The sequence below is a fragment of the Hydra vulgaris genome, chromosome 01, assembly GCF_038396675.1.
Source record: "Hydra vulgaris chromosome 01, alternate assembly HydraT2T_AEP".
Classification (NCBI taxonomy): domain Eukaryota; kingdom Metazoa; phylum Cnidaria; class Hydrozoa; order Anthoathecata; family Hydridae; genus Hydra; species Hydra vulgaris.
Genome location: NC_088920.1, coordinates 24,597,211 through 24,660,000, shown reverse-complemented (window position 1 = coordinate 24,660,000; position 62,790 = coordinate 24,597,211). Strand labels below are relative to the sequence as shown.

General features: G+C 28.5%; 2 protein-coding genes across 4 annotated transcripts; one reads left to right on the top strand and one right to left on the bottom strand.

The window, feature by feature from the left end:
- Positions 1-4,307: 4,307 nt before the first annotated feature.
- LOC136075229 (somatostatin receptor type 2-like) lies at positions 4,308-9,865 on the top strand. Its single transcript, XM_065787745.1, has 3 exons — positions 4,308-4,599; positions 8,363-8,447; positions 8,651-9,865. The coding sequence occupies exon 3, from the start codon at positions 8,717-8,719 to the stop codon at positions 9,857-9,859; it is 1,143 nt and encodes a 380-aa protein (XP_065643817.1). The 5' UTR covers positions 4,308-4,599; positions 8,363-8,447; positions 8,651-8,716; the 3' UTR covers positions 9,860-9,865.
- Positions 9,866-27,882: 18,017 nt separating this feature from the next.
- On the bottom strand, positions 27,883-46,597 carry LOC105843641 (melanopsin). Of its 3 annotated transcripts, none has more exons than XM_065787744.1 (2): positions 46,492-46,597; positions 27,883-29,374 (listed from the first exon to the last, which is right to left on the bottom strand). In XM_065787744.1, the coding sequence occupies exon 2, from the start codon at positions 29,352-29,354 to the stop codon at positions 28,302-28,304; it is 1,053 nt and encodes a 350-aa protein (XP_065643816.1). In that variant the 5' UTR covers positions 29,355-29,374; positions 46,492-46,597; the 3' UTR covers positions 27,883-28,301. The 3 variants fall into 3 exon arrangements, with proteins under 3 accessions (XP_065643816.1, XP_065643814.1, XP_065643815.1); XM_065787742.1 differs by lacking the exon at positions 46,492-46,597 and adding an exon at positions 43,749-43,779; XM_065787743.1 differs by lacking the exon at positions 46,492-46,597 and adding an exon at positions 35,072-35,224.
- Positions 46,598-62,790: the final 16,193 nt, after the last annotated feature.

Genomic DNA, 62,790 nt, shown 5'->3' with positions numbered 1-62,790 from the left:
ATTTAATTTGGATGCTATAAGATTAACCTTACCCCACAGAAAATCAAAAGATGTATCATTTCGAACAGATTTTAATGTAGCAATATTCATAAGAGCAATTTGACGTCCTTCCATAGCAGACATGGACTTGTATTGCAAAGTGCAACTAAGATTATCTGAGTGCCTCAACATGGTTTCACCTAGAATAACGCCATACAAATAATTAAAAGTATTCATTCGAGCTGATACTCCATGAATTCTTGCCTTAATTTTAGTATCCTTGCTTACATCAACTGCGTCTTCCCATGTCATCTGTAAAACTTTATAGTTGCTAATTATACTGAAAATCTGCTCTTCCTGTCTATCTGGTAGGACATAGTGTTCTGAATCCGACAGTTGAAGCATCAAACAAGTTCGCTTTAATGTTTTTAAGCATTGCCTCTCTCATTGGGGAATACTTTTAAAAAGTTTTATGATTTTATATGTGATTTCTAATGCATTTCTCATAATCTTGGATTGTTTTACAGTGTCACCAACAGCAAGATTTAAAACATGATCGTAGCAATGAGTGTTAGTTGCTCTTGATTCAATCTCTGCAATTTGCTTGGTAACACCACTCCTTATCCCACTCATTACACTTGCCCTATCATAGCATTGTCCTCGTAGTTTTGCCATAGGAAGGTTCATTCGTATTATCACATCCTAAATAAGAGATACCAAAATTGTTGCATCAGTGGAATCCACAGCATATACACCTAAAAACTCTTCATGTACTTCCAGTTCTTCAGTAACGTGTCTTACGACACATGTAACTTGCTCCATGTTGGATGAATTAGTAGTTTTGTCTATTATAATGGTCAGAAAAGGAGTATACTGGAGCTCAGCCATGATTTCTCTCAGCACCTGGATACTCATTGTTTTGATAATTTCGTTTTGCATTTCTGAACTGGTGTAAAAATTGTCCTTTTTAACAAGCCAGTCACTGTAAGCCTTCATACACACAATTTGTTTAAGATTTCCATCTTGATCATCATCTTCACCTATGAGAGCCAATCTTTGTCTACATAGAAACCGAATACATTGAATGATTTCAAACAAATAGTGCCAAATATTCTGTTTTTGAGCAGAATGTTGTTTTGACAGAAGTTCTCTAACATCTGGTGTTGTAGAAGAAATAGTTACCATCACCATGACTGCTTCTTTGTGAAAAGAACTCGATTCATGGCTCCTGAACATAGATACTGTAGCATCTTTCCAATTAGAGAAGCCAACCATCGTCTGCCACAACGATGAAATTCATAAACGGTTTATTTAAAGTTAATTCAAAGATATTTTTAACATTAAAATAGTTTTTTACTGGATATTTAAAAACGGATGATTTATTAATGTCAATTGTTTTACTCTAATTGCAATGTTATACACAAACAGTATACAAAAATTACTGCCTCGGGTTTCCTAGCAGTAATTCGTTTAAAATTGCAGGCTTCAATACATGTATGGCAGAATGCCGCGTCCTTTGCTTCATCATAATGTAAAAAAGGCCACTTAGGAAACCATTGTGGCTTGAAACTTCTCTGTTCTACTTTTTTGACTCCAAAAGAACGCTTAGGGAAATTGAAACCTACTGATGGCTGGTGAGATGGATTAGATACATAAGTTTGAGAAGATAAACCCTCAGAAGAGCTAGCAGAATATTTTGTCATATCGGATCGAAGCAAAAGCCAACCGGAGATGACTGGGTTCAGATACTGGCTCAATCGTTGCAAACGGATAGCTTTATAAATGATGCAACGGACACTCACAAAATAATAGTTACGATTTAGTAATAACTACGCTTTTTTTTGAATTCATTTATACAACTAAGTAAATTGATCAATTCGCGATCGTAATAATGAATATACCGGTATATAGCAGAATAACTAGACGCAGATTTAAACAAGCAAATAAATAAAAATATGAGCTGGTCGAAAGTGGTCCGGTGAAAGCTGGACTTGCCGGACCTATTCCTACGTCCTTGAAATATTACAATTACTTATATAAATGGAGGGAGAAGAAATTCCTCAAAAACGTACGAATGCGTACATGGAGGGAAAGGGGTTGTTAAAGACAGCGAGTAAACGCTCTTTTTTTTTTAAGAAAAGCATTGAATTTCATGAGTGTAAAAAATCAATATAATGTTATGTAACAGGGATATGTCAAATTAAATAAATGGTTTTTTGTTTCTATTAAGGGGAAGGGTGAAGTTAGCTTTTTAATAAATAATGCATACGTACGTAGAAAGGGAGGATGAGTTTAAAATATACAGCTGTGTACGATGGTGAAGTAGGGGCTCTAAATTAGTTGTTTTACTGCAAACGTACATTATAGATGTTCCCTAATTTTAAACTGGTACTTGTTGGTATCGTTTGTATCTTTTATTCTTAAGTTTTGCGCTACGGCTATTATTACATTCATTCAAAAATTCCTTTGTCTGAAAATAATATCTAAGGGAATAGGGAACATAATCTGGCCAAAGTGAATATCATCTATGTCGTTAATGTCTTATAACAATTATACAAATCGTCAATAATGTTCCAAAAGAATTGATTTTTTAACAATCATTACACCCTTTTTTATAGTTATTAAGTTGCTCCAAGAAGTCCTAATGGTCTTATCAAAGAGCGCCGTAGAGGACCGTTTAGCTATATTAGTAGCTAAATGCTTTAAAGTTCACTTTTTATCCTCATCAATTTCGCTTATCTGGCCAGAACCGGAATAATACCTCGGACCTCTTGATTCTGAACAAAAGCACTAACCACTGCGCCATGGGTGCTAAGATTAAAAGGTAACAAATAATGCTGCGTTTTTATGTTTTTTTGAACTCCGTAACACACAGTAACTCCGTATTAAGAAGTCTCATATTACATTTTGAATGTCATTATAAAATTTTCTTTTAATGAAAAAACTCTCCGTAAAAATGTACTTTAAGATAAATTATATTCTGCGCAATCTGTATTTTTGCAATCAAGTAGTATTTGCTCTATACTTTTAAACGTTTCAAAAACTAGAAAAGCAAACTTGCTAAAATGAATATCATTTAAAACTGGTAAGCTTAGGGGCGCCCGTGAAAAAAAGCCGGGGAAGCAAAAGAAATCTCAAGATCTAAAGGTGAAAATGAAAATTTTAGGATATATTCATCATTGAAAGTTCATCATTGAAAATTAGGCTATATTCATCAATGAAACTTTTAGGATATATTCTTGATATTTATATGCAGTAGTTTTACTAAAATTAGGTATCAATGTAATTCAGTTAATAAAGTATTGTCAGATATGTCCTTATCTAAAACCTGCAGCTGGTCGAATATGGTAAAATTATCTTCACTCCTAAACTATATGTATTTAACATATAATTATAATACAGCTTCTACATTAACTTGAGATTTTTGTACTGATAAAGTTTTAGAACAAATTGCCATTTGTTGAACAGTAGCATTCTAAGTATTTAACCTTTATTTGTGTTTTTAATTTTAGACAGCGATGCAAAGAAAAATAAAAAAGTATAAAAAATATTGTTACAAGTAGTTTCAAAAGATGTATTCTTAAGTTTTTGATATTTAAAACTTGCAATTTTTTAATTGTTTATTTATCTTTTTAATTATTGTTTTAGTACCACCTTAAACAAACAGATAATATTATTATAACAATATAAGCGCGTGTTTTTGTATATATAATATACCATGTTTTTGTATATATAATATACTTTTGTATATATAATATACTTTTGTATATATAATATACTTTTGTATATATAATATACTTTTGTATATATAATATACTTTTGTATATATAATATACTATGTTTTTGTATATATAATATACAATATAAAAATATAAGCGCGTGTTTTTGGATGGAATTTGTTATAATTACGATTGCTACCATGCTTTTAATGGAGTTATATTATTTAATTACAATAATATTGTTAAATTGAACACTTCAACAAATTGAACACTTGTTATTGTTGAACGCTTGTTAATTTAAACGTTTGGCCGACATAATGTCCTAATAATATTGTTAATTCTAACGTTTGGCCGACATAATGTTCCTAATAATATTGTTAATTCTAACGTTTGGCCGACATAATGTTCCTAATAATATAAAGCAAGAAAAACAAATATTTTTTTTTTTTAAGAAACTTTTTTGTGATTGACATTTGTCACAGTTTGATAAGAATATCCTCTAAAAACATATTAAGAATATCAAGTATTACAAAAACCCATTTTGTTTAGATAATGTTTTTACAATTGTAAATGACAAAAAAAATTTTAAAACATTTACAACTTTTAAGCGCCGCATGTTTAAATCGCTTTCTTGTAAATATTAACTGAAACCCACCATGTGCAAAAGAAAACAAAAAACTTCACAAAAAATATATTAAAAAAATAGAAACATAATGTGAAATAATAAAAGAAAAGACGCAAAAGATAAAAGAAACTTTATCAGCAGATTTCAACAGGGAATTATTCACTTTATATAGATTAATCCTTTATATATTGACTATACTTAAGAAGTTGTAAACATTATTCGATTATTGACATTAGAAAGTTGAATTTTGATTTACACGCATAAATAAAAATGAAGGTAATTTTATTATAAGATTAATTTTATGTAAGTTTTCATAGTAGTAACTCATGTTTTTTTTATAACTTGGTTAAAAGTATCGTTTTAAAGATAGCAGTCATCTTTGTCGTTGTCCTAGATTTTGTTTCTGTGCATTTATTTTTAGTAACCTATTTTAATTTTTTGCCATTTTATAGTATGCAAAATACAACTAAAAATTTTGTAAACCTTATTTCAGGGGTGAAGAAATAGTTTCTGAAATCAGTGTTGGATTAAAGCGGCTATCGAGCCTCTAGCCCGGGCCTCATAGGTTTTGGGGTGCCCAATTCAAAATAAAAAATTTTTTTAAACAAAACTCTTAAGAAATTTTTTTAGATAAGTGCCATAAAAAAGTCTCTTAACTCCCAAGCCTTTAGCTTAGGTAATAGCCCCGGATGTCTTAATATGCTACTGACTGAAATAAATGACCTTAACATTGTAGATACGGTTGGAAATTTTTTTTTTTAATTTTTTTTTATATGCTTAATTTACCAAACGTTTTGGGCATATTTTTATTATTGGACCAACAAAGCATTGTATTGATGTATGATTGACTACTCTTTGGGCTAACTTTGGAATTGTGTATGTTTTATAAGGCCGACATAGAATAATTACTGACAAGATTAATTAGACCACTGTTAGTTTTAAGATTAAAACAAAACTACTGCATAACTTACTATGATGATTGACACGAGTGCGCATTGGACTAAAAGCAACAAATTGGTTCCTAAAATTATAATCTTCCACCAATAACTAATTGGAAATTTTGTTTGTAAAGATTATATAAGTAGTTTCTTTAGTGTTCAATTTTATTTTTTAGTATTTAGGCGTTTTTAGTATTGTATACTAGAAGTAAATATTAAAAATAAATTAGTTAAAAATATTTACTTGTAGTATTAAAACTAGTTACAATTTTTTTTCTTTTTTTGTGCCTACTTAAAGTCCGAATTTCTACTTTGAGCCAGTCTAAGTAAATGCTGTTGGAGCAATAATACAGGCTGCATGAATTTTTATTCTGTACAAAAAATGGTTAAGTGTTGTTTGTTTTTTAAGTTAATTGTTAGTTTTTAAATATAAATTAATTTCCATGGAATTTGAGGGTTACGTTTGTATAAGGCGGTAAGGTTAGGAGCAGAAGCAACGAACCTATTGAACAAGTTTTAGTTAACCAGAGTTACGTAAAAAAAAAACATCAGTAGATACACCTTTAATACTTATATTGTTAAATCTTTTTCAAAAAAATTATAAGAAAGTGACAAAATAAAATTACAGTTCAAACAATGATATTTTTAACAATCTGTAGATAAAATTGTAATCAAAAGTCGGAAAATTAGTTTTATGAAAAAGCTATGTAAACTGGCAGCAATCTCTTTTGTTGTACGAATATAGAAAAGTTGTTTAAAGAATTGTTGTCAATTTTTTTCTGGATATCAGTAATTTTGTTAAAAAACTGAAACTGATTATTTCTTGTGTGTTACGGAGTTCAAAAACATTTAAAAAAAAAACAATCTTATAATTAAATTTTAAGGAAATAAAAACAAAAATTCTACTTTTAAAAGTATAAATTTGAGATGAGTTATGTGTGCTTGGTAAAGTTTATGACCTAATCTGGTTTTAGAGAAATAATCTGGATTTATCGAAAGAAAAAACTTCTCGATGACGATACCCCTTAATCGTATTTATATTTATTAGTTGGATGATCACAATGTTTTTGTTTAAAATTGTAAAAATATATAAGTAACGAAAAAAAAAATTTCGGGGAGACTGGGACTAGGTGCAACAGGGGTAAGCTACCACAGTGCGTTTTAAAAAGTTGTTTTTTTATAATATTCCTAAATATTTTTTACATTATAAAACTATAGGTATAATAAGTCAACTATAAAAACTAAAAATTGATAAATTTTTTTCCCGATATAAAACTTTAATTTTCATTTTCATTTTTTTGGGGTTTTACTGTAAAGTTGGAGGTATTAGTGACGGATTCAGAAATTTTTGTTAGAAGGAGGGGGAGGGTGGTGATAAAATATTTTTGTATTTTGTATAACATTTGCACCTCCTAAAAAAAAAGGTCCTCCATTTCTAAGATATTTTAGGACTTTTGGATTCTAGTGTGGGGGGGGAGCATACCCTATCTTTAGCTCCCCCTCCAACCCTCTTAGTTACGTCACTGAGAGGTATATGACTAATTAAATAATGGTACTTAAAAAAAAATCATTTTCAAAACAAAAAGCTACAAAACAAAATAGATATATTTGATGTAAATATTTTCATGCATTGAACAAAGTGACTCATGATACCTATGAGGTAAGTTGCACCAAATTGCTTGGGGTAAGTTGAATCATAAACAAACTGGTTTTAAGCACTTTTCTAGTTCAAATAATGAAAGTTTTTTAAAAAGAAGTTCAAGAAAGTGAAAAACTGCTAATACTTCCACATCAACAACAACACCAAAAAAACATTTAAAAAAATCTAATTGTTGAATTTAAATGTAATTTGTTCTTTAGTTTCTTTATTACTTGTTTTTTTTAATGAAATTTCATTTCTAGAAAATTCTTTTTTTGTTGTCATTGTTGTTAACTTAATTTTTATTTGCTTTTATGAAATTTTGCAGATCATTTGTTTTATTTTTTTGTATTTTAATTTTTTTTTCTTTTTAAATAAAATGTTATTGTGTTTTATTTCGTAAAAACAGAATCTAAATATCCTATGAACACTTTTCAAAACTAATTTATTGTTCATTGACCAACACAATACTTTTTTTTTTCAAAAACAATTAGGAGTTAAAAAAATAAATTTGTTTAAATATGAATTCTCGTTATTTACTTTCTTGAGTCTTTAAACTCTTTGAATGTAATTATAGGTTTACTAAGAAGTCAGGTATATGTGAAGTCTTGCATAATAAAGGTGTTGCAACTAAATGAAAATTCTACTTTCCTCTATTGTAATTATGAAAATTTTTTTTGTCAAATAGAAATTACCGATTAACTAGTAATTTTTTTTTGAACTCGGCAAGGCTTATACTTTCTAAGTATTGTGTTGCAACTTATCCCGTTCACTGTTGCAACTTTCCCCGTTCACTGTTGCAACTTGCCCCATTAAGGAAAAGTTACAACTTTTTTTTTTCATTATCAGGTATTGCAAAATAACTAGCTTTTATATTATTTTTTATTTTTGCAATTATTGTTTACTAATTAGTTCTCTCATATTATCTCTTCTGTTATTATCTACGCTGTTATTATCTTTGCTGTTATCATCTTTGCAGTTAGAATCTTTTTAATTATTATCTCTGCAGTTATTATCTCTTTAGCTTAATTTAAAACAAGTCTGTGTTTTAGCTTAATTTAAAACAGCTCTGTAAAATAAATTATTGTAAAAAGGTTGATGTTCCTCTTTGAATTTGTAAATACCTTTGGCAAAAACAATAAAGTGACATTTTGAACAATTTTACTATTTTTAATATTGTTTGATTACATAAGCAACATGCATAATGGCAAATCTTGGAATAATAAACTAAATACATGAAACTATTCTTAAACTGTAAGGCAGGCAAAAAATATACAAAAAATCGAGAAAATTTCTGTTATAGTGTTTGGAATTTGAAAAAAACACAGTGGAATTAATGATTAACTTTTATATTCAAGTATATCTAAAAATTTCATTTATATAAAGAAGGCAACAATTTAACTAATATAATTTGGTACTTAATCACCAAGTATTTAATTAATTTGGTAATTTGACTATTTAGAAAACTACCCAGAAAATTTCAAATCAAACTTTTGGGTGACGGCAATCATATCATCATTGCTCAAGCTATATACACCACTATACAGGTACTTTTGATAAGTTAAGTTAAATATAACTTTTTCTTTAATTAAAAAAGCAAATGTTACTTTATATATAACTATATGTATATATATATATATATATATATATATATATATATATATATATATATATATGACTCAGTTTAATGCATTTTTTTTTTTAATGTTTAAACGTAAATATTTAATGTTGCAATAACCTTTTTTTTAAGATACAAAAATAACACCTAAGCCATCGAGTTTTGTACTAACAACAACACTGTCGTTTCTTTATTATTATGATACACAATTTGTCACAAGTTACTACAGCCAACCCGGCGATAGTTACAGCCAAAACTTTAACTTCACAAGGGTTACTAATAGCCGCGTTTGCGTTAATATTAATTACTGGAGTGATTGGAAACGCTATTGTAATATATGTGTTTGGATATAAGTTGAAATATCGATCAACAACAGAGTTGCTAACTCTATATTTAGGGATTACCGATTTGTTGTCTTCTTTTTTTAACCCGTCTTTATTCATTTATTGGACATTAACAGATCATAAACAATGGGGTTTTGGTAAATTAGCTTGTTATATTTTCCCAACACTTGGTCCAATAATGACTTCAATTTCATCCGGATTGCTTCTTATATTTGCAATTGATCGATATATAGCTTTTGTCACACCATTTCGTAAAAAATTATCACAAAAAACAGTAAATATAGCGTTTACAATAGACATATTTTTATCAATATTTGTTTACTTCCACTATATTCTGGCACTAAAATTTGATGAAACATCAAACCTGTGCATTATTCCTTATCCAAATGATTACAGTTATGGAATACCAAATTGTATTTTTATAATATTACGCCTCTCATTTTTTGCAACGGTCTTCTGTTTTACAAATGTAAAAATCTACCAAGCAACAAAAAAAAGCCGCATACACTTTTCAAGAATAGAAGATCAAATAAGACGCCGTAAACAGACAAAAAAAATTATGGTTATTCTTCTCACTATGGGAATAGTGTTTACGTTGCTGGTTTTCCCGAGAGAATTGTTTTTTTTAGGATACAACTTAGTTTGTCTATTAACAAACAAATCCAAGTATTTAAACCCAATTTTGACTCAAATAAATTCATGGTTAAAAGTTGCTCATACTGCAAATAGCTGTGCTAATGTATTTATTTATTCGCAAATGCAAACATTATACCGAAAACAAATTGTTCGGATTTTTTCATACATTGTGGCCTTCAAAAAAACTTTTCATTTGAGGTTTTCATCATTTCAAATGTCATACAGTAGCAAAATAAGTCAGGTTTCATCATGCGTTATTGAACAGGAATTTTCAAAAGTACTTATTTTATCGGATGAAGATACAAACGAAGCTGTCTTTTTTCAAAGAGCTCAGCAGTGGAAAACTGGAATTCAAACATAAACAAAAGATTTTTTAGAAGAAAGAACCTAGTATAATATGGCCATATGTATATATACATACATATATACATACATATATATATATATATATATATATATATATATATATATATATATATATATATATATATATATATATATATATATATATATATATATATATATATATAGAAAAATAAAAGTATTTTTCATTTATGAGATATATAAATGTAATTGTCGTTTTTAATTTAGAGGAATTTCTACAAATATTAGTCAATAGATAATTGGTATCGAGTAAGTCGATATCGAGAAGGATAATCTCGTATCGTGTGGTATACACCTACATATCTCGATCCTATCACTATCGGTTCAATAACATACTAAAGCGGCCGTGGCGCACTGGTTAGAACGGTCTTGCAAGATATCAAAGGTTCGAAGCGAGCTCTAAGCATATTTAGCGCCATGGGTAAGAAAGGAGTCGTGAACGTCCTATTTAAATGCTTTTCCGCGGTGCTCTGTGACAAAACCGTTTGGTGTTCTAAGGAAAAAAATTAAAAAAAATAAAAGCAAAAAAAAAAAGGAAAAGAATCGTATGTTATCAAATGATCTCATAGTCACAATAAGAAAAAAAAAAGTGAAGTAGGATTTTTTTATAGGTTTGGTTAATAATATGTAGTTAATTATGTTAATTATTTTATAAGAGGCATAATGAATAATGATTAGTTTACTTTAGTTGTTAACGTAACCAAAAAACTATACCAGGCAATAAATTCGATACCTCGCGAGATTAAATTAAAGTAACAATTCCAGATAAGAAATTAAAATATGGAAGTGATACCAAACAAGTTAAAATACCACGTAACTTATTAAATTAAAATTGCGATATTATTCGAAACATTAAATGATAAATACGATATTATATCATACAGTTCTTGAAAATTTCGATTATGCTATACAAATCAATTATATAGGAGAGAGTGGAGAGAAGCGGGACTCGAGAAAAACTGAACATCTTAAAAATTACAAGTACAATAAGTCTCTAATCAATGTTACCTCATGTAAACTATAAGACTTTTTCCTTTCTATTTAGCAAATATCGCTTAGTCTTCCTTAGTATGATAAAACAACATCTTTGAAAAGTACGCGCAAAAAATCATTTTTTGAGGGGTGAAGTAAGACAAAGAAATCTAATTGGCCTACTATTTGTCCCTTATCACTTTTGTGTAACTATATTATAAGAATATATAAATATACTATGATCTCCAAAATCACTTCAGTTTTTATAATAAAAATCTCTTGAACATTTTGATAAAGATTACGTGCTTTGCGATTTTAATAGTTTTTAATTAATAAATATTTGGTAATGCATTGTAAATTACTCCCTTGTCCAACTTCACCCGATGGATGTCCCATTTTAGCCAATTGCACGGTCCTTTAAAGACAAAAATATATACATATGTGTTTACTTTATTATAACTATAATTATAAATAAAGCATCCTGAAGTGATGCTTTATTTATAATTATAAATGATGCGTTTAATCCTATTTACTGCAAATACATTATATAAAAAAGGTATTAAAGTTATTCTATAAATATTTTCTAACGCTCTACTCTCCCTAACATCTTTTAACGTTCCCCACTCTCCCTAACATCTCAATTATTAGGGGAAAGTCTGGTAGCCCCAGACACCTAAAGAAAAAATAGATTTTACACATGTAACCAGTGGGCACGCGTTGTCCGGATGACGTCCGCTGGACGTCCCCCAGACGACGCATGCTCACTGGGTACTAACAAAAAACAAAGTGTCAAAAGACTTTCTTATAAGTATAATCATTTATCTTTTGAATTAGAAACAAAAAAATAATTATTTTGTAGCCTAATAATACACAAAACATAAAAAAAAAGTTTCAAAATTTGTGGGTAACCCCGGACACAAAGTTTAACCATAATTTTACCTCTTTTTTACTTGTGTGACACAAATATAATATTTAGAAATAGAATGTTCTCAACTAATTTAAAAAAAAACTGTCTCTGATATAAAAAGAATCGGAATGAAAATGTCATTGTTTAAAAATATAAATATTAGCAGTTTACTAATGAAAAAAAGCCCTTTAAGTCACTTTTTTTCAAATCTTAGGTTTAATTTGAATCTTTGTCTTTTTATTGGAATTAAATGAACTACTATTAAATGTCTGTTATATTAAATTTATAGTTATTTATATAAAAAAGTTCTTCATTTTTAATAAGTAAATGGTTGAACTTGTCCGGAATCACTCTCCAAACATGTGTACGATACCACCCAATCATACCTCATTCACAAACCCAGCGGGTATTTTGACGTTTTAAGGACATCCATAAGACGCCACATTTCTCGTCCATAAGACGTCACATTTCTCGTCCATAAGACATCCTTAGTTGGTTTCAAATGAAAAATTTGAGGACGTCTATTCCAGACGTCCTTTAGACGTATTTTCAAGGCGTCCTAAAGACGTTTTTTTAGCCGTCCTAAGGACGTCTTTCGCCGGTCTCATATGAAAGAGTTAAGGACGTCTTGTTCAGACGTCCTTGAGATGTCCTTATTTTACCAAGACATTCTTTTAAAAGTTATATAAAAATGCGATGATTTACAATATACACCTTTGGTTTGATTTAATCTAGGAAAGGGAAGGTATAAAGAGACATCAAAGTAAATAAAGTGTAATTTGATATATTTAAAATAAATCTTTACAAAAAATAAGAATAATTTTTCAAACAAAGTTACTCTTTCCAAATTAAAAATTACCCAGCCAGCATTGTGATCGGGTACCGTGTGGGACCTGTATGGGTCGTCAACTGGATCCCATGTGGGTAGCCCTCCGGGATCCCGCGGTTTTTTGCCCGCGGTTTCCATCCGGGGCCCACATGGGTTACCGCCGTACGGGTAACCGCCGGGTTACCCATATGGATCCCAAACAAATCCCACACTATTAACCCGTAAAGGCCCTATATAAGAAGCTCTCCAAGATCCCGGCGGTACTTGGCCGCGGTTTCCATCTGGGTCCCAGATGGGTTTGCCCGCCTGAAAGCCATTGCAAATCTTGCCAAACTACTTTAAAATTGTTAAAATTATAAAAGAGAAACTATATAACTTTAAATGCCTCGTTATTTCGAATAAAAAGCACATTACAATTACATTTTTATTGAGCAACTTTCTGAACAATTCTCTAATCATGTATCGTCTGTCTTCACGGTTGTCTCCGAATTAGAAGCTTTTAAATCTTTTTAAAACTACTTCTTTAAGCAACTCTTTCTTGATACAATATCTTGTTTCGAGTGCTGTAAAAAAAAATATTATATTTTTTAATTTTATATTATTATGTTTATACTTCAAGATGTTGTAAGATTTTAATGATTCTTGCTTAACACTCTACAGATAAAAAAGCTATTTTCTCACAATATTTTAATGGTAATATTATTTTAATTGTAATATATTGGAGGAAATATCATCATCAACCATTAAGTTGGTAATCTCAAATAATATATATATATATATATATATATATATATATATATATATATATATGTATATATATATATACATATATATATATATATATATATATATATATATGTATATATATATATATATAATATATATATATATATATATATATATATATATATAGAGAGAGAGAGAGAGAGAGAGAGAGAGAGAGAGAGAGAGAGAGAGAGAGAGAGAGAGAGAGAGAGAGAGAGAGAGAGAGATAATATATTTTATAAATTTTTATTTAAAATTGAATAGAATTGCAAATAATGAATTGTACAATTTTTTCTATTGTTAAATAATGAGTAAAAGTTAGCTAAGAACGCAGGAAAAAAAACTGATCATTTATGTGTTGAAAAAGCAGCGGAGCTGTCAATGTTTTGTGGGAGGTAGTGGTCACTGACACAATCACGAAGAATACGTAGGTAATTTTGAATAAATGATTGCTGATAGGTAGTAGTGATTACGGTATTTAGAGCGAATGGGAATCTGTTGGGGTTTCTGCTATGAATGCAAGGTAATTTAGTGGTTTTTGGAAGGTATGTGTCAGCAAGGATTTTTTTTTAGATATCAATACAGGTCTTGTCTAGTAATTCTTCAAAGTTATAATAAATATTGAAACGGCTCAAGTAGGTTGCATCAAATGAAGATCTGGTAGAGGGTAAACTTTATTTACATATTTCTAAATAAATATTGTCATTTTGCTTGCATAAAATAATTAAATAAGAAATTATGAAAACTTATTCTAACAAAGTATGAAATAAAGAAAGTTAAACAAAAAAAAAGAACAATAAAAAAACACATGCATTTGATTTATAATGTTAACCACTTATTAATTTTATCTATTTATATTATCTATCTATCTAAATATTAATTATCTATCTACCTATTATCTATCTATCTAAATATTAATATTAACATTAATTAATCACAAAATATTTGAACAATGTCTACAGAAGTCTGACAAACCAAGAAATACAAACATTACTACTATTATTTTTAAAAATATTACCAACATTAAATAAATTTAATTAAAGTAACTCATAACAAAAAACATCTATTATATTGTATGTTAAATTAAAATGAACTTTGTTTACCTTGTTTAGTCCAAAGCCTATCCAGTCAGGCATAATCTCATATATCTCGATGTAATTTTATCTCAAAGCACTCTGGTATGGCCTGCCGGACCTCAGAATTTTATAGTATCAAGTAGCGATAATAACAATTTACTTTCATTAAGTTTATTACCAACAGCAAGGTTTGTTGAACGAATGAATACTTTATTCGATAGATTAAATTTATATAAATTATATGCAGATAAACCAGCTCGTTGTGCTCTAACTTTAAAATCAGCTTCTCAGCTGGAAGAGTTAAAGTATTTGATTGAGAAATGGTAATTTTGTAATGTTGAATTAATGTGAAATTTGAATACTCTTGTATTTGCGAAAGTTTTATTGTGTTTAAACTTTGTAGCTAAATCTTGTTGTGACTGTATCGGATTTTGATGAATTGATTTGATTATTGGCTTTTCCTTCATTTTGGTATAAAATCTTGATTTTGCGCCTCTTCCCGATTTTATTTTTACAGTTTTGTTTTCCTTATAACATTTTATAATAGTTCCAACAGCTGGTATTAGAACTTTACATACTGATACAGATGACAATTAATCGGTATATCACTATTGAACATATTTCTATATTAATATATGAATATATATATATATATATATATATATATATATATATATATATATATATATATATATATATATATATATATATATATATAAATATATATATATATATATATAAATATATATATATATATATATATATAAATATATATATATATATATATATATATATAAATATATATATATATATATATATATATATATATATATATATATATATATATATATATATATACTAGGTATATATATTTATATACCAAGTTTAGATGTCTGTAAGACGTCTGATTGACGTCTGTGCTTGCTGGGATACACTATAATTTGACGGAAATGTAAGTGGATCGAATCGATTCTTCAAAAAGAAGGTTAATTTGATAAAACTTGTTTGATTTAGTTCGTACGTCAAAAAAAAGATATTGCAAAAACCCTAAAAGTATTTTTTCGTGACCCACTTCTCTTCATTCTCCCCTATTAAAAGTTATATTAATATTTAAAATTATATTATAAGTTGCAATTATTTAATTTTTATTTTTAAAGCAAATTATTTAGCAAAAAGATTAATTAAAAAAACAGGAAAAAGCTATTTACACCACATTATCTAGTTAAAATGAATAGTTATCGTATGTCAGTTTTTATGTCCGAAGTCAAAAAAGAAACGATCCTAAATATTTTTAAAACATTATTTTAAAAAATAAAGCACAAAAATCCTACAAAATACTCAAACAAAAATCATATTCAATATAAAACTTATTTTAAAGTCACTAAGTTTTCTATTAATTGAGGCCCTCAAGTACGGAATAAAGTAATCAATATTGACATAAAAACGGTTCGATGCTTGTGCACATCTGCTACACAAGTACCATACCAAGTGGCAGACTGGCCAACCAAAAATCAACCAAAAGAATCAAAAAATTGAAGCCTTAAGATAAACTTAGCAGTTAAGGTTGCGGTGCTCTAGTTACATTTAAAAGTAAAACCACTCTATCAAAGCTTTAAAATTATGAAAAAGATGATGCAGTAACAGATTCCAATAAAATTATTAAAAGCAAAGGTGTACTCAGTGCAAGTGGATTCTACACAAGATATATCTGATAAAACAGTTTTATATTTTAACCTTCTGCAAAATGTTGCAACGTTCATAAAAGCCATATCAAGTCAACGTTCATAAAATCATACAAATGAATGAAAACGTAAACTAAACTTATTGAAATACAAATTGAACAGGACAAAAAAATTTAAATAGGTTAGTGTAACAGGGTGGTTTTGTAAATCCTATGCTGCAATAGCAGTATTTGGAACATTTTATGAACCATTTTCGATAGTGCTTGTCAATTTAATTTTATGTCACAAGGCATTGCTCATGTCATTCCGGAAATTCGACATCATTTCCACTGCATTTATCTAGCTGCAAATCTTTGAAACAGTATACTGTCTTAGTACAGCTCTGGATGATCATACAACCTTTGTACGGCTGTGCAACGGTGCGGTCTCTGGATGATGTGTGCAATTGCCAAGATTAAAAGAGCTTTATAGTTCAATTGAGGCGTTCTCGATCATCTTGAATCTAACCAACACATTTCATCCATGGGCTTCCAAGTGTATCAAAAACTTCTTATAAAAAGTCTTTTGATACACTTGCAAGTGAAACACCTGCAAAGTGAATTCGAAACTACCATTTGAGCGGAACCGTAAGACGCCAATTATGTTAGATAAACATACAGTGGAAGTACGTGACGAGTCTGCATTTTTAAAACACTACAGAATTTACACTTATTGCGGTGATGGATCAGTTAGGTAAAAGTCTTGAGTCATGTTTCACATCACATTTATAATTATATATGGCAAGATCAAACTTCAGTGATCTTGTCATTTTTGGAACTCTGGAAAACGATTTGCAAAGTGTTATGAAATTTTTACAGACATTGATGAAATAAAGAACTATTGTCATTTGCAACTAACTATTACATTTTGAAGTTGCCCCAAAGGCGGATTAATAGGTGCGGGGGACAATGGGGGCAATAGCATACCCCCTCCTCTTTAGAAAATTAAATTTTTTTTTCTTTTTTGCAAATCTAATTAATTAACAAAGAACTTTCTTTAAAAATGTATGTAAAATAGAGAGACTCTTTAAAAGTGACTTAAAATATTAATAAACTGTGTGGTGCAAAATTTAAAATACGGTCTTGTCTGTTTAAAAGTTAATAAACCTAAAAAATTGCCTCCCACTGCTATAATAGATAGTCTGGGTCCACCAAATCAGAAATATCTAAAAGTTGCCCCCTTTTTAAATGGTCTTAATCCACCCTTGAGTTGCCTTTAAAGTAACAACAGTATTGAGAAACAAATCAGATTAAAATGATGGCATAGAGGAACAGCACTGTCCAGTGGCGCCAATTCAGCAAAAATTTAAGGAGGGAGGTAGCCAATTTGTGAAAACAAGTTGACGACACCCTCCTCCCATAAGAAAATCATAACATTGAACAAAACAATTCAAGTCCTACGTCCTGAAAAAATATAAAAACTACATTTTTTATTTTTTCTGTAAATAAAATATTAAAGATTAAAATATTAAAAACTACGAAAGTTTCATTGCAACAATGGGTAACGACGCTGGCGCATTTTAGAAAAGTTATTTACTAATTCGTCAAGATCTAGCAATTTAACTAATTTAAGCTTGAAAACCATTAGCAGTAAAAAAATTGGTATCTATCACAAGTTGTTTTGAGAAAATTTTTCACCTGTTTAAAAACTGAGAAATTACGTTCATTTGATGCTGTGGTAACAGGTAATTTCAGCACAATTTTTAATAGTTTTAACACTTCTGAATAAGCATTTGGCAATTGTAGTAATTTATGATGTAAATCAAAAATATCAGCAACTTTTCTTTCAGTCTGACAACATATCTCCTGGAATGATTTAGCAGCTAGTACTTGCGATCGGAAAACAACTTCATCGAAATGACTTAAATATAATTTTGCAAGGGTTTCATATTTGTCAACATCCAAATAGTATTTCTGGTTGTGACGGTCAAATGCTTGAATTGAAAAAATTGAATAGTAACTCATTTTGCATAAAACGCCTATCAAATTCTGCAACAAATCTGTTCAAAATGTCGTAATATGATCTTTTTAATTTCTCAGAAAAACCAATGGTCTCACTTGTTACATCTTTTTTTCCAGTTGTACTACTTAATAAATATTCTTTTAAAAAATATGAAATTTCCTGTGATCTAGCAGCTCTAGATTATGATTCATTGGATATTGAATAAAAATTAACGTCAATACCAACAGGTGTTGCAAACTCTTTTGACTTCCTAAATAACGCATTTTACTCAGTTTCAGGTCTCAAAGCCTGAAGGTCTTTCAGAGTAGCAGCAATAGACTGTTGGGTACGCAAAAGTATCAGACCTTCTAATTGAAGCAATTCAGGTAATGTGTTGGTTTTCGATAATACTTTTTCCAAAATGTGTAAATACAAGATGAATGGTGGCAATTCGAATTTTATTTTGTAGCCAACTGCCTCTGACAATGCGTTGTGACTATCGGATTCTATTACTGTCCCCAGAATAGCAAGTATTGCCTGGTAACGAACTGTAATTTGTTAATTGATCTGTACGAGTATAACCAACGACCAACAACCAAAGTTGCTGTTGTATTTTCTAGTGGAAGCACCTTCTCATATTGCATATGCTTTTAAGCAGCCGCAAATCTCGTCCCTAGTGATACTGTTGGTTGAGAAATTGTACAAACTTTGGATGGTGTCGAAAAATTCCGACAATTCTTTTATTCCGGAAAATTGTTGCAATCAAAGCAAGATTTAATTTGGGAGTATAACAATGGATATATGTCACATGTGGTGCACATAATCCTGGCCTGAAAACCATTAGCCCTCCCACTCATTACGCTAGCACCATCATAACATTGGGCAACACAATAGTTCCAGTCTAGGCCAACGTAAACTACTTTGTCATAAATACAATTCGCAAATAATTCGGTACCGAGAGCACTCATATGTTACGTTCCAATTACTCTCTCTCGTATCTGCCCATCATAAAAGTAACGAACTATTAATGCTAGTTGTTCTTTTTTTGAAATATCTTTTGTTTTATCAACAAGAATTGAAAAGAACTGATACGTTTTAATTTCTTCGACTATTATTTTTCGACCTTTACACCAAAAATATTAATCAAGTCTTCTTGGTAATCGTGGGTTTTGTAATGTCCATAGCGACGTTCTAATTTATCTTTAGATTTTCATCTATTTCCGCAAACTCACTCATTAATTCGCAAAAATTTCCTTTGTTTTCTGACTCTTCTGTGTCAAAGCGGCCACAAAATGCAATACCTTGACAAGCTAGTTGCACGAAGAAGTCCCTTGACATGACTTCGGTTTTCTTCTACTTCCTTTGATCTGTTGATTGTAACCAATGTAGACATAGATGGTTGAAGTTTGTTTGATATTGATATCCATTGGGTCCAGGATACCATTGAGTGTTTGTGACATAAACCTTCATTATGTCGCTCAAACAATGCTTTCATATCTTTCCATTTTGAAAAACCTATATTAATGAATGCTTTTTTTCCATGTGTCTCACCTTTGAATGTTGTATTTCCAGCAAAATTTTGGCACGAGAAACAAAAAACAAAATTCTTTTTAGCGCTGTATTCAATCCAGTCGTGTTTCTTGAAATAAGCTGAAGTAAAGCGTCTCTTTTTAGCATCAAAAGGATATACTTCTTAACCAAGCTGCATAGGAAGATCGTATTTCGATTGACTTTACTATCAATACCCATATAAAGTGAAAATTTGAGATTGTAAGTACTGTTGCAACCAGCGTCTTTTTTCTCGTCAATGCGTAGATCATCGGTATTTTCCATAGCTACGGTCTGAACTGAATTAGATTTTTCACAAATTGTTCCATCTTCTGCTGTTTGTAATGTTGCAGGCTCAATGCGAGCTTTCTTCGCAAGTGCAAACATATTTGAACTAGTTTGTCTCAATTGCTTCTTGCATGAATTATCCATCGTATTGAAGCTATTTATAAAGATAGTTTAAGTATGTAACTATGGTTTCGTTTAGTTATGTATAGTAAGTATGTTTATGTTAAGATAGTTATGTATGTAACTATGGTTTCACATTTTTTAAATATAAAAAAGTAGGTTAAATATAAAAATTAGGAAAATTGTTAAACATCGTTAGGAAAATTTGCAATAATTAAAAATGATATTAGATGTTGTTATTATATTTGTAATAGAGAATTTAGCTAATGAAATCGCGAAGACTTTATTATGCAAGACGTTATTTTAACTACTTTAAAAGTTAATGATTAACTAAAGGAAAACAACAATAGATTTTGAAAAACTACACTTTAATATTTTTTATCGGCAAATGTTTTACGTAAGGATATCTATGACGCAGATTTGAATATATATATATATATATATATATATATATATATATATATATATAAACATATATATGTATATATATATAAGACCCCCTATTTGGCGTCTCTGGCACTATCATCAGCATTCTAATAGACCATGTGAATTGTGTCTATCTTGTTTGTTACAAATTCTGGCTGGGTATAGACTCAATGACAAAAATTATTACATTTTTTATCACATTAATAAAATACTATGAAAAAGTATTCTAAAAAAAATTGCTGACCGCGTCGATTTGCATATAAGTATGGTTTGGAGGACCCCGTCAGTCCGTCATTGACCATACCTTAAAATTGTATACTGACTCAGTAACTCATGCATCACAGTGACTCATGCATCTTCGTTGATAATCTTTAATAAAAGAATATAAAACAATTTTTATGTCTTCAAAATATTGAAATATTTTTAATGATAGATTTATATATTAATGATAAATATTTTTAATGATAGAATTTTGAAGTAAATGACCACTTCAATGAACTAAATTAAACTATCGTACAAAAAACATGATTTTGGTTTGTTTTAATATTAGTATTTATAACTATTAATATTAGAATAAAGTGAAATCATCTGCTTTGTGACATGACCTTCTTTTAGCCATATTTATTATATTTTGGCATGCCAAAATATAATAAATATGTCTGTCTGAGATATTTTATCTGACATATGTCATGTCATGTATGGTAAAATATTGGAGGCAATATGATAATTAAAATATTGATAAATTTATTGGATGCCTCCGTCACACATACTAGTTTTTTACTCTAATTCTTTGATTATTATGAAATTTGAGGCACGAGAGGCGCATCAGTTTTCATGGGGATCGAATGTTTAAAGATTCCGAACAATAATATGATTATTAATTAAAAAAGATAACTAATACAAAGGAAACGTTATAAAAATATACTTCAAAAATATTAAGGTCAGGGTTAATATAACCCTAACTCTGGTCAGGGTCAACCCTAACCCTGACACTTAGCAACGCAAATCGTCAGTAAATAAATCAAAAAAACCAGTAATCCAACGGTAACGTAAAGATTTCAATATCTGTTAAAGGCATTCCTCGCCTTTAACAGATATTGTTTTTGTTTGCCTTCCTTTGCTTTAACGAATATCGTTTTATAGCATATAGCTTATTTCCCCATATAGGTACCAAATAAACAATGCATAATAAATATTTCATCAAAAAGGGATATATAAAGGTTAAAAGTTTGCAACTGATTGGGCGAGTTTTGCTTCATCGGATAGAAAGGAGGCACAGTGTTAAATGCTTTTCCGCACCTTTCTGTAAAAAAATACCTTACGAACTTCTTGGGGCACTTAAATAAAAATCTATAAAATAATAAAAAATTTGAAACTATGCTCTTCCCTGCCCACACTATAATACTTAATTAGGACCACTAATTTACTTTACGGCTAAAAAAATACTTAGTTTTGCTCCTCATAGCTCGAGGGCCTTCGTCGTCGCTTTCCTATTTGTACTAATCCACCATATTAACTATATTAGCCCCTAATTGTATAGTTCGCAATGCCCCACCACAAAAACGGCTCACATACATCCGAATAATTCCAAGTAGCGTAACCCAACTGTACCCAGAAACTCATGCGTTTTAATGCACTACCTACCTTAAAATTTCTTAGTAAAATTCCTTTGTTTATTGATGAAGTAAAGTCAGTATTTGAAAGAAAAAATTTACTTTTATTTGAAACAGTTATTAATTATTTTTTCCAATTACTTTTATGTATGTTGCCTTGGCATTTTTTTATGATGCAGCTTTATTTTACTTTTTAAAACAGGTTGTTACCAAGGCCAGCGCAATGGGGGTGTGGGAATTCCCGCCCCCTCCTCCTTCCTAATCAATGATTTTTTTATTCATTTAGCCGGCAAATTTGACACTTTTAGACAAGTCAGTCAGCAAGTGGAAACCCTTTAGACAAGTTAGTCGGTAAATTTAAACAGTCAGACGGCAAATGTAGGCAAAGCAGTCGGCAAATATAAAAAAATGAGAACTTTTTTATTTATTTTTTTTAATCGACAAAAGTGGTAATGGCACTCCTCACGTGACACTTACTCGCGCCGGGTCTGGTTGTTACGCCTCAGTGTTACATTTTTCAAAACATTACATTGACGTAACATTATCTCATAAATGATTTTTTTTAGATATAAAAAATAAATTACATTCCAATGTAAATTATACGCATAAGTAAAATCAAAATTAATTTTTAAAGTAAATTACTTTTCAACAACTTACCTTCAAAAGTAATTTACTTTTTAAAGTAAATGACTTTTAAAGTCAATTTTTACTCGTAAAAATAAATTACTTTTTCAAGTAACAGTTACGCGTATAAGTAACTAAATTTATGTAATTAAGTTTTACTTGTAATATTATTTATGTAAAGAAATAATAATAAATACTTTTAAATTATTATTATTTTTAATTATTTTAATAAGAGTTATGTAAGTAATTTACGCTTAAAAATAATTTGCGTTTTTACTTCAAAATAAGTTAAAGAGCCATCCCTAATCTACGCGGTGATATTTCGTATATAAGTTTTTCTGACGTCCGTGGATCTGGAAATTACCAAAAAGTGAAACCATTCGACATGACTTATTTATAATGTTGTATAACCCCTTAACTGTGTCTGACGGATATATCCGTCACTGCAAGCTATAGCTCTTTGTGTTCCTGACGGCCTATTCCATTTAATGAAACTTTTTTTATAATAAAACATTAACAATTTGTAGGATTTACTATTTTAAAACTTACTATTTTCTCATAAAATATAGCCAATATTAGACGAATGCATCAAAAGTTTTCGACTCTGAAAAATTGTTCCAAATTGTTCAAAAAATTACGTATCTGTATTCCGTTTAAAGCTGGATATATACAACAATTTAATAGTTTTATTGTGTTATTTGTTTGCGTTTTTTTTTTTATTTAAAGTTGTATAAAGTGCTTTTATTGTTTACTCATTTGAAGTTAGAATTTTGATATTACAAGAAAGTCTTTAAACTAGCACATTCTCTGGTGATACCAAAAATCTTTGCTATTGTCAATAGTTAAGATTTTTGCTAGCAATCAATCAATATTTTTACTTTGAATAATTCCATATATATAAACAATATAATAGTTAGGAACATTTACAAACAGTTATAAACCGTTGAAGGGTTTTGACTTACTATGCTATAAAACAATTATTGTATATCTTGAAAACTCAGCCTAATAGCAAAGATTGTTTATTTCTCGTTAATACGAAGCTATAACATATTTGCATTACTGAATAGGCAAGTATTCGTAAATCTAAATTAATCACACTTTATCAAAATCAAAAACATGCAGCCAGAATAGTTTATAAAATAGATAAATTCTCACATGTTTATTTCTCGTTAATACGAAGCTATAACATATTTGCATTACTGAATAGGCAAGTATTCGTAAATCTAAATTAATCACACTTTATCAAAATCAAAAACATGCAGCCAGAATAGTTAATAAAATAGATAAATTCTCACATGCTCAGGCACTTTTTAAATGCTTGAAAACATTAAATATGTATCAAATAAATATATTTCAAAATTTGATACAAATGCTAAAATATAAACTTAGATTTGTACCTCTTTATTTATCGAAAAATAATTTCGAAAATTACAAAAAAAGAAATTACGCAAAAGAAACAGGACACTTTAATACGTCTTGCAAAATCAAAATACTTTGATGTTTTATCTCGCAAAAAACAAACCTCTCTATTTCATACCGTGGCTCTTACAAGGGTGGCCTCTTGAACACCAAAGTATTATTCAAAACTATTAAATTTACAAGTTTGAATAATTTGATTTCTTTAAAAATATGATCAACACAAACAGTTTTATCTTGCTATATCAAACCTAAAATAAAGTGTAATCGCCACGATCTCCACGATTAAAAACTTTCAACACAAACAGTTTTATCAACTTGTGTTAATCTAATATGAAAAATTAAATTATTGCATAAAATTAAATTAAAATAAAATCAATTAAAACTATAAAAACTCCAAATATTATTCATAGTATCATTTAAAAATGCAAAAAAAAAAGGAAATAAATTAAAAAAAAAAAAATTCTGTTTATAAATTTCATGTTTGTTTATACGTATATAAACGATTATATTTTTAATATAGCAAGTTATCTACCATAATATTTATGAGTATCACATTAAAAGGTTTGTTTAATATTAGCATTCTTTTATTTTTGTCCATCTTTTTTTTTTTTTCTCGGATTCTTTTTTATTTTTAATATTTTTCTGGGAATAAACTCGATGAGATTAAACTATATATAAATATATAGTTATTGTAATGGAAATATACACAAATAACCCAAATAAAGTAAAGTGGTTTCTTGGTGACTAGACTATTGATCTTCTGCAAGTTTCTTACTTTCTTTAAATGTTGGTTAACTTTACAGCCTTATATTTTTTTGTATAATTTCAAAGGCCCTTTAAAATAAAGTTATTTTAAATAAAGTTATTATATATATATATATATATATATATATATATATATATATATATATATATATATATATATATATATATATGTATGTATGTATATATATATATCATAAATCACTATATCACTTTTACTATTTTTACTGCAATTATTATTATTGTACCACTAATGTTACTAATAGTGTAGTTACTATTATTACTACTGTTATGATTAGCTCATTATAACTAATACCATAACTTCTATTATTAGTAGTATAATTATTGTCATTATTATTTTTATTATTTAAGTATTCCAAGAAACTTGGATTCTCTCAATTATTTTTTTTAGAAGTATGTTAGAGCTGTTTTTTTGTTCACATTTTTCTGTGTTTAATGATAGTTTATTAGATTTAAACCAATTAATTAGTTTTTCAAGTTCAATATTTACTGTTTCAAAAAGTTCAGTAACAATTTTTAATGTATAAAATAAATTGGTTTTATATGGAAACATTGCGACATTTAATTTATTTGAGGCTATTGGGAGATCATAATTTTATATTAAAAACAGCAAGGACCCCGCAATCTAATTTAAGTAATTTTAAATAGTTTTTATCATGAGCAATTACAAACATTTGAACCATTTAAAGGCGACACTTTTTATCCCATATTTTTTCATCTTTTTAAGTAAGATTGTATCTTTTACTGTATCAAACGCTTTATATAAGTATACACATACTCCAAGTACGAATTTTTTATATTCAAAGGAGTCTTTTCTGTTATTTATATAACTTAAAAGTGCATGCTCGGTCGAGCGTTGATTTGGAAACCAAATTGTTTTTCCTACGAAATTTTCTTATTTACTAAGTATGACGCCTGTTTACTTTTAAAGTTTAAGGATTTTAAATACTTTTGTTATTTGTTTTTAAAAAAACCATATAATTCACATAAATACTTGAAATTGTATTTCTTTATATCTTTCAATAGCTCAGCTACGGTTAATGAACTTTTGTCTTTTTGGTAATGCTGTTAATAGAAAACGATGTTGCAAAAAAATTAAATTCTAAAAGTATAATTATTAATCTTTTTGCAAACGTGAAACACGTAGCAACCATTTTTTTGACTAACGCGAATGAGACACTACCTACTTAATAGAACTTCTTAATTGTATTCCAATTATAATGCATATTTAAATTTAACCATAAATTTTATTGTTTTCATTTTTGTGGTTTCAGTTACTAATTTAAAAAGTTTTAATTTCTAAAGTTTTTTATCTATAAGACTTGCAAAAACCTGTTTCCTGCGAAGGATAATAAATGCTGGGTCTTCCTAACTCTATTTATAGGTTCTTACTTGTTCTTCCTTGATAGCGGCTAAGCAACTCCTCCTCTTATCTCCCAATAATGGTATATCTTGAAAACTCAGCCTAATAGTTTTGAGGCCGGCTTAACTCTGTGGTAGCTCAAAGAGAGGCTTGTTCCGTTAACAGTTATCAGAGTATTATTAGTTACAGTTTTTTGGACAATACTAATCATTCTCTCCTTGATAAGGCATAACTATTCGCAAAAAAGTTTTCCTCTAATTAGACTCTAGAATCTGATGACTTAAATAAATAAATATAATACTCTTGCAATTCAAGTTAAACAAGTTAGCCCATTGTTAAACATTCAAATTACTCCGGCTTCCGTTACTAAAGTCTTTTCTTAATTAAACTCTTCTACAACTTTTGGTCCAAGACAAACATTCCTCTCTTGCAAAAGTGTTCTCCATAACCTCTTTGATTCTCTCGAAAATATTGAATAAGTGCGTGACTAAATCTTTTTTTTAATGCCTTGTGGAAAATAGCATTTGTGGATAAAATTTTTAAAAATTGTGGAAAAAATAATGATCCCTCAAACTATCGTCCAATCAGTCTTCTCCCTAATATTGGCAAGGTGTTTGAGTATAATCTAGAAAATTACACATCCCATCATAAGTATTTAAACTTACTCTCTGACAATAAATATCGTTTTCGATCTTCTCGTTTTATGGCTGGTTTGATAACTGCTGTAAAACGGAAAGATTCTATTGGCTACTTGTGCATTAAATAAGGGGGGCAAAACAAGAGCTATTGCACTTGACATATCTAAAGTTTTGATAAAGTTTGTTATGCAGGTCTTCTTCATAAGCTTACTTCATGTGGTGTATCTAAGAAAAGTTTTAAGATTATCAATTACTCTTTTTCTAATCCCAGTTTTTAAGTCATCCTCGAAGGTTAACTCTCTTCTTCATTTCCAGTAACTTCTAGTGTACCTCTAGATTCTATCCTTGTTCCTTTATTGCTTAATGTCTACATTAAAGATCTTCCTGAAAATCTTTTGTTTGTCCTGACAATTTTTTTTTCTAGTAACACCTAACTTAATATTTGTTGCTTTGTTGCATTGGTAATAAATAAGATTAAAATGAATTTTTTTTGCGGTATCTTGTGAAAAGCACTTAAATATTGATTTAAACATATTTTAACCAAAAATTTGATGATATTTTGATGACCACATTCTAAATATATAATTTCTAGCTCTCTTATTTAATATAAACTTTTACTGTAGTAGCAATTACAATGTCTGTAAAACGTGCTGTAAATAGGATAGCCATTATAAATCCTTAAAAAAAAATCTTTAGTGAGCTTAGATATTTTTAATTCTCTTTTGCTCTTATTCTTAAAAATAAGACATAATCCATTGGTCAGTGAATCCATGAGCAACATTAGATTTTACAGCCTACGCGATATTTTGCACAACACTGTATTAAAAAGATCTTTTGCCATGGGTTGCATTGGGTTAACTGCGAAGTAAAAAGTGTTATTTAAATGAAAAAAAACGCAAACAGAGTTTGCTGCGTTTAACCTCGGTTTTCAACTTTCTTCAAAAATCGCCTTATTTTCTTGTAAAAATTTTGTTGCAAAAATTGATTTGTTTCTATTCCTGCTCCAACTGTTTTACAATTTAAAGCTTGTTGTACAAGTGACATTATGCAACTCTTTTGAAAAATAAAATTATTAGATGCAAAATTGTTTTCTAATTACAAAACTTTAAAATCACAAACTAGCTTACAAAAATATTTTTAAAGTTTTTGGTTAAATAATTTTAAAACTTTGAAACTTAGAAAAAAAAACTTTTTCATTTTACTGTATGCTACGTAGCATATTATTAACAGATAGTATAGATTTCGAGTTTTTTTTTTGCTACTTAATACAAACCGCTAAATTTTTAAAACATGGTTTTAAAAACCTAATAAAAGTAATAAGAACTATGTTTTATTTATGTCAGGTCTTTTGTGTTAATTGAAATTGAATGCAAGTTGAGTTAATATTTATTTGATCTTTAATGATAGTTGCTTCATAAAACTAGACCTTTTTTCGCTACTATATGAAGTCGTTGGATAAGAAAGTTTTCGGCTTCTCTTAAGGTTTCCAAAATATAAAAAAGTCCGTATAATATGTTTTCGGTAAACAGTATGCATGTTTGAGTAAATAAAAATGTTAGCGCAACTATTTGCTGTATGAGCAACTTTTAACCATGAATTTATTTGAGTTAAAGTGGGACTTGAATACATGCTGTTCTTTGTCGACAAAATAAATAAATTGTATCCTAAATAAAACAACTCTCTAGGGAAAACGAGCAAAGTAAACACTACTTCCATTGTAAATAAAATACCCATAATTTTTTTAGACTGCTTCAGACGCTCGACTCGATCTTCCATTCTCTTAAAACTTGTATTACGCTTTTTCAATGTTTTGAAAATTTTTATGTTAGTAAAACTAAACACCGTTGCAAACAAACATAGACGCAATATTATAAAAATGCAGTTTGGTACTCCATAGCTGTTATTGTTTGGATACGGAATTTTACATATCTTTAGTATTGGATCAAACTTCAGTGCAAAAATGTAAGGAAAGTAAAAACAGGTTGATATCACAATATTTATTATAAATGCTATACTAACAGTTTTTCGTGATAACGTTCCTCGGAACGGAGTAACTATTGCTACATATCTATCAATCGCAAATGTTATAAGTAAACCAGATGAAATTGATGTCATTATTGGACCGATTGTTGGGAAAATATGACAACCAAAGTTACCAAAATCCCATCGACTAAAGTTTGTTAATGTCCAATATATATATAATGATGGATTTAGCATTGAAGACAATAGATCAGTTATGCCTAAATAAAGAATTAGCAATTCGGTTGTTGAGCGATGATTTGACTTTAATTTTCGTCCAAATACATAAATGACAAACAAGTTTCCAACTACTCCTATACTCAATATCAACGTAAACGCGGTAACAAGAAGCCCTTTTGAAGTAAGGTCTGCATTTTTTAATGGTCTAGACGTAGTAACTTCTGTAAAGTTTGGTGTCATGATAGGTTTAAATAAATTTTCTATTTACAGCAATGAAACAATAAAAACATATATAAATAATTGTTATGAAAAGGATTTATTAAGACATTAAGACAAAAAAAACTGTCAAAATTAAAGTTGTTCACTATACTTTATCAAATGTTAAATTTCAAATATTAAGCAGGTAAAAATGTTACAGATAACTTCTAAAATAGAAAAGTTAAATTCTAAATATTGGTATATTATTTATAATTATAAAATGGAATTATATGAAATAACATAGTTCATATAACCCCTTTAAATATGTTTCCAAGTTTTAATTCTTAAAAAGATTTTTTACATATTGTTTATCTGCTAATTTGATATTTTTAAAACACTTTTTTAGTTTATAAATCTAATTTCAGTTAAGTATCGTGTACATAATTATATTAAAATCGACAATAAAATATAAGTAAGTTTACACCTAATTTTAATAAATAGTAGAAAGATAACAAAAAGCAAAAATATATATCGCTTTTAAGAAATAGAAAATTTTTAGATTAATTTTATTATTATTTTGCTTGGTGTACCCTTTACTTTTTATATTGGTGTGCTTTATTTTAACAGTTTATATATATATATATATATATATATATATATATATATATATATATATATATATATATATATATATATATATATGTATATATATATATATATATGTATATATATATATATATATATATATATATATATATATAGTATATATATATATATATATATATATATATATATATATATATATATATATATATATATATATATATATATATATATATATATATATATATATATATATAACTATTAAAATAATGTATTTTTTTCACATAAAAATGAAACATACATACAGCTGTGGCCAAAAGTCTATTCTATGCTCAAATATAACTGCATTTTGCGTCATTTTGCTGTTTTAAGCTTGTTGCCTAGAAACCAAAATGAACCTAATGAACCAAAAAGCTTTTGGTTTGATTGATTGAACTAATTGAGATTTATTTTAAAAAATGAAATAGTTTTATTTCTTATTTGTTTACGTTATGTTCTTTGTTTACTTTAGATCGATAACTTTATACTAAAAATGGAATTTTCACCTAAAAAACGTAGTCAGACTGTTGCATTAGTTAACTCGGGTTTAGAACAAGCAGCTGCGGCACAACATCTTAATGTTTCCCAGCAAATTGTGTCACTGACAATGAAATGTTAGCGAGAGATAGGTGATGTGAAATCTAAACGTCTAAACGTCATAGGTTGTGATAGATTACTTTTTAGCAGGAAATTCAAACATTACACTAGTGAAATATGGAATGAAGTAATGTTTAGTGACGAAAGTAACATGAAGTTATTTTCTGCAGCACCAAGATATGTTCCCCGTCCTGCCAATAAAAGGTTTGATTCAAAGTTTTGCATAAGAACTGTTAAACATGCAGCATACTTGATAGTATGGGGCAGCTTCTCAGCCTCTGGCGAAGGCTCCCTCTACTTTCTCCCACAAAATACCACTTTGAATACACAGAAATATATTACCATTCTGTATGAAAAGCTTTTGACAGTTATGTAGATTCACAACTGCAAATTTTTTATGCATGACGGTGCTCCCTGCCATCAAGGAACTGTGTTCGGAATCGTGGGGTTGAGCTTCTAGGTCCTTGGCCGGGGCAGAGCCCAGACCTTAACCCCATCGAAAACTTTTGGCACATAATGAAACTAAAGATTGATAAAGAGAAACCATCAAGTTTAGGTTATCTTCGTGCCATCATTACACGAGTGTGGTGCGCAGACATAACAGTTGATATTTGTAAAAATCTCGTAAATTCTATGCCTGTTAGAAACGCTGAAGTAATTAAGAATAAGGGACAGTGTAGCAGATATTAATGATATGTAAAACTGAACTATGTTGCTGTTATGTAATTTTAAACAATGTTTTGATAAACTGCGAGATATGGTAGAGACACTGTGTCCATTTAAACTTTGAATTTGTTGAAAAAACACGAATACAACAGACTTTTGGCCACAACTGTATGTATGTTTCATTTTTATGTGAAAAAACTAGAACCTAGTCCCTAGTATTGCAGTCTTTAAGAATCCAGTTTCCAGTATTTTATTTCTATCATTTATTATATTTGCCTTATTTGCTGTAATGTAAGCATTATAATATAACCTTTAAATGTGTTTTTAAAAATATTGCGAAGTGAGTATTAAACTGCTATTATTGGTTCAAAGTTGTAAATCTCACACCTTATAATTACTTACAAATTATTAATTAATAATATAACTTTTTGGATATTGCATTTCCATAAATTACTTTATAACTATTTTATTTCATAAACTTCCATTAAGGGACTATATTAAGGTTTATTAGTTTTTTAAAAAATAAACTAATAATTAAAATACTTCGTTTAACAATAAAATTAGGCTGACATATTAATAAAAAATATTTAAAACTTCACAACCTGTTGAATGAAAAAGTATAACTATATTATACTAAGTTATAATAAATTTTAGCTCTTAAAGGCTGCTATAGTGGATATCTGATTGTTGTATATGTTGAATATTTAAATGCTGTATAATACTTAAATATAATAATAACTTTTCAAGCAATATTGTGCGTTACCACCTAAAATAAGATTTTTTTTTTCTTGAAATTCTTTAACTTACTTTCAAGAATCCTTTAGACTTATGGTTTGATGCTAGCGGCGAAAGCTCCCAATTTTAAAATTATTGATTATATTTAAAAAAACAATAACATTTTTTCGTACTCTAAGACATTTACATAAGTGGTTTTATGGTATTAGGATAATAATTTTATTAAATTAAGGGTTACTTAAGGTTTCTATTGAGTTCAATGATAGAATAAGTAAATAATTCCTTGAATTTTGCGACTTCTTTTACTTACATTCTAAAATGCCGATAAAGATTTTTTTTTTTAATTTTTCAATAACACTATTGCTATTTGTGAATCATCAATATTTAACAAAAGAAAAAAGGCACAAAAAAATGAAAAACATTATGTTTGTATGTTACTATAAAAGCACAATTAAGGACAGGCAAAAAAAAAAAAATTTCCAAAAAACTTGGCCTTATAAACTTAAATTTAAAAAATGTTTATAACTAATATTAAAACACATAATTTTTCAGTATTTTTAACTTCATTTTATTCTTTACCCTAATTAAAAGAAATATAAATATATATTTATATTTAAATATATGAAATATTTCAGCAAAATATGAAAAAAAATCCGGTGGAATATAAAAAAATTCATCAAAATATAAGCAATCGATTCACATTAGAAGTTTTAACTGGTTACTAAAAAACAAAAAAAATTGTGTTTTTGTTATGACATTTTTAGAAATTGTAAAAAGTTATGTACCAAATTTAGGTATTTCCATGCTTATGTTAAAAACTTATGTCAAATGTTTTATAAAAAGTGATGATTGTAGTTTGGGGACAGCAATATATTAAAATGTTTGATGAGTCTACCCCAAATGTTTTGGTATTTTATTTATAAATGATAGTAAAAAAAAAATAATAATAATAAATAAATAATGAGGTGATAAAGTTAAATTTTTTACAATCATTCATAGAATCGAAAATATCCGAAATTTTTAGGAAAATTTTTCTCAAATTTTCGGGAAATTTTCTCAACTACAATATAAAATATTCACAAAATACAAAGAATAAAATCTTTTTTTGAATTAAAAAATTTTATTGTGTATTATTTTTGTAAAGTCTTTTAATGAAACGAAGATTTTTTGTGTAAAGATTGCATATAAAGTTTTTAAAAATATAGATAAATTTATTATGTAAAAAACGATTGCATTAATTTTATAGATAACCATATTTTTAATCAGTGAAAATTTTTAAAAAATGCTCCGTTACTTTTGACCTTTCATTAATCAATAACGTCGTTTAATCAAGAAAAAATTGTTGAATATTGTAAATAATCAATCAAGTTATTTTATAAGCAATTTTACAGTCTCCAGTAATTTGAAGGCCAATATAATAGACATTGAAAAATGCCCCTTTTCCTTTAGGGATAGGGTGCAAATTTTGTTTCACCAAATTTTGTTTCAACAAAGCTTACTACGGGAATTAACGTCAATATGTTTAGCAAATAACAGAATAAAACAAATTTAGAAAAATTTGAAAACAAATTATCATAGTTGCTACTTATAGTTACAATTAAAGAAAAATCAACAAAATACCAAAAAAAGTGTTTTTCAAAGAGGGCTTTATAAAAATTTTATAATCATCTTCACAATATTTTACCATAAAATTGTCCATAACAACTGTCTAAATAAGACATAAAACTTTCCCATTAATTATAAAATGTTTTCCTTTTTTTTTTAAGTTTTCAAAATTTCACAATTTTCTAGAAGTTTCCTGGAGTTGAAAACTTCCGGGAAACTTTCATCCCTAATCATTTACTGAATTAAAAGTCAATAGGCCGGCTTAATAAAAAAAAAGCAATTGCTTATACTCAGCGTTTTTGAAGTAATTGTTTAGCTTTAAGTGAATAAAAATTTGAGCTAAGTCGCTCAAACTTTTATTCACGTAAAGTTAAGCAATTCACTCCAAAAACGCTGAGTAAACTCAGTGTTTTTGGAGTAAGCAATTTACTCCAAAAACGCTGAGTTTCAGCAAAATTGCTGAAGTTTTTATTTACATAAATCTGACCAATAACAAAGTAAAAGCAATCGCTTTTTTTTATTCACACGGCCTAATAAGTGTCAAAAAGTTGTGACAATGTAGTCTTTAAAACCCCCTCATTTAAAGGGAGGTAGGGAATTTTACATGGTCTTAATTTTATTTAATGAAACTTCAAATTTACACGTAGATATGCTTTTAAATTTTTTTATACTGACATTTTTCATTTGATAATATAATAACTGACAGTGAATCAGAGCCTTTTTATTGTTTGAAATAACCTCCAGACATAATGCATACTTCAAACATTTATGCTTGTACTCATGTCAAATAAAATTTCTTTGCAAAAAATTGTGATGATTGAAGTCTGCAAAAACCATCTTCTTGGAATCCCGTTCCCCCCCCCCCATCCTTTCTCCCCTCTCTGCCCCAAACGTGAGAGAAACAAGGTGATAAAATATTTTTTATTAATAGTCTTAACTCAATAACTAAACAAGATGATAAAAAATTTTTCTAGTACTTTAAAATAAATTTATATTTATCAATAAATTTTAAACTTTATACAAGTCTTTTAACGTTTAAACATTAAAAATGCGCTTCCCCTCCCCCACCCCTTCTCTCCCCCCTCCTTCAGAGTCATAAAAAAAATTGATATTTTTTTTATTAGTTGAAACTGAATTACATTTTCGGCTATTATTTGATCATTATACTTTGAAAAAAATTTTAAGGTGGTTCATCCACTTTCAAAAAATATACTTTAAAATAATCGATACGAAAATAAAATAACAATAACACAATTTAAAACAAATTTTGATTGCTCAACTTTTGCTTCACTTACTCCATACATGTTACGTAAAAGTGGGTATAATTTAAAATGTATAACATTAAGTTCTATATACCCTTTTGTTTTAAATTTTTTACATTAATTTTCTAAAAGGTATGAAAAGGTCTTAAACCAAAATTATGCGTTGAAGTTACATGGAATATTTTAAAAGTAATTTTATACAGAATTACAAATTTTTTTAAGAAAAAAAGTCAAGAAAAGTTTTAAACATACTTTGACGTCATATTTACTTGGCATAAAAGAAAGGAATTGCTTCAGCGTTGTTTCTTCAATGTTATTCATTTTAATATTAGAAGCCTAAAAAAAACTTTGAAAATTTTTACAATAACTTAGAAGAAGCATCGAATATTTTTCACCTAATATGCGTAACAGAAACGTGGTGCAGCTCTGACGACATTGCATTGAACGCAAATCTCCATCGCTCATACTTTGATATGTTCCCGCTTCCAGGCAAAACAAAAAAGCGAGGTGGAGGTGTTCTTACTTATGTAAACAATAATTTGCAGTTTATCATCAGGCCTAACATGAGTATTTCTGATGGCGATAAAGAGAACTATGGAAATTATTACCAAAAAAAACTAAAATATAATTTTAAGATGCTGCTATCGCCCATTATGAGTCGCAATTAAAAGTTTTAATTATTTTTTAATTAATGATATTATAAAAAAAGGTCTCCACGAAAAAAAAATTAATTATTAAATTGGTGATCTAAACTTTAATTTTATTACATAATATAAATAGCAATATTACATAATTACATAAGCACTATTACATAAAAAGCAACATTAAAAATTTTCACAACGATTTGTTTGAAAATGGAGCAATTCTTTTAATAAATAAACCTACAAGGGTAACAACAAAATCAGCTTCACTAGTAAACAATTTTATTAGAACCGATACTTCAAGTACAGTATTGTGCAAATTAGTTCGGACAGTGGTTGAAATAACACAATTATTTTCCACATTAAAGTTTTATTCAAAAAAAACATGCCAATGGTACAAAATATGAAATAATTAATAGGAGATTTGACCTCCTTTTGCTTTTACAAGCATTTGAACACGATTTGGCATGGATTCGACCAAAGTTGAACACATTTTAGTCACTTGCTCATCATGATACCAGGTCCTAATTACAGCACTAATTAGCTTTGCCATTGTCGAACAGTCTTCTTTCAGGAGTCTTTGTTTGATTATAGCCCATAAGTTTTCAATGGGATTGATGTCTGGAAAGTTTCCAGGCCAGCCTAAAATCTCCAGTCCACTTTCTTCAAAGAATGTGCGCATTTTACGTGAAGTATGGCATGGTGCGTGATCCTGCTGAAAAATGCCATCTCCATCAGGAAAGTCCCTTGTCATACTAGGAAGCAAATGAGTCTCCAAAATGTTTGGGCGGATGTTTGGGTGCTTGTTGAATATGTCTTGACCGAAGCGGTTCACCTTTGCTTCGTCTCACAAACTTTGACCTGTAGCCATAGACTTCAAAATGCGATTTGTTGGAGAATACTACTTTTTTCCAGTCGTCTGCTGTCCATTGAGAATACCTACGTGCCCATTGAAGACGTTTTCTCTTCATAACCGATGTCAATAACTGTTTCTTAAGAGGTTTTCTGGCAAATCTGCCAACTTCAAGGAGCCTTCGCCGGACAGTTGAAGAAGAAATTTTTACGCCTGATGCGGACAAATCTCTCTGAAGGTCTGCACTTGTTTTCTTAGGATTCTTTATACTTTCTCTGATGATAACTGTATCATCGCGAGGTGTTGTCTTGCGTTTTCTTCAACATCTTCCTTGTCGCAGTGTTCAAGATTCGCCAGTGTCTTTTTTTCTTTTCAAGATGTCACCAACGGTTGACTTGGCCACCTTCATTTTCTTAGAAATCTGTCTAATGCTCAAACCAGCATGTTGTTTAAGAGCTATAATGCTTGCACGTTTCTTGGGAGTGATGTCCATTGTGAATACGAGGTGAATAATCCGTCACAACCTCCGTCACAACCTTTCTGCACAAAGCCTGGAGTAGCACTGAAGCCACTGATGCGTTTGCTAGAATGTCTTCCCGGCAGCAAAGAGTTGCCAGACACCACTAGACTACAGTAAAACACTTATTTATCTGAAAAAACAAGAGAATCTTTAGTATTATAGCTATAAGTTGGGCTTATTGTGAAAATTATTTAAAGTTTGCCACTGTCCGAACTAATTTGCACAATACTGTAAATTGCTTATAAAAGAAATTGCGAGATTTGTAAAACAAATAAAAATATAAAATCACGATGGGTTACAGAAGATTTAAGAAAATCCTCGAAAACAAAAGAAAAACTGCATATTAAATACCTAAAATTTAAAACAATTGAAAAATAAAAATTTCTATGAAACTTATAGAAAACAGTTTGAAAAATAAAGAAAAAGTATGTTGAAGTATGGGAATGCTAAACAAATCAAGACTTTTTTAAATAATTATACTTTAACTCAATTATATTACTCATTTATTGATTGCCATATTAATTATGCTAATCCTGCATGGGGTGGTGTAAATAAAAGTACACAAGAACTTCTTTATCGTCAACAGAAGCATATTGTACGTCTTATAAACTTTGCCAAGCCTCTTTTGCTTAAAATGAATGTTCTTAATGTATATCAACTTAATGTATTTAATATTCTTTGCTTTATGTATAAATGTAAAACTAACACTTCCCCTTATCCTTTTAATAATTTATACTCACATAAAAAAAATAAAAAAATAAAAATACTATCTTCGAAATGAAAACTTTACCCAACAAACTTTTTCGCATACAAATTTTAGTAGATCTTGTATCTCTTATCGAGGAGCTTTTTTATGGAACAAAATAGTTTTGAAATATTTTGATTTTACTTAAGAAAGGAATTACAACACATTCAAAAGAAAACTTAAAGAGATAATTTTATCTCTCGATAACATACTCTTATATTTTTAATTTTTATAAAGTAAAATTTTTAAAATTCAATTCTTTGTATTAACATATTTGATTGTTATATATCTTTTACGTTTATTTATTTTTACTTTCGACGAGAATATATATATTTAACACAATAAATGTAACGATGTAGTTGAAAAGCAAAGCGGTTCCTGACGAAAAGATCTTAAGGTCTTCTACGAGATCTCGCGTTCTTTCTCTAACAAACTTAAATAATCTTGTAATCATTCTATTACATTATTTTGAAATTATTATAATTGTAAAACAACTAATATTGTAAAACATTTAAAAAAAGAACAAAAAATTATTAATTAAAAAAATAAAAAATAAATTTAAAAAAAATTCTGGTTTAAAAAATTCTGTCAATAAAGTCTTTTATTGTATTACAAGTAACCAATTATTACAAGTAACCAAGTAACCAAGTAACCTAGTAACCAAATATTGTATTAAACTTATATTTTTCCGGTAAATTTAATTTTTTTTCAAATAACTTATTTCCAGAAAAAATAATTTTTTTCCGGTATAACAACAACTTTTTTCCTGTAAAATGTTTGCGGCAAGAAATCAGATTGTTAGCAGTAAAATTATTTTCCGTTATTCAAACTTTTAAGTAGAAAATTTTTGATTTTCAGTAAAAAAAAAAATTTTGAAAAATACTTCAAGTATTTTGGAATATAATTCCAAAAGAAATTATAATCTATTTTGAATTAAATGAATGGTTTTAAAAAAATCAGTTTTATTTGAATTGAAGATTGATATTTAAAATTCACATAAACACATAAACTTGTTCTGAACTAATCTTCACATAAACTTTATACTTTATCCAATAGATTTAGATCAGGGTTATAGATAACCATCAGGAATTATTCACTGAATCAGCAAGGCCTTTTGAGCCTTCTTTTTAAACCTGGCTTTTTCTTTTGGTGCATTTGAATACTTTTGGCTACCGGAGGTGAATTGTACAGTTTCAAACGTATTGCTATTCCTACTGAATGCTTACAGGAGTAATTTTTGAAGAAATGAGGACAAGTACATTTTGCATTTTGCCAATTGTAATCTTTCATGTGAACCACCCAAATTCTAAATTGGTTCTTAACAAATTCATCAAAAGTGACACGATTATAATTCTTGTAGATCAAAATGTCTTCTTTTTTAATTACATTTTTCTCCCCACTTGGTATTTAATAAAAAGTTTCTGCTTCTTTCTTGGATTTTACCCATTGGTACGCTGATGTCTTCGAAACCAAACTGATTGTTGTTGTTTTTGAAAATAATCTCAGATTATTTTTGTAACCAAAGAACCAGTTTTCAATTATATGCAAAGCTACAACTTTGAACTTGCTTATAGGAAATTGTTTATGAAAGATGTACTCATCTTTTATTACTCTGTTGCATGACTCAAGACAGTTGTTAGTGGTTGGGGTGAAATGCCTATAGTCCTCATACCAATTGGAGTTAGTGTTGACCCAATCTGTTTTGAAGTAAAGTAAAAACAAATGTTCTTGGTCATCCCACTTTTCTTGGTCATCCCACTTTTCTTGGTCATCCCACTTTTTGAAAAACAGATTGATGGCAATTAAGAAAGATTTTGGGCTGGATAACTTTTGTCGTGTTTCAATATCTGTCAAAATTGATGTTTTGTTCTCTATTTTTGTCATGGATTTAATTTTCTGTGAAACATTTTGGTACATGTGTCCCTAATACATCACGATTTTGTGTTCTTTACCAAAAACTAACATAAAAGCATTTTGAATGAACTGAGCAGCATCAGATACCAAAAATCTCAGGAGTCATAACAACTTTTTCTCAATGCTTTAAATAAAAATATGAAATCTCCAGTTTTTTCAGACATACAAACTCCTATGAAAAAATGATGAAAATGGCGTTTAGAATCAGATGTATCAACAACAAAAACTGAATAGCCTTGCCAAATAAGTTTGTAAGTAGCATCAGCATGGATGATCTTTGCATCTTGGCCAAGACTAAGCAAATGTATGGTTGAAGCAAAGAATCTGAAAAGCAATTCTTCTTCATATGTCACTGTATAGGACACAATAAATGCTGTATGTTCATCCTTTGGCACTGACGAGTTTTCAATAAGCCATTTTTCCAATTCACCTTGACTGACGTTAGTGACTCCAAACCTTTTCTTTCTCATTTTTGCAAGGATGTTATTCAGTTGTGTTTGAGATGGTACACAAAAGTCATTTTTGGCCAAATAGTCACGAACTTTGTTAGGTTTCATTTGCGTATTAAAAAGTTTGTTGATTTCTAACTGAACTTTTTCAGAAAGTTTACCTCCTCTTTTAGTGTCAATAGAATCATGTCAGTGTTATGAAGTTGTTATGTATGATAATACATTAGATGAAAAACTGTCTTACAAAAGATAAATACTTGCAACACATTGAATTCCTTTAACTTTCACAAGATTTCATCGGTAGTAATCTTTTTTTTTTTTCGAAAATCAAAACTCCAATTTTTTTCTTTGTTCAAAAATTCTTTGACTTCATTTAAATTTTCTAATTTGCAGTCAAGTTTCTTTTGCTTGTAGGTATTTTTTTTTTTTTTTTTTTTTGGAGAACTAGGTAGTAATTCAGCTTCACCTTCTGATGAGTATTGAGAAATAGAATTCATAATTTATTATGATTAAAAGAAATCTAAATATTGCCCTAATAATTGAAAAAAATCTTACATGAGTAAAATGATTTACCTAGCTGCTGCTACTACTACTACTACTACTACTACTACTACTACTACTACTACTACTAATAATAATAATAATAATAATAATAATAATAATATTAATAATAATAATAATAATAATAATAATAATAAATAGGTATATTATTATAAAATACATGCATTTACATATCATCATATATTTATTTTATAAACTATTTCTGTAATATTAAAGAACTTTATAAAATTAAATGTTCCTTACAGTTCATATAAATAAATATTATATATATATAATATTATATATATATATATATATATATATATATATATATATATATATATATATATAAAATTTTATTTACTTGAACTAATATTAAATTACGAAAAAAACGTATTAACTACTGGAATTTAGGTTAATTACAAGCGATTTATTTACTTACCGGAGATTTATTTATTTTTTACTAAAAATAATGTTTTTTTGTACTGGAATTGGTAAAAAGTGAAACCAGGAAAAAAGCTATTTTTTACTGGTCATTTAAATTGTTGCATTTAAAAAACAGCAAAAGCACTTTGCAAATTTTAATTTATCATATGGTCCCAAAATGAAAATATCATGTTTTAAAATTTCATATGTTGTTATAAAAAGTGTGAAAAAAAAATATTAAATTATTTTAACACACAATTTAGACAAACATTAAACTTTGAAATGAGTTTAGTTTATATATCTAAGAACTTTATTTTTTTTCATAACATTTGTAGAGTTATCTAATTTATTTAAGTAATTATTGCTTTACGTGTATCGAGTTGTAAGTTTGGTAATTTTTGAATTTTTGTAAGTGCTTGCCAATCCAATATCAGTGTTATATTAACAGCTAATGCAATATCAGTGTCATATTAACAATGTTAGCGTCTATGTGATATATATCTAACCATAAACAAAGCTGAAGTAAGGCATTTTTTGTAATTTAATATCAAGAAGGATCTCAATTTATACAATACACATACACGTCAACAAAATAGGGGTAAGGGAGGATCTAAAATTTTTTGGCTGTTGTTAATAAGCGGGAGGGGGGATCAAGAAAAGTTAATGTCAACAATGTTACTTTTTTTAATATATTTAGTTACTTAAAAATAGGGAAAAAATATGCTTTATTTCCATTTTCATTTTACTTTGGGGTTGGGGAGGTAATAATTTTATAGGAATGGGGGATCTCTGCAAGTTTGACAAGCTATTGACAAAAGAGAGAAGGAGGGAGGTAAAAATTGCCAAAAAATTTTTGACATTACTAATTTACAGTCCTCTATATAGTTTCTCTGCAACAAAAATTCATCAAATAATTTTAAGATACCTTTGAATAGTTTTCTCTAAGTGTTACTTTATTTTATAATAAAACATTTCTGATATTTTTAACAGAAGATTGACTCATTGCTCTTACATCCGGGGTAGAGAGTGAGGGAAATTTTTTGGGATATTTTTGGTTCCCAGGCTCCAATAACCGCAATTTTTTGCAAGCCATTCATATTTGACAAAAGTCTGAACATTTTTATGTTTTGAGTTTGCACAATGCCTTAAAGTACTATATCTGTAACATAAAAAAATCTTCCTCACCAGCCGACCTAAAAAATAAAATCCTTGACCTGAAAAACCATTATTTTATTTTTAAAATACTGTAGTTACATTTATAAACAGTTTTTGCCTCGTTTTTTCTTAAGCATATTGCACTCTCTTGATCATTTTATATTTTTTACAAAACAGATCAACAATGTAATATAATATATAATACATATAATATTTAATTATATATAAAAACTATACTAAATAATATGTAATGGAACTACAAGTTTTATGATGATAAGCTATCATCAGTCTTATCAATTTTTTTAAATAAAAATAAACCGTTAAAAATAATAAGAGCAACAAAAGAATGAGTATTGACGTAGGAGCAAAGCAAAGAAGAAGCTTAAAAACTGGTTATTCGCCGTTTCAAATTAGGCGAGAAGAAATTTGTTTTTATGCCCTGCACTTAAGAATTATTTTAATCTTTTGATATAAAAATATTAAATTTTAGAATATTAGAATTTTATGCCCTTAATTAGCAGAACTTTTTTTAAAACAGAATAAAATAAAGTTACAGCTTTATGGTAAGTTTGAAATCTATTTTAAATGCACACAATCGTCAGATTATAAGAAACAATAAAATATGTTGTCATAATTAATTTTCTGGCTTAATAAAAATTTCTGCCTTATATTAAGCCAATAAGCATACCAAGCTAATGTATGCTCCAATGATCCTGCTCACACTTCCATCAATAAGATTTACATTAGCATTTGCGAAAATTTACATTAGAAAATAAAAAGAGGTTTTGAAAAGAAAGCTATAAAATTTTATTCTTTAAAACACCAAACATGTTAAATAACAAGAGTGAAATAATATCTGAGTTCAGGCATAGAAACAAATTTCCTCCTCCCCATTTCATAAGGGGTAATTTAGAGCTATGAGTTCTTTCTAGCCAACAACACAGACAAAAAAATTTATTTAACTAATAACAAATGATTATGCTAAAAGTCATAATTATGCTAAATAATAATAATAATTATGCTAAATAATAATAATATTTATTCAATGGCTATACTTTAAATATTTGTGTAAACAACAGTGAAAGGAGCTAAGTCTACATGACCAACTCAAACAATTACGAATTGACTAGTTTTAATTTGTCTATTTAAACTGCAGTAAATTACCTAAAGTTTAAAACTATTACATTTTAAATAATACAAATAAATTTCTAATACTTGCTTCAAATTGATTTTAACCATACAAAATTTTTCATGCAAAGTTACATTTTAAAAAAGTGTTTTTAGTTTCTTTCTAAGAACCATGTTATTACAACAACAAACTACAATAGAGACTTAATAAAAAAATCCATAAGAACCATGAATAGAAAAGTCATAAACATGATAGATAAGATCTAGGAAGGACAATTAAAATAAGATTTGAAGGCACGTTTTTCAAAAAAAAAGTTTTATTTCTGAAAGAATGTCTGAGAGCGAGAAAAAGGGCTGTTATGATTAAACAGAAACTTTTTTTTTATATTTATAAAAATTACAAATAATATACCATGAAGTGGAACTTTTCAGTACAAACTATAATAAATAATTTATTTAATTTTTGATTTTAACTAATTTAATTATCAAGCGTAAATATCATTAAACATGAAGAAAAAATTTAATAAAAAACTATTTTTGGATTACCAGAAAACATACCTCGGAGACATTGCATTAATGATGAAATCGCATAAATAATACTTCCATTTTTATAAATATAACCTACATTTTACAAAGAATTGGAATTTTATATAGAACGCAAGATATTAAATTAGGATCGCATACTAATAGGGTTACACAGTTTATTTAGTATAAAAAAAGATAAACTTAGTAAGTAAATAAAATTAAGAAATCTATAAGTTGATTTATAATATAAGATATGATAAAATGAAAGAAGTATTCTAAATGCACTGTATAGTTTTATCTAAATTATAACATTTAAAAAATTTGTCATGAAGTCATGAAGTTATGATAATGTAGAACCAAAGAGATTGTAGTGTAGTGGTAGAGCGCTTGCCTTATAAACGAGAAGTTTCGAGTTTGATCCCAACCACGTTCCTCGAAGTACCGCGCTTAACTAGTTTCTCCGGCGCTTTGTCCGTCAAGGTTCGTGTTTCAGAGTTAGAGAGTTGAATTAACATTTAAGAATGTAGACATTCCCAGCCGGCATTTGGTCCTAATAATACGTCTTTTGAACGTTCAAAAGACGTTCAAAACGTCTTTGAACGTTCAGAAGACGTCGTTTTAGAACCAAATGCCGGCTGGGAATGTCTACACCCTTAAAACAAATATATTTTGGACTCTTTATTTCTTCTTTGTTATATTATAATCAAAATCCAAAGCAAAATTTTAAATTTGTTTTATTTAGCTTTTAATTAGCTCAAATGTTTTACGTAGCTTTAAACAATAAATTATAATTAAGTTAACTTTAAACCCGTATTCAATGAATTTTGTAACATAAATTTCATACTCAAATTTGATTTGAATAATTTTTGAGTTTTCTATATATAGGGTAAAGCAGAGCAAATTGAGAATGGGGGAGTTGTGCTAAAAGCTTGTACCCGGTACCATTTAGTGATGACATTTTACGTATTTATTGGAATTTATAATAAGGCTTTTTATTCTCTAAGTCTTAAAGTTTCCTTTGTAACTTACGCTATTTGTCAATAAAGATGCCTAACTTACGCCTCTAAAGCAGATTTAACACGGTAAACTTTAGACAATATCTTCTCAAACAAATCCAAAAAATTTTTCATTCAAGTTAATCTTTAGGAAAGGCAACTTCAAAAAATATTTCTTTTACATACTCGTTAACAGATTTGTAGCGCGCATCGTATTTTTTTAAAACTTAAATTTTTATATTTAAATTTTAAAGTGATGTTTATTGCTGTGAAATTAGCTCATAAGAAAAAGTATAAAAATCTCGGCTTGGCGGGGTCGAAATTTTTGAAAAGATAAAAATGTCGGCTTAAATTCAAGACTGGGTCATATTTTGCCAATTTTCTAAAAAGAAAATTTAAGAATGCTTTTGTTAATCCGTACTAAAATTTATTTTTACCTATAATTTTACTTGCTTTACAGTATGAAATAAACACGCAAAACAAAATAGGCACAAACGAAAAAAAGCCCGGGTAAGCAAAAAAAAGCGATTGCTTTGAATCAGCATTTTTGGAGTAATTGCTCAGCTTTACGAGAATAAAAATTTGAGCGATTTTACTCAAATTTTTATTTACGTAAATGTGAGCAATTACTCTAAAAAAAAAGCAAATGCTTTTCTTTTTATTAAATCGACTTGAACAGCAAATACTAACGCGAATAACAAAACTCAACAAAGACCTGTTTGCAAAATAGAAAAATTAAAAGGCAAAGTGCAACAAGTACACTTTCAATAACAAAATGCGACTTATAATATTAAATATCCCAGTGGGCACGGTATGTAAAAAAGACGTCTCTTGAACGTTTAAGACGTCTTTTGAACGGCTTTTGAACGTTTTGGACGTGTTTTGAACGTTCAAAACACGTATTTTTTAGGTCCTGTGCCTACTAGGATGCCACTAATAATATTTTAGTATTTTGTACCATATTTGCGCCTCCAAAAAAAAAAAAGTCCTCAATTTCTAAAATGTTATTAGGACTTTCTTGTTCTCGTGGGGGAAGGGGGTGGATGCAAATTAAAAATCAAAAGAATATTTAAATAGTTACAAATTATTAGAATAAAGAATTAAAGAATGAAAAAAAAAATAAAGTAATAAGGTAAAACCTAATTCTTAAAGAGACAGGTGTTAGAACTTTAAAGTTTTTAAACAGATAAACGCAAATATATAAAAATAATATTAGAGTTGTAGATCATGAATAATTTTTATTATCCTTAGGTTCAGCTAAAAGTTTTTGTAATGCTAATCACAGATTTTCAAAAAAAGTGTGATTATTAGACTTGATGATTTGACAAATTGACTTATTATTTGTAGTGTAGCAAGAATATTGAAGTTTATTGCCGCAATGACTATGCTCTATACTTGATATATGGAATGATACCACTTTGTATCGAGGAACAACAGTCCCAATTAAAAGTTAAACTTCTTTTTTTTTGGGTAATGGTTAAAAATTAGTAATTTGAGTAACAAGTTTATTTTTAGTTGGAAACAGTTGTTTTTAATAAGCGCTAATAAAATACGTTATTTTATTCAAGAAGTGATAGTTAGATTAATTTTACCTTCGTAATTAAATATCATTATTATAACGAAGTTGACAAAATACAAAGAAAAAAAAAAAAATTTTAAGTGATTTGTATATAATATTTTAAAAATATCTATATAAATTGTTTATATGTGATATAAAAACGGAGGTAATAATATAGTGATATCCTGATGAAGTTTGTATAAAAAATTATTTATAAATTTACTTTTTCTGTTCTAATAATGAAGCTTTACACCATGACTCATTTCAACTTCAATGCAAAACAAGCTTTGACATTTCATTTTGTAAAAAAGTTTAAAATCAATTTAAAACTAATTGAAAATACCAAAAACCAAATTTAATATTTCTAAACTTTAGACGAAGATAAATTAAAATATTTTAAATTCATTTTTAAATATTCACATTTATTGAGCTTTATCAGAATAAAATTCAATTGATTACAAATTTTAAAACGCTGAGTAAAATAATAACAGTAGAAAAATTCAATTTAAAAAAAAAAGCAAAATACAACGCCAAATAATAATGATGTTTTAGAGATAAGGAACAACGAAAGTCAAAGGATAAGTTACCCAACATATTGAATTCAAACACGATAAATCTAATCTGATAATTTACGCACATTAAAACTGACGCTATAATGACGCTAAACGTCAAAGGTAATTATTTTAACGAACCTTTCATTAATTTAAATTTGTTTATTTTAATAACTTAAAAATTTCATTTTCACACAATGAAAATGCTAGTTAATTGTGTTAAAAGTTAGTTGTGATTTTTTTTAATACTTAACAAAAACATTAACTTCAATATCCCAATATTAAAACTAATTAAATATAATAATATTTACCAAATATGTAATATGTAATACCTAGAAAGATTAAAGACATGCTTTAAATCAACTTAACTACAATTAGATGTGCATGTTTATGCAATCGTAAACCATAATATAACAATATAAACTTGGTATCTAAAATAAGATCTTGAAGATCTTGTCGCCGGAACCATGTAACATAAAACATAAAAAATATGTTTAAAAAATAAAAAAAATTTTAATTTATAAACTAAACCATTTTACTTTTCAAAAATATTTCAATATGCAGTGCCGTCATTGTCACGGTTTTTACGGAGAAGAGCGCAGCGTTAAACTAAATAAAATTAAAATTTTTACAGCATTCTACTGCTGTAAAACCGGGCCAATGGCAGCCCTATCTATATGTAATAAATAAAAAAGTTATTTCATAGATGCTCAATAATTGATACAGTTACGTCTGAAAAGATTCGACCATTTATTGTTATTTTAAAAAACTAGGAAACTCGGGGACGCCTGTTTTTACCAATCATCTACATATATTAACTGTACTTATTTTGAGAAGTGAAGTGAAGCCGGGGAACCTAAAGAAGTATATATATATATATATATATATATATATATATATATATATATATATATATATATATATATATATATATATATATATATATATATATATATATATATATATATATATATATATATATATATATTACGCATCCTTAATGAATGTTTATGTTAAATGACAAATAGGTCAAATTAACAATCTAAATGTTTTAAATGTCTTAAAAAATATTGTCAAAAGTTAAAACATAAAGTTATAAATTTTCTTAAAGAACTTTTTTTTAAAAGATTTGGCAGCAGTAGCGCCATCTATACATAATTAGGGACTCGGGGAATCAGTAATTAGTTACATTACCCATGCAAGCAGAAGAGATATAGTATATCTATAATACTTCAAATGGTATTATAGTTTACTTAAAAATGCACTAAACAAATACGCGTTGCGTGATTACATAGTTATCAACCAATAGAAAATTATTTAATATGCTTTAAACACATAAAAGAAATATTTAATTCAATATTATTTTAGAATATGGCTGTAACATAACTTGTTAAACAAGGAAAAGTACAGCTTTTTTGTCATAATTTTATCTTTTAGGTCTCAAATAAAGCGAAATTATTTAAAAATTTCAAAATAACCATTTTTTTGTAAAAAAATGTAATTTAGACTTTACTTCAAAAAAAAAGACATTTTCTAAAAATGAAAAAAGGAATGCAACAATATTTTTTGATTATAATTTTTGTTTTTTGTAATGTTTTTATTTAAATGATTCATATTTTTGAAAATATTATATAACTTTTCTTTACTTAAGACCCAATCTGCCTACGTCCGAAAAAAAAACGTTAAAAAAGTTTCTTTAAAATTTTTTATAAATTCTTAAAATATACAAATAAAATTATAGATTCCATACTTTTTTACTAAGTTGGAAAGTTTTGGGCAATTTTTTCAGAAGCTAAATCTCTGAAGTTAGCAATGAAACCCATGTAAAGAAATGCAAAAAATGCCTAACTCATCATACAACTAAGTTGTATGTCTTTTGTGTTTTAATAAGCCAAATAGACATCTCGCAACAGTTTTAAAGGAAAAGATTCAAATATTGTATTATATAATATATAAATAAATGGTCAATAAAAAAAATGACACAAGAGTTTGCCAAAAGCATTTGTGGAGCACTTAGAAGCCAGAGTTTGAAAAAAATTAATATCAAAACACCCACAAAAGAAAATTTTTGTGATTGCTTGACTTTCTACATTGGCTATTCAAAATTGACAGAAAAACACCCTCTTTAACCCACAAAAGTAGAAAAAAAATGTCTCACAGACGATGCTCAAAATTTTTGTTCCTGATTGGTAGAGGATTACCTCATCAATACTCAACTGCACAATTTAGAGGGAACCTAAAATTTTTAGCAGCAAATGATGATTAAGTTGCCGAGCAGATAGCATCATCAACAAACACAAACAAAAAGACTTTTCATCATAGAACCATTCGACTTTCACAAAGCAAGATTGGAAAAATATTTTCCATACCTCTAGGTAACAAAATACGTTTATTTTACTAATGCATTTAGTTGCATTAGTAAGATAAACGTTTTACTAATGCATCGCTGTACCTAAGGACCATCAAATGGAAAACAAAAGTTCAAGGATCAAGCAGTTGTAACAGCTAAAAATCTTGCTCAAGTAAAAATAAATACACGCTTGTCCAACAATAAAATTAGAAAGTTAGTGCAAATAATCAACAACGTTAGCATAACCATAGCTTTGATGCCACTCCTTGTTGAAAATGGGCATAGTAGCAATTAGGCGCCCCTATAAGTATGCATATTTTTAACTTTAAAGCATGTTTAAAGTTTTACAAGTAAATGACTGTTTTTTTATTTCTAATATTATTATGTCCAATAGACTTTCTTAAATCTCAAGTTTTATAGTGGCCCTACAATCATTTTTTTTAAATCAATTTTAGTTCACTTTAAGGTTGTTTACCTTCTGCAACAGGTACTGGCGTGAAAAATGAAGACTACTTTAAACGATTAGGATGGAAAATATCTTCCATAAAGATGTCTTATATTTCAAGCTTTACATTTTAACGGTTCTTGATTTTTTAATCTAATTAATGAGAGTTTTAACGAGTTTTTTTACAACCCCAATTTTAAATTAGTTTGGTTGAATGAAACGACAAAGCGCAACGTTAAAGACATTTACTTCAAACTTATGTTTGGGGAACTCATGGAAAAAAACAGCATATTCAGGTTCATTGCAATTTCGCTATCATCATTCTCTTTACAAAAAATTTTATTTCATTGCCATCATGGGGCGATATTTTGGTTGAAGCTAAAGCAATGGCTTTAAAGCTGAGTAATTTCTCGTTGTTGTTTTACAATTTTATAACAATAATCAATGAAACTTATACATAAAAAGTTTATACATAAACTTATACATAAAAACTTATACATAAAAGTTATACATAATTTTGATGAAGAAAAACAACACCAGGTTTTTTACATGCTGACAATTTGCATAGCTGCAGCCGCAGTAGCATCATAAGAGTACTTTTGAAAGTGTTTACTGTAGGTACATTAATTATACCCTGCGCTAATTCTATTCCAACGGGATGCAACGCGGTTTTTAAAAAAAGTGTTGACATTCTGGGTAACCTGTGGTCAGTTGTGGTTTTATACAGGTCATTTTTTAAAATTATATGCTGAGTTTGGTGAAGAAGTGTAAACGGAACAACTTTTTTTAAAAAAGGTTTAAAACGCCCTTCTGATTTCTTCAACAGCGTTTCGCTGTTACAAAACCTGATGGTTATATTAGGGGCGTTTGTGGCACGTATGCCCCTTTCGCCCCTCCCTCTCTGCGGTCCTGGTTTATATTTCAAGTTTTTACAACCATAAAGAGCATATATTCTTGGAATCATTTAAAGATTTAAAGACTATAATTTCAAAGATTTAAAGACTATAACTGAGGCTTTTTTACAAATATTAAAATTGCCACTGCATTGTACACACTAAATTCTAATTGACTGGATGATATAAACTTTGTTCTGGGTAAATGCTCTCAGATTGTGCCATTAAAAATTTTGTTGGCCTTTTGTGTCTTACCGTGTAAGCACTTTTCCTACAGTCAGCACTTCCTCAAAGATTAGTTTGATTTTATAAACAATATATACTGGTCCTGGTCCTGGTCCTGCTGGTAAACCTGGTCTAAGTTTATAAATAATTTTACCATTGGCTTTATCTGTATTATATTTTCACTAACTCTTAGCTTCTACTTGGCAATATAGAAAATGCAGATTATTCTTCTTGTTTGAGGCAACATGGTAAAGGAATGCCAAGGGTACCTTGGGTACCTACTTTTATAGAAGCTAAATTCCTAACATTAGTTTTAATCGCAACACCAAAATAACTTTACAACCGATCAATTGTGGCATCTGTTAGTTCCATATCGATCTTTTATAGTTGTTAGAATTTTCCTTGGTATCACATTGGACAAGTGAGTTCTTTAAAAATGTCAGATAACTCTTCTACATCCAGACAGTAGATTGTTATTTTAGCAGATTCAACTACATCAATTTGTTGTATCTTTAAAAATGATGTTAAGATATTTACAGCAGTATCAGAAGTGTAATTATTTTCATCATTTACACAGTGAATCACAGAGTCAGTGTTTATTAAAGTACCTATATTTAAAGGAGATTCTTTATTTACTAACAAACAACAACTTCTTATTCACAATTTAAAGACTTTTTGGCAGAAAAAGGTTTAAGTCTTCTTCTAGCAACTTTGGTATAAGTCTGTAATCTTTGACACCTCTTACTTAGTTTAATAACTTTTATCTAAGTGTATTTTTGTCTCCTAATCTCGCTTGCTTTCGCTTCGCTGAGCAAATAGTGCAACAAACTGAAGCATCCTAACTCAAATAAAGCTTTTTAAAACAGCTTTTAGAAAAAATTTACGACAGGAAAATAATGCTTTCGATAAATCCAATCATGAATTAACCCTTATAAAGCCTAAAACGTCTGCAGTCTAGAATGATTTTTATGAAAAATAAGTTATTAAAATGAAATCTATTGTAATTTTTATATCTAAAAAAGCTCATACAAAGTTGTTTTTTTTGTGATGTTTTTAGGAAAGGGAGGGGAGGGGGGCTTCCACCTTAAACTCTTTTACGGGGAAATTTTCATTAAACTTAATGCGCTATTTTGATTTTTTATCTAACTTTATATTAAACATTTAAATCTGCGAGAGAAAACTCTTGACCCCTTTTGTTTCGTTTAATAGCGAAATTTAGCGTTGCGTAACTTGTAGGTTATAATTTTATAATTTTCATTAAAATTATGTTTTAAGTGAAGTTAAAAACCTCGCCTACGTTTCGAATTTTTAATCTGTTTTTTTAGAATTTTGAAAATAAATTTTAAAAAGAGTTTTAAAAGAAAATTTAAAACGAAGTGTTACTATGTTTACATTATATTTAAGTGCTACGAAAAAACATGAAAAATAACTTGTTAATGCTATTTTAAAATGTTAATGCTATTATAAAAATCCACAGGATTTTTATTTGTCGACATATTTATAAATGATAAACATAGTTGTATAGAGCTTAAAAAGAAGAAGGGTTTTTTAATATTAGAAGTTAAGTGGATCTGAAGTTATTTTGTGCCAGAATAACATATGAGTTTTTGGCATAACCCACTTAGGGCTGGAAAATTTGCGGTGAAATGGCGCCGAGAGAAAATAAGAAAGTATTAAAAACCAACCGCAAAAGTCAAAACAAACGATATGCAAAACAAACGATACGCAAAGGATAAAAACGGTTATATACATATTTTTTACACGAAAATTCTAAATGCCAATTCTATAAGAAAATATGAATAAATCTTTCGTTTGAATACAGAAAAGGCTTTACTTGCTTTTTTCACACCTCAACCATTAAAAAAAAAATTTTTTTTTTAAAGTAAACCGACCTTGGTTTTTAAACGCTTAGAATTAAGAAATTATATATTAATGTTAAAAAATTTCCCCATTCTATTAGATTACTTATTGTTTTTCTAATCGATATGGAAATTTTCTAACAAGTTTGATGTGCACATTATGAAGAGAACTGAGAACATGTTCATACATGTTCATAATGTTGTACGACAGATTAGCTATATGATGTTCAATGTCAACTTTTGGAGCCTAGAGTAAATGACAGCTTCTCCAAATCATGAATGTATTTAAGTTGTGCTGTTTTAAACTAGTGGAGTTGGAATGTAAAAAATTTACAAAGCCTATCGCTGATGCTCCGGAAAAATATCAGGAAGAAGTTTATTGTTTTCTTTGATTTCTCATTCCAACGCGTTTTTTTTACTCCCCTGTAAAAAGCTCATATTAAATTTTTACTCCCTAGTAAAAAATCGCATTTAAACTTTTACGCCCCAGTAAAAATCTCATATTAAATTTTTACTCCCATTATGAGATTTTTACTCCTATAAAAAATTTTGAAGCAAAATGGATTTTACGACTTTGTTATGTTTTCACAATATTTTTTATAAATAAAAATAAATATATAAAAAAAAAACTATATAAATTGCTACTTCAGACCAGTATATTTTATCAAACTAGCAATGAAGATGAACACAAATAAGTTTTGCTAAAATTTTCTAACCATATGCGCAACAAGATAAAGCAGGATATAATTAGGTATTTAAACTTGGCATAAAGATTTATTTATTAAGATGCATTTGAGATTGAGTTTGAGATAATAAATTGCTTTAAGATGCGACATAGGGAATTGACAAGGATATAATAGGATGTATTTTCGGTGGTTATATATATATATATATATATATATATATATATATATATATATATATATATATATATATATATATATATATATATATATATATATATATATATATATATATACAGTAAATATGGAGAAAAAAAAAACACAATAATTGAAATTAGACAACAATAGTTAAAATTCGTGAAATAAATACATAAGTAAATGCACTAGATTTTTAAATGTTAATCAAAGTCATTCATCAAAGCATTAAAATAGTTGAGTCTAGAAATATAGAATAATCATTTAACTTATTAGAGCGTAAACTGCTTCGGTTCGGCATCCATTTTGTTTTCGCTTCATATTTGCTGTATACTTGGATATCTATCTCCATAAATGAGGCACATCCAATTATCTCCACATCAGTCGTTTGAAAAACTTAACAATATGCATGTCACTGCATTAATAGATTACAAAGATTTCAATTTTTTTTTTTTTTTTTCTTTAAATCTTCTTTATTGCTTTTTTGTAGTTAAAACGTTTAAAAGAATTCACACAATACAACATGGTTTGGTTGCAAAAATGCATTTTGCTGCAAAATATTTTATGGGAATAAAAATCTCATTATGGGAGTAAAAGCTTAAAATGAGATTTTATACTGTGGAGTAAAAATTTATTTTGAGATTTGTACTGGGGAGTAAAAAATACGCAGGAGTAAAAATCTCATACTACCCCGGCCTCGGCAAAATTATGAGGTTAAGTAGAGGTTGATAACCGGAGCTAGAAAATACTATAATACTTTATATATTATAAATTTATGGATACATTGACTATTTATTAGATACTGGCGTATATACTTTATGCTAAGTCACGTTCGACAAAGTTGCAAGCAGCCTTAATTAAGTTATAAGTTACAAGAAAACAGGGGATAATTGTAACTTATAACTTAATTAAGTTATAAGTTACAAGAAAACCGTTTCCTTGCTCTTTAACCCTGTTAAAGAGCAAGGAAACGGTTAACTGAAGGCTCAAAAAGTTGTTGGTTGTACGAATCAGAAAAATATAAAAATTGTTGAAAGCTAAGAGATTTTATTGATTTGCAAGGAAAAAAACTAGAATTATAAAAGTTTTTATAGCAGAATGGACAGATACAGTAAAAGGATGCGACTTTCTGAATAATAAGCCATGCAAGAATGAGTTTTTGTTGATCGAAAATGATAGCTTATTTGAGCATTGACCATGATAGTATTTGTAGGTAAAAAAAGAGATGGCTAGGCAGATGAAGAAGGTTTAACTAGATTATTAATGTGCTTTCGGGCCTTGTTTGAAAGTGTGAGGGTTGCTATTCGTCAATGCAGGAATGTAAACAACATTGCAATAGTTGTTAGCATTAAATAACTGAGCTTTATTGCAGATAAAATCCACAAGCGACTGCTAGCCCCAAAGTGTAACAGTAGAAAGATCAGAATACAAATTGGCTGCCTGTTTAATCGCTTTTATATCACTGTTTAATCGTTTTTAATCTTTTATATCACTGTCTAATCGCTTTTAATTTTTTAAATCTTTTTCATGCTTGTTTAATTGCTTTTAATTGCTTGAGCGATCAAAAAGTGACGACCTTTTTGCCAAGAAAAGAGTATAAAGTTGAGTTGTTGGCAAATGAAGCCGCTATAAATGTAAGTTTTCCAGGAAGATTACTATTGTAGATAAAAAACAGAAGCAAAGATAGAACCCTGTTGTACCCTGAAAGTTACTGGAAATGAAGAAAAATGTAGACCTTTGAAAATAATTTTAACACTGCAGTTACAGCAATACAGCAAAAGAAATGATTTAATAATCTCAAAACCTTTATATAAAGAAACTAATAATAGATTGAAGACTAATATTAGAATAGTTAGAGAAATCAGAGTGATAAGAGAGATAAAGTGTTTTCTGGAGTTTTTAAACATTGGAACTACTTGTTTACCACTTATTAATAGAGATAAATCTAAGAGAGATAAATATGAGAGAGATAAATAGAGAGTTGTGAAGAACACTTTTGTAAGACTACGATAGAAGTCTTGTCTGAACATTAAGCTGTAGAAGGTTTTAATTGAGAAGAGTAAGGCCATCAGATTCAAGAATCCTATGAGAGGAAACCTAGCCGGCATCTCTACGTTGTTTCAACGTTGAAATTTGGTTGAAGCGTTGTTTCAACGTTGTTCAACTATGTCGCAACGTTAAAACAACGTTACGGTTTAAACGTTGTATATTTAATGTTGTTTCAACGTATCATCAACGTTGACAAAAAAACTCAATTTTAAAAAAACCGTACGTTGAGTTGGTGCTTAAAGTAAAATTAGTTAAAGCGAAAAAAGTAATTAAAATAATATTGTAGTATAATGTGCAACACAAAGTATTCAAATTTCAACTTGTTCTTACGATAAAAGAAATTAATGGCTTATTTAAGAAACTGGCAAAAATGACACTCTAATGTTCTAGCTCTGGTAGAATCATCTTCTAGTAGTGAAGAAGAGAAATTTGAGAGAAATTATGACATTTTAAAATTTACACAAAACATCAGTCAAGTAGGAGGAGACAAAAATTCGGAAAGCGATTATGAAAGTGAAGAATTTCTTTGTGATTATTTATCTCAAAGTGACAATAACACTGTGTTTTTCTCAGAAGAAATTGAAAAAAACGATGTTTCACTTAATCATAAACTGGCGAAATGGGCAGTAGACTTTTTTTACGTTGTTTCAACGTAAATTCAACGTTATTGTAACGCTTTTTTGCGTCGAATCAACGTTGATATGACGTTTGAACCTAACGTTGATTTAACGTTGATAAATCAACGTTGAAAAAATCTTTCATTTTAAACGTTGAATCAGCGTAAATTCAACGTTAGGTTTCAACATTATTTCAACGTTGTTTTCCGGCTGGGAAAGTTCTTTGAAAAAAACTCTGCCTTACTCTGGTGAGAAGTAATACGATCAGACCAGTGAATTCGAGATTAAATGATAGGCTTAGCTTAGTTAATGACACTGTTGAAGTTGTCACGGAATATCTAAAGCATTATTGAGTCATACATATGACTATCCCGATTTAACGCGCCACATTTAATTTTTTTAATTGTGGTGTAAAAAATTGGGCTTGGTGAGATGCTACACAATAGTGTTTTAGATGTCCCGTGACAAAAATAAATTCAAATGCTACGCCATGCTTAAATAAAATAAAGAAAAAGAAATAATAAAAATTATATTTTATTTATTTAAAAAAAAAAACATCAATAAATAATAAACGTTAAATTGATTAGGTATTTTTTGTCTACGCAACGAGTTTAGCTATTAGAGTTAAAAGTCGCGTAACTAATTTAATTATAAATGTCCCGCCACACCTATAGCTAAAATTCGCGTGACTGCTTTAGTTATACATTTTATGTCACACTTAATATCTAAAAGTCGCGTGACTATTTTAATTCTATATGGCGCGTGTTAAATCGGGCTTCATGACATTGCTGTTTTAGAAAATTGGCGTGACATTTTTACTGTATCCAAACAATTTGGTTGGTACATCAAATGCAAGCGCTTTAATCATAACCTCCGAGCCTTCATACTTATTCATAAAGAAGTCTTTCATTCACCACACCATAAACTTTATTGTATGGTGATAGAAAGTATACAATTCCTTATGATAATGTACGTTAGTATATTACAGGGTTATTCATTTTTATATGCGTATTTATTTATTCTTATATGCGTGTTTATTCATTCTTATATGGGCGTTTATATGCAAGTCAACTACTCATAAAATCTCTAATATTACTTTATATTGTTGTGAAATCTATATATTAACATTGATGTACTTGTAATGATACGGTCTTTGTGAAGGGATTGGAAAATTACACCAACGTAATTTCATATACTACTATTATAATACATATAATATAGTTATAAATATGGTATTTTGTGGTTCTGAATTTTAGATAAAAAAGCACGATATTTGTAAATAATATATTCGCATTCAAATGATAATAAAACAATTATAAACAAATGAGTAAATTCACTAGTGTCACTGGGAAACGTTTAATAATTCCCCACAATATAAACAACAAATAGGCTTTTATGTTTTTATATAGATATAAAAACATAAATGGTTAAAAAATGGTTGCCGAGCCAGCGCTGGATTTATGTAACTACGTATATGGTTGTAAAACGGAATTAAATTAAACTCTGTATTATCCATAACATTTTTAAGTTTCCTGATTACCCCATGCGTATTTCGAGGCCTTTCTCCCCCCATTTGTAAGTATGCTTAAAAGAAAAAAAAAATCTTCTATTGGATTAGGCTGTGGCGGGTATGCTGGCAGATACTTCATAGCTGTACCATAAGAGGCTGGTGTTTCCCTTAAAGAAAGACTTTAGTGGAATTTACAATTGTCCATAACAAGCACCGGCGCCTCCACATCTGCATTCCTAATCGCTGATGCCAACAATGTAGTAATGAAAGTACAAAATGAATCTGCATTCCAACATCTAGTTTTTGTTTCATAAGCCAGCACTCCCATTGTCAAAACAGCATAGAGTAAGCTAACATTTTTGCCACGATTTGCTTACGACTGTAATATTGCTGGCGCACCTCTTAGCGAATAACCATATGTGCTTTTGGTGTGCACATTAAATGCAGTTTCATCCAAATAAATAAGTTTTTCAATTGAAATTCCGTTAATTTTTCTTGCAAATGCATAGCGTGCAACAATAACTCGTGTTGAGTTTCGTTTTTCTGGCACATGCACAACTCACGCTTTCTTGATAAATCCGAGCGTTTGAGTTTTCTTGAAATAGTAGGCTGAGACATGTTGAAGCTTCCTGCAGAAAGACTTTCTTTTATTGCTTCTTGTACGCATTGCTTCTTGTACGCGTAATTCGATAGTTTTTTTTATTTGAGCGTTTATAGGTCTTTTACCTCGTTTTTTATAAGAAAACAACTTGAAATGCAGTCATTCTCCTCTGTTAAACTGAACGACAAGATTTTGAACTGTGCGCTTAGATAAATTAAGAGAAATGGAAATGCTTGTTGTAGATTTATTTCTTTCAACTAAATGCTTAAGCATTTCAATATGCTCTTTTGTAACACTTTTCTTTCTTTTACTATTGGCTATTTTCTCTTCCATCCTTAGGGTAATATATTGTAATATTTGATATTAATAGTAATTATAAATAATTAAATTTAAATCTAGATAAATGAATAGACGAAGACCAAGACCAAGGCCGTAGTTTTTGGCCCTAAGGCCTTGGTCTTAGCCTTAAAACTGTTAGCTTTGGTCTTGGTCTTAGCCTTGAAAATTTTGGCCTTGATTTTGATTATTTTGACTCTGGCCTTCAATATACATAAAACTAAAGAATTAAAAGTTTTCATTCTTTATTTTTACGTATTTTTGTTTTTGGCTTTCATATATATCTACAGGTATATTTTTTTATTGACGTCGAATTCTTGGTGCATAACCTTGGTCTATTTTTACAACATGTGGTTTTATTGTCATTGCACTTACTATCTACAGTTTTGTTAATAATTGGTCTTAACGTGAGGCAAAAATTTTTTTTTTTTTTTTTTTTTTTTTTTTTTAACAACAATCATTATTATATATTTCAAAAACAAATAATATTTACATGTCTCAAGTTTATATAAATGTCCACCACAAATATTTACAATATCTAAAGAGCGTTAACAATGCTGTTAACGCATGCGCGTTTAAATTAAAATAAATAAATTCGTGGTTTATAATATAATGTGCTGGCTATTAACCCATGCATTTAAAAAATATATGCAAGTCCGTCGCACCACAGGGCTACTAGGGACTTGCTTGTCGTTGTCGTTGAAAATATATGTTATTTGTTGAAAATATATATCAACATATATTAGTAGTACTATGTAGTTGTAAGGAAACTCGCAGAAGACTAAGAAAAGTCTTTTCATCGAGAACCTTTAAAATACAAAATAAACTAAAAATTTAAAGAGTAAAGACACACATTAATTTTTTGAGGTCTACTGTTCAGAAAAAATTTAACTATGTATAGTTGCTAACATTTTTTATTTATTTATTTTTTTATATTTTATGTTTTATTTCTTTTTTATTTATTTTTATAGTTTAAATTGTTCTTTTTACATTTTATTATATTAATTGTTCTTTTATATTTAATACATATCGATAAAATTGGTTTTGTTAATTATGAGATCTTTTAGTTTTTTCTTCAGGGCAATAAGATTATCCAATTTAGTAAGTTCTATATTTTGAGGTATTGTTTTGTTGTATAAATAGGGGCCACGGTATACGATTGAAAATCTCGAAAATTTTGTTTTTTTTATGGGCAATGTAAAGTTTCCGGTTCCTCGTGTGGTATATCTGTTGGCGTTGGTTTGAAAAAAGTTATTAGTAAAATGAGTTGGGACAAGTCCGAGCTTATATTTGAGCATAAATAAAACATTTTGGTAGATGTTAATTTGATAGATATTTAAAGCATTCAAGTTTTTAAGTAAAGGATCGGCATGAGTGAATTTATTTTTATTATAAATCAATCTTGATGCGTGTTTTTGGTGTGTATATAGAGAACTTAATTTAGATTTATTTGTACATCCCCAGGCAATATTAGCATATGTTAGATAACTTTGTATATAAGAAAAGTAGAGAACTTTCAGATTCTCCTGGGAAAGTATAGTTTTGACTTTGTAAAGTATGCCGATACTTTTTGATATTTTTGTATTTAATGTTTTTATATGGGGTTTCCAAGAAATCGTTTCGTCAATAATTATCCCAAGAAATTTAATAGTTTCAGTTCTTTCGATGTTTATGTTATCAATTTTTAGTAATGGTAGCATGCTTGGTATTTTGTTTTTTTGTTGGTTGGAATGAAACAAGATGTATTTTGTTTTTTCTTGATTTAAAGATAATTTATTTACTTTAAACCAAATGTTTAGACTCTCAAGGTCATCATTTGCAGATTCAAAGAGATTTTCAATTGATGCTGATGAATAAAATAAATTTGTGTCATCAGCAAACATTATTGCATCAAGTTTTTTTAGTGATTGTGGAAGATCGTTAATATAAATTAAAAATAAAAGATGACCAAGAATGGAACCTTGGGGAACTCCGCATTTTATTTTTAGTAAATTAGAATACTTATTATCGTTCGAAATAACACATTGTTGTCTGTTGCACAGATAAATTTTAAACCAATCTAGGCTAGTATTTTTTATTCCGTATTTTTCCATTTTTTTTAGTAAGATATCATGATTAATTGTGTCAAATGCTTTGGATAGGTCTATAAAAGTTCCTAATACAAATTGCTTTTTATTAAAAGAATCACTTATGCTATTAACTAAATCTAAAATTGCATGTTCTGTTGAGTGCTGTGCTTGAAAGCCGAATTGTTTTTTATTTAAGAACTTGTTTTGAATTAGGTATTCATATAATCTATTATAGATTATTCTTTCAAGTATTTTAGAAAAGGTGGGAAGTATTGAGATTGGTCTGTAATTGTTTATTAGAAATGTTTCACCGGTTTTAAAAATAGGTACAATTTTAGCTACTTTTAATTTATCTGGTACAGTTCCTGTTATAATTGATGATTTAAATATTTCGAAAATAGGTTTGCGTATCTCCGAAAAGACATTGACGACGATATTACTGCAAATATCAATTGAAGTCTTTGGTTTTGAAGATGTTTGCGTAGGCCTTGAAACTCCTATTCTTGGCCTTGATCTTAAGACTCTTGGCCTCGGCCATGTACTTTGCTTTGCTACTTTTGGCCGTATTAACAACTCTGATATAAGAATGAATAAATATGCATATAAGAATGATTAAATACGCATATAAGAATGAATAACCCTGTAAACAGAAACTAATAAAATTCTTTTATGATAAAGGAAAGGTATATGGACTTTGTTGTTTGCAGTAAATAGTAAAATGCGTTTTAGTTTTTTGACTACGTTATCTTTAATGATATTTAAATGATATTAAAGTTTTTAATGTGTAAACTCTCAACCCTGGCTTTTATTAAAGTATTTTACACATTTTGTGAGACAAAGTGTTAGAATTAGTGTTACTAACACTAACTTATTCCTCACCATCATAACATATTTTTTTAAACTTCTACAATATCTCGTATAGTTTTTCATTTATTTCTTTCGCTTATTTTTTTATCCTACTTGATCTAACGATTGTTTTTTTAAAATGCTTAATTCAAAAAACTATGTTTTCTACATTTTTACAAAAACTTCTTATCTATTTAACAGAAAATTTTTTTATCGCACTCACCGCGCAGCGTTCAATAAAAAAAAAAACTAGAAAAAATCAGTAATAAATATGCATTAAACCACCACTGAAATAATCGGCTAGTAACAGTAGCCAAAATATATAGAGGAAGCATTTGTACAAACAACAACTTTTCAGCCTCATTTTCCGAATCAGATTAAGCTAGATGAGTTATTCATAAAAATAGGTCTTACTAAGTTAGGAGCTAAACTTCTTTCATTAAGGTTGATGAAATGGAATTTACTAGGCGAAGACTGCAGGGCATTTGTGTATTGGAAACATAAAGAACTCAAAATTTATTACGACATGTATTACATTTTTTCAGCCGCAGAAAAATTACCCGCCCGCAGAAAATTTTCTAATTAATTTTAATTTTAATAAATTTGCGCTCGCAGAAAATTTTCTGAAGGGGGTAAAACATTTTTTGTGATTTTTTTTTCTCGCAGTTTAATTGGTAAAAATCAAGATAAATACAATAAAACAAAAAAATAAAAAGCATATGAACAAAGTATATAAAGTATATAAACAAAAAAGATAATTTAAACTTGTCGGCATAGTTTTTGTATAAAAATATACACATTTTTTTAAATATTATTTTTTTAATCTTTATTAAATGTAAAGAATTAAACAGACATTTGCTCCAAACACAAAGATGAAGATCACAATACGTCATTGTAATCTTTACACAAAGCCTCCATATTAAGTTTTGACACAGTATTATAACAATTGAAAATTCTAATAAGTATAATAGTCCTGCACTGATAAGCATATCAAATAAAAACGAAAAATTTCTAATTTAGCTGTAGTTTACTGAGCGCATTGCTATGCTAAACAGACGCCTAGGACAATGTAATAAGTATTGGACTCTCCTCTGTGAAGTTTTACAACACTGAGTAATTTTTGACCTAGCAGTTGGACTTCTGGAAGATCAACTTGAACAGATTGAAGAGCCTGTGTAACTGATTCAAGTATGGCTGAGTACTGCATAATAATATGGAGACAAAGTATGAATGTGCTTAACTTTGATTAACAATAAAGCCGGTGTGCAACTTGCCGTGTACTTCCATTTGCAT

Coding starts and splice junctions, on each gene's coding strand:
- LOC136075229 (XM_065787745.1), top strand. CDS start 8,717: ATGATACACAATTTGTCACAAGTTACTACAGCCAACCCGGCGATAGTT.